The sequence below is a fragment of the Phacochoerus africanus genome, chromosome 7, assembly GCF_016906955.1.
Source record: "Phacochoerus africanus isolate WHEZ1 chromosome 7, ROS_Pafr_v1, whole genome shotgun sequence".
NCBI classification, from domain to species: Eukaryota; Metazoa; Chordata; class Mammalia; order Artiodactyla; family Suidae; genus Phacochoerus; species Phacochoerus africanus.
In genome coordinates this window covers 65,559,900-65,610,873 of record NC_062550.1, presented here as the reverse complement: position 1 = coordinate 65,610,873, position 50,974 = coordinate 65,559,900, and the positions used below count along the sequence as shown (strand labels likewise).

General features: G+C 39.3%; 3 protein-coding genes across 5 annotated transcripts in view; 1 reads left to right on the top strand and 2 right to left on the bottom strand.

The window, feature by feature from the left end:
• The first annotated feature begins 3,726 nt into the window (after window positions 1–3,726).
• Window positions 3,727–12,866, top strand: CLEC9A (C-type lectin domain containing 9A). The gene is given in 7 exon segments (XM_053743515.1): window positions 3,727–3,981; window positions 5,739–5,819; window positions 9,773–9,832; window positions 9,835–9,908; window positions 11,043–11,164; window positions 12,426–12,493; window positions 12,496–12,866. Coding segments are annotated over 7 exon segments (558 nt in total). The 5' UTR covers window positions 3,727–3,890; the 3' UTR covers window positions 12,558–12,866.
• A 5,361-nt stretch (window positions 12,867–18,227) lies between these two features.
• CLEC1A (C-type lectin domain family 1 member A) lies at window positions 18,228–39,702 on the bottom strand. Its single transcript, XM_047787563.1, has 6 exons — window positions 39,327–39,702; window positions 26,073–26,171; window positions 23,960–24,136; window positions 21,044–21,195; window positions 20,467–20,585; window positions 18,228–18,591 (listed from the first exon to the last, which is right to left on the bottom strand). The coding sequence occupies exons 1-6, from the start codon at window positions 39,439–39,441 to the stop codon at window positions 18,444–18,446; spliced, it is 810 nt and encodes a 269-aa protein (XP_047643519.1). The 5' UTR covers window positions 39,442–39,702; the 3' UTR covers window positions 18,228–18,443.
• A 3,227-nt stretch (window positions 39,703–42,929) lies between these two features.
• The window catches only part of CLEC7A (C-type lectin domain containing 7A), a 16,982-nt gene continuing 8,937 nt past the window's right edge, over window positions 42,930–50,974 (bottom strand). For 2 of the 3 annotated variants that reach the window (XM_047788569.1, XM_047788570.1), the window contains exons 5-6: window positions 48,822–48,940; window positions 42,930–44,371 (exon numbers count right to left, since the gene is read on the bottom strand). In XM_047788569.1, the coding sequence (XP_047644525.1) occupies window positions 44,239–44,371; window positions 48,822–48,940 (252 nt within the window). In that variant the 3' untranslated portion in view covers window positions 42,930–44,238. The remainder of the gene's footprint in view (window positions 44,372–48,821; window positions 48,941–50,974) is intronic. The other variant, XM_047788571.1, reaches the window with a different exon arrangement.

The following is a 50,974-nucleotide window of genomic DNA, read 5'->3' as shown; positions in this document are numbered from 1 at the left end:
GAAACACTGCTTTAGAACTTAGTCCCTGTCTAGCTTTGGCAAGTTGGTTGGTCTCTTTAAAACTCAGTTTCTGGAATTCCTGTTGTGGCTCAGTGGGTTAAGAACCTGACATAGTGTCCATGAGGATGTGAATTCAACCCCTGGCCTCTCTTAGTGGCTTAAGGATCTGGCGTTGCCATGAGCTGCGGCATAGGCTGCACATGCAGCTTAGATCCAGCATTGCCTTGGCTATGGTATAGGCTGGCAGCTTAGCTCGGATTCAACCCCTAGCCTAGCCTGGGAACTTCCATATGCTGCAGGTGTGGCCCTAAAAAGAAACAAACAAAAACCCTCAGTTTCTTCCTGAGTGAAATGAGCTTAATATTATTACTTACTCATAAAGTAATTCTGAGAATCATTTAATATAATTATGTAAAGCACCGAGCAGAGTACTGATCCATGTAAAAGTACTCAACAAATATGCATTATTTCATAGATTTGCACACTGACAAAGGTACTTGAATCTATTTTGATTTAGACGATCAATAAACAAGCAGATTTGGGAGGGGCTGAGGAAAAATAACAGAAATATCACAGATTCTGTTTCCATTTCAAATGTCTTGAGATCTTGGCTTTAGGGGCATAATAGCACTATTTTCCTATTTTTACTTGTTGATTTAGAGAAACCAAATAGAAATTAAGAATTTATAAAACACTAAAGAAATCAGCTGTATCTCAGGAATTTAGTGTTTTATCACCCCTAAATTAAAAAGCACATATTTTATACCACTATACATGACTGCATTTCAAATAATATTATAATGAATAGCAAAAATGCAATGAAAACATAAGCCAATTAAACTGTACCTACAAATTTTTTTTCTTGTTCTCATACCATAAGCTTATGTAAGAAATAAGAATAGCGTAGATTTGGGGATTTCTTTTGTGGCACAGTGGGTTAAGGATCCAGTGGTGCCACTGCTGTGGCTCAGGTTGCTGCTGTGGTGTGGGTTTGACCCCTGGCCTTGAAACTTCCACATGCTCTGGGAGTGACCAAAAAAAGGGAAGAGCTTTGCCTTTTTTTTGGGGGGGGGGGCTGCACATATGTCAGGCTAGGGGTTAAATCAGAGCTGCAGTCACCGGCCACAGCCATGGCAGCACAGGATCCAAGCCGAGTCTACAATCTACACCACAGCTCACGGCAATGCTGGATCCTTAATCCACTGAGTGAGGCCAGGGATGGAACCCACCTCCTCACGGATACTAGTCAGGTTCGTTTCTGCTGAGCTATGATGGGAACTCCCAGAGGAAGAGCTTTGAATAGAATAGGGTCTATGGTGTTTTAACAGCATAAGTTCTGTGACCAGACCACTTAGTTTATATACTAACTCTTCCACTTACTGCATAATTGAACTTCAGTAAATACTTTGACTTCTCCATGCCTCAATTTGCAATTTAGTTCCAACATACTAATTATAGTGTCTGTTTCATAGAACTGTTGTGAAACTCAAAATAATTCGTGTAAAAGGCCTTTGAAACAGTACTTGGAATGTAACAAGCAATAAATAAGGTAGTATAATTAAAAACGTCAAAAGTAGGCGTTTCCTCTGTGGCACAGTGGGTTAAGGATCAGACATTGTCTTTGGGAGGATGCGGGTTCGATCCTCGCTCAGTGGGTTAAGGATCCAGCATTGCTGTGAGCTTCAGTGTAGGTCACAGATGCGGCTTGGATTCCATACAGCTGTGGCTGTGGTGTAGACCAGCAGCTGCAGCTCCAATTCGACCCCTAGCCCAGAACTTCCATATGTCACACGTGCAGCCCTAAAACGAAAAGAAAAAAAATTTAAAAAGTAATACAAGTAACATACTAATCTTTGATTGGGAGAGCCCAGTGGTTCCCCCAAAGAAATTTATCAGAGAATTGTGGGGGAAAACTAGATCTTTCTGAATCTGATATTTGGCGCTGATAAAATGTGAAAACACTTGGGAATTAATGACAACTTGCTGCACTTCTGTTTCTGTGTTCCTGACATTATTCTTCATGCACATTTGGTGTGCTTATGGTTTCTTCCTCTTTTTCACCCAAGGTAGAAATCATTGCATTGTAAAAGCTATAGAGAGCTAAGTCACACTGTTTTCCACATCAGAATCTTATTCCACGATCACATGATAGGTCTGACGAATTTGCTGAATATGCTCCATCCGCCTCTTGAGAACCTCTTGGCCCCACCCTGTGCCTTGGGAGGCAGAGCTCCAATGTACGGCACTGTCTGGGTAAACCTGGCCTCGTGTTTCCAGTTCATTTGGCAACTGAGAGGTACCAGCGGTGGTCAGAAAGGGAAAATGGGGAGTGGTCAGGGTGTTATGCCCCAGGTTCTTTCCCACCATGCTATGGTTTGGCAAATGCTGCATATTCTATCTTTTAGGCTATCAGATAGGCCACGAAGTTCCAATAAACACCCTCCCCTTAACTCTTCAGGCCTGGGGATGATAATAGCTTCCCAGTGCATAGTTCACCACCTTTCTTTGGTCCCCTGATTCCTATCCCAAACTTTATAACAATGTCTTTTTTAGGTGCTCTCAGATTGCCCCTTCCTTGAGAGAATCACTTGTTTTCTTCCATTACAGAGATCCATGATGGATCCAGTGAGATACTTAAGCAAGAGAGAGTTTTGCGGATTGTTGAGATCTGCAGACTATAAATTCCTGAGACATGACCTCTGGCCATGAGAACCAATGGCCAATATATGAATGACAATTAAAGCATCAGATTTCTCTATACCAACACTGTAGTCACAGGTTGTGGCAGAAAATGGCCCTCTGTCTGCTAAATAATTCATGCTTCCCTTCTAAAGTGAAATTGTCTTAGAAAGTTTGCCAACCAGGCAAAAATTTTACTTATCAGGACCAACCTTTAGATCTAAAACACAGACATTGCATAAATGGATGTAAATGTGATACACAGGACTCCAAGGCTATGCCTTTTTTTAAAAATGAAAGTGTAGTTGATTTACAGTGTTGGGCCAATTTCTGCAGTACAGCAAAATGACCCAGTCATACATATATATACATTCCATTTCTTATCTTCTGTCATGGGCTATCCCAAGAGACTGGATATAATTCCCTGTGCTGTACAGTAGGACCAAGGTTATGACTTTGAAGAAGCAGCTGTAGATTTGCCACCTTGTCTTTTCTTTTCCAATGGCTACAAGTAGGAGACTCTGCTGTTTCACAGAGAAGAAGGAGTCCTGGTCCCATTTGAAGGGAAAGTACCCTCTAACCAGGATTACTTGAGCTAAAATGTTACAGGATGGAAAAATAAACTTTGTGTTAAATGAGCAGTCTTTTGAAGTTTACTTGTCACAGCAACTGCATCACCCCAACCAATAAAGTATATCCAGTTATCTTAGGGATGCAATCCCTTCCCACCTTTCTTGTTGAAGTATACACAGCAATCTACAACTCGTCACATGCTGGTGTGTCCAATGTGAGCTCTCCTGGTATCTAGGCTATTGAGGTCATCCTCATGCTTCATATTCTCTACCAAACATAAGCACATTCTTTGCACCTCTGGCCTTTCCTTCTTAACAGTAATCCAGCGCCATCCCCCTCAACGTCCACTCCAGTTTAGAAACCAGAGTAATAACTTATTCTATCGCTGACCATTTTCAGTTCAGTTTCTTTCTCATTTCCTTCTTTACCAAGTTATGCTTTGGCTTCCACTGCATAAACTTCTGCTTTCTGGATGAAGATGCATATCCATTCTATTCCTTAAACTCAAACGTATTTCCCCACCAGTGTGAAAGGGAAGCTGATTTCAGTTCTTTCATTAATCTGCTCCTGACTACACAAGGAGTTTTCTGTCTCAGCCTCTCAGGGGCACTGCCTGACCCACTCAAAGCATCTCAGACATGCTGGAGGAAGAAAGAGACACTTCTTTCCAGTGGGATAACCCAACACAAAGCCCTTACCAGAAATATCTGTCTCCTACCAAAAATTCAGGTAACCAGTTCTAATTATTTAGACCAAGACCTTGTGGTTTATGGATTTTCTTTTTTCCTGTTCTACGACGAGCCCAAGGTGATCTTTCTAATCTGAGATAACCCACTTAAGAGTATTATAATGTGCATAATAGGCTGACATTAAAAAATGAAACAGGAGTTCCCGTCGTGGCGCAGTGGTTAACGAATCTGACTAGGAACCATGAGGTTGCGGGTTCGATCCCTGGCCTTGCTCAGTGGGTTAACGATCTGGCATTGCTGTGAGCTGTGGTGTAGGTTACAGACGCGGCTCGGATCCTGCGTTGCTGTGGCTCTGGCACAGGCCAGTGGCCACAGCTCCGATTCGACCCCTAGCCTGGGAACCTCCATATGCCGCAGGAGCAGCCCAAGAAATAGCAAAAAGACAAAAAAAAAAGACAAAAAAAAAAGAAAAGAAACAAAGTAGAGGAAGAATAAGTAAAGGTGAAAAGGAAAAAGAGCAAATGGGCTTGAGAAATATGTAGTACATTGGTTTTTGGTTTTTGTTTTTCTCTTTTTCTTTCTTATTGGAAAGATAAAGAATTCCTGGATTGGGAACATAAGTGAAAGAAAGCATACATTTTGTATAATATCAGTTCCCACATAAAAATGCCCTACAAATTATCTGATAAATACCAAGAACAAAAAGATTAAGTATAAGTTGAAAAAACTGGCCAATGCTCATCAGCCTCAATCAGTTCTGTCTTTATTATTTAATATTTGTACGCATTTTCTATTGTTTAGGTAATAAATTCCGACAAACCTGGGGGCTTACAACAACACCAATTTATTTTCTTATAGTTCTGGAGATCAAAAGTCCAAAATGGGTTCCACAGGACTAAAACCAATGTATTTGGGTCTAGAAAGGCTCTAGAGAACAGCCCACTCCCTGTCTTTTCCAGCTTCTAGAGCTGCATTTCTTGCTTTTCTTAGCCCATGCATCCTTTTCCATCTCCTGAGACAGCAGCATAACATCTTCAGATGTCTCTCTGCTTCTTTCATCACACGGCTGTCTGTTTCCCTGGTCTATATTTCACTTATAAGGACTCAGATAAAACAGGATAATCTCCCTATCCCAAGATCTTTTACTTAATTTTGTAATTAAAGTCTCTTTTCCACATAAGTTCTCTTATGTAGGGATTAGGCCGTAGGTATTTTGGGCAGAGCCATTTTTCAGCCTACACTATTCAGAGATACATTTTATGCATTTTCCCTGACCAGCATTCAGAATATGATACATTGCCTGTTCTTTCCTTTTCTCCTCTTAAGTAGTGGCAAAATTACCTTTAAAGATGTTCCCCACCCAAAATCAGAAGTTTAAAGGGAAATGTCTTTGAACCAATCATGGTCAAGGGACACTGATAAGAGATGGGGAGCTTTGAGACAGCATCTTTGCTCTCATAAATTAAAGCCAGCTGCCCAGTTTGTCAGTGTCTCTAAAAGACTGTTGGAAGAGAATATATCTACCTTGTTACAAAGTCTGTGAGAGCAGACAAGAATAAGAGAAGTCTACTGTTAAATCTGTTCAATTTGGCATTTTTTTCCAAATCAAATATTTTCCAAATTATAATTCGCGTTTCAAAGAATTTGAGTTTGCTCTTCCTGTTACACAGAGTTCCAAGACCTCAATGATTCTCTAGGAGGACTGCCCAAGGTGAACTCCTTATTGTACTCAGTCTAGCCCTGTCCTGACCCACATTTTTCACCTACTTCCTCTAATTATCCCAATTCCTTGTTTAGGAACATGGTGCCTTGTGGTGGCGATTTCGTGTATTTTTTGCATGGACTCATTAGCAACCTGCATTTTCTTGGGCATCAAGTGTAAGTACAAAAGAATATCTTCAAAATAATCAATAGATTACATACCACATATAGCTTTCTATACAATTACATGTATGTATATTATTATAACCAGAACTTCGTAAGTAATAAATGGGTAAACAAATCAATTAGAAACATCTACATGCACATAAATGATATAAAATAATGGTTTCCTAATTTAAGTCATAGAACATTTATTTGCTATTACTGCCTAGGTACTTGGATTGACAACGTTCAATGTTCAATTACATGCTGTTTAACTCAAACCTAAAGCCATAGGTCTTTTTGGGGAAAATAATGCAAATAACTGCTTATGTTATGATTCCATTTGTGTATCATGATCTGATGCCAAAGTATGCAGTTTGAAATATTTCAGCATATGCCCTTCCTTTTCTAATACGCATTTTTTCTACACTTGACTAATGACGATTATTTTAACGTGAGTTTTTCATTTTATAGTAGGCAAGTTACAATTTAATATGTTTAATGCAAACATGAAAACTTTACTCTGGCCATATTTAACCACATTTCTTTATTCTTTTCAGCCCGAGTTTGAGACATGTTTCTATATCTAGCAAGTGAATTTTTATAAAATGTAATGATTACAGCACTGTAGGTCCTAGAAAAAGGAATAAGACCCTTTATTATCACTCGTGCTAGCACTAAGAGATATGCTTAGAAAGACAGAGATGAAGATTATTGTATGGATAATTCTTATTTCTGGTATGCCTTGGCAAAACATTTTTCTATCTAGGAGGAATTATCTGGTGAGGGAGAATTATGAGTTCTGAAACGAGGCGGAGAAGGATTCAAGGTTTGCTTCCACAAAGTACAGGAAACTTGACCTTGCTCATGTTAGCTCCGAGCTTATTTTTTTGGTAGTTCCGAGAGGAATGTTTTAATAGTTACTCAAAAAGGGATTGTTACCTTCTCTGTCTCCTCAAATAAAATTTCACAGCCTAGCATAAATGTTGGAACTTCCAGAAAGCTTTCCTTATCTCATCCTATCCTCCCTCTGTACTTTATTTTATATATATATAATATATATATATATTATATATATAATATATTATATATATATATAATGTATGGTGCATTTTTAAAGAAATTCACAAATATCCATTTATCAAACAGATATGCTAGAAGCAGAATGGCAATGTTGAAAGCAAACTACCAGATAAGGCAATTAACATATAATAATTCAATTTCTTCTGTAAAACCTGGGGACTTCAAATGAGATATTTCCAAGTTCCATTCCAACCATAAGAATCCATATTTAACTGACATTGCAAATATCAAAAGATAAGGTTAGGTATCAACTCAACTGTATATAACAAATTTCAACATTATTTTATAAATATTAACTACTGGGGAAAAGACGATAAAGGAAACAAAGTACTAAAAACACTTTCAATTTAAAGCAAAATCATAGAAGATGCAACATCTTGAGACAATGTTGTCAAGTGAATGGAATATAGAATTTATTTTTTACATAAAAATAAATCTATAGGAATTCTCATTGTGGCTCAGTGGTTAATAAATCTGACAAGCATCCATGATTGTTCATCTGTACCTTTTATCATATCCTTTAATAAACTGGTAAATTCATTTCCCTGTCTGTGAGCCACTCTATCAAATTGATTGAACCCAGGAGGGAGTCATAGGCACCTTCAATTTGTAGCCAAATCAAACAGAAGTTGTGGGTAACCTGGGGACCTACTTCTTGCACTGGCATCTGAAGCAGGGAACAATCTTAAGGGACAGAGTCATTAATTTATGGGATCTGGTACTATCTCCAGGAAGACGGTGTTAGAATTGAAATAGCTGGTGTTATGGAAAAGGGGGATGGGGGAGTTCCTGTGGTGGCTTAGTGGGTTAAGAATATGATGTAGTGTCCATGAGGATGTGGGCTCAATCTGTCACCTGGCTCAGTGGGTTAAGAATCGGCATTGCTGCAAGCTGCAGCCAGCATAGGTCACAGATGTGGAGGATCCGGTGTTGCCATGGCTGTGTGTAGGCCAGCAGGTGCAGCTCAGTTTCAACCCCTAGCCCGGGAACTTCCATATATTACAGGTACGACCATAAAAAGAAAAAGAAGTGGGGAGATGGGGTGGAGGGACCATACATTTCGTGACCAGAAGCATCAGACATGCGAGTGTGGTAGTGGTGTAAATGAAAAGGAGACTCACAGGAGAAAGCCTTATAAAAGGAAACTCGGTTTTTCCTATACAATCTGCATCAGCATATACATAAGGTAATTTGGAAATATCTAATACGATTTAAAAGCACAAAAACTTTGACCTATTAATATGTCTTACATATATCCTTGCACACATGTGGAACCATGTATAACTAAGGTTCACTGTGGTATTTGTTTCTGTAATACCAAAAGATTACAAATAGTCTAAAAGTCCACAGAGAATTATATGAATACTTATGCGTATAATCGAGAGAATTAACTTTCTTCTAGTGGATACCACTCAAGTAATCATCAATGAGCGAGGTCAAAAACCTACCATAGCTCCTTCTCATTGAAATTTAATCAAGTAGGGAGTTCTCCTTGTGGCTCAGTGGTTAATAAACCCAACTAGTATCTATGAGGATGCAGGTTCAATCCCTGCCCTTGCTCAGTGGTTTAAGTATCCGGAGTTGCCATGAGCTGTGGGGTAGGTCAGAGAGGCAGCTCAGATCTGGAGTTGCTGTGGCTCTGGCCACTGGCTACAGCTCCCTTTTGACCCCTAGGCTGGGAACTTCCATATGCTGTGGGCTTGGCCCTAAAAAGACAAAAGACAAAAAAAAGGAAAGAAATTTATCAAGTAAATGTTTAAAGAACTGTAATGTTTTTAAATACAATAGACTATTGAAAGCATGAGTTAGGCCTGCTTGTGAGCCATCAACCTTAAATGAGTGACATTATCCATTGTGGAAACCATACAAATCCAGCAATTGTCATCCCTCAGCTGCCATTGTCAACACCACTTGAGCTAAAACTTTAACAATATCTGGGATATTGATTAAAGTGTATTTCAAATGAAGGATATTGAAGACCCTTAAGCAACCTGACATCTGGCCATGGAAACCGACAATGAACTATTTGTGACCCTAAATAGAAAGCTTTTCTCCAGAAACTAGAGTTCTGAAAGTTTCAGTATCTTTCCCTCGATAAAACTGTGCCAGAAACATTTGGTGAAATTCTTGCCCTTTGGTTCTCCATTAATACATTTGAGCATCCTCCTTTTCTTTCTTAAGACAGGTTCCATAAAACTGGTTAAACATCATGGCTTACTTCTTTGTTATATCAAAGCCCTAGAATAAACATATTGGTCACTGGGTTTTTCTTCAATCTTCCTCACCCCATCATTTAAACTCTCTCCATAAGGTGCATTGTTTGTTCTGTTTTACGGAAAACATTTTCATGTTTAACTCAGAATGTTAACATCTACTTGAGGCTTACTATTCTACTCACCTAAAGTTTCAGTACATTCCCAATTAAATTTGGCCAGTGAGATTAATAGACATGAAACAATAAGCAAACAAATGAAGATGATAAATGATGCAAAGTTAAAAAGAGGAAAGATTTGTAAAAATCGAATTTTATAATAAATTATAAAAAATAGAATTTATTATAAATAAAAAGGTTTATTATGAATAAAATAAAAATAATTTGATCAAAATAATCAGATCAATTATTATAGAAGAGGAACAATTTGGGGAAAGATCTTCTAAAATTAATTTTATCTTAAGCTAATATTTAGAGACCTATTGCATTTGGAAAAAAGCATATAAATCTTACTGTACTCAGCCTCAAAGGTGCTGAAATTGGCAAGTCTTGCATCATGTAAAACAGTGGGTTAGAGAATTCAGCTTCACTGGGAGTGATGCAAGGGGTTCTTTGGAGGAGATGTGCTACTAATAGTTTTGCAGTAACTCTAGTAAAATGTTTATATTCAAAGCTTGTAACTGCAACCCTTGTCCAGACAATTGGATTCAGAATGAAGAAGGTTGTTACTATGTCTTTGGCACACCAGTAATGAGGATTGTTTAAAGAACGGCTCCAAGCTTCTACAAATAGACAACAAGGAAGAAATGGTAAACATTGTTTTACGGTTTCATATCATTCTGAAAATACCATATTACCCATTAAAATAAATGACCGATTCTTATAGAATTCCTTGATATTAGGTAGCACTGGTATATTTGTAGAAAACAAAAAAGATTTAACACAAAGTAGGAATTAGCATGGCTTGTTTTCCTCTTAGCTGAAAAAAACAAAAAGTGGGATAGTTATTCAGAAATCAGTGATAATGTGTTAGCTCTATGTCCTTTGTTAATCAAAAATGAGACAGGGTAAGGGAAATACCATTCTGTGATATAATAATCCACTCCAAGCTATGCATACATTAGAATTATACATATGTTTTAAATGTATTATTTTCAGTGCTGTAGAGAAGCATAATACCCTTTCAACAATTTTGTAATTATCAAAGAAAAGTAGAAGTATAGAAAGTGAGGTGACATCATGAAATGGAGAGGTCTATGAAAATAAGAATTTTCTAAATAAAATGTTTAACATTAAACTTAGTTTACTAACATCTTAATGAGCAAACAAGAAAATGTTCCCCTGAAATCATTCTACCATAAATTTGTGAACTGGAAGGCATAATTACATATGTCTAGATTTATTAAAAATATGTATCTGCTGTATTCAATAATGAGTCGACGTTCACTTTTATAAAAGTACTAGGAGAACACTTTGTTATGGATATGCAGTAAAACAAAGCAACTTGGACTAAACTTATTATAATTATGGGTTTGTACTATTTTTGTCTGTGCACATTTAGTGACAAAATTTAGGAGTATTTTTTCTACCAAAATATGCCTACGGTTAAGTGGATTTTGGAATCTTCTGAACTACTTCTCACCTTGAAATATCCTAGGAAAGACATATACCATCTGATAAATTCTGAATCTGTTAAAACTATTTCAATACTAGATGCTTATTTTTTCCACAGTCCTTAACATCACATTGATCATTTGGCAACAGAGGGAAAAAAGTATCCTTTCTTTTAAAAACTCTCTTTCTCTCTCATTTCTCGAGTTCCAATTATTTCCAAGTAGGCAAAATACTACACTTTATAGTTGATGTCGTTTATTGTTTTTTTTTTTCTATTTTCCGCCCGCTCCCCCCCCCGCCAGTTCACTATCAGGTCTTATTTCTTATAGAACTTTATCACTGGCAGCCTAAGGAAGATCAAAAGCAGCTATGGTTACTGGGTGGATCTGTCTCAGGACGGGCCCAGCCAGCCTTGACTTTGGCAAGATGGCTCCTCTCCTTCCCCTGACCTGTAAGTCTCTAAGGGGAGTGTTCCAAGAAGAATTAGACACATGAGGGAATCCAAAAGTTCATTTTATTCTGTACCTTACACTTCCTCCAGGAGACATAACTGGTGTGATCACTTTACAGGCTTCTGACTGGAACCAAGCCAAGATAATTTAAGAGTAGCCACATGGTGTATATGTACCACATCTTCTTTATCCACTCATCTGTCAGTGGACATTTAGGTTGTTTCCATGTCTTGGCTATTGTGAATAGTGCTGCAGTGAACATAGGGGTGTGTGTATCTTTTTGAATTGTAGTTTTGTGCAGATATATGCTCAGGAGTAGGATCGCTTGATCATATGCTAGTTCTATTTTTAGTTTTCTGGGGAACTTCCAAACTGTTTTCCATAGTGGTTGTACCAATTTACATTCCCACCAGCAGTGTGGGAGCATTCCCTTTTCTCCACACCCTCTCCAGCCTTTGTTATTTGTAGACTTATTAATGATAGCCATTCTGAGGTCCTGCTGTATAGAAAGCACAGGGAACTGTATCTAATCAGAAAATGAAAGAAGATAATATGACAAAAAGAATGTGTGTATATGTATGACTGGGTCACTTTGCTATATATCAGAGATGGACAGAACATAGTGAATCAACTATACTAAGTCTTTCACCTTCTCAGCCCCACAGCCGTTACCCTGTAGCACATTCACGTCAACATTTGAGAGTTTGAATGAACAATATTATATGCAATTATCAAGTACATTTCCTTTGAATTGTTTAATGGATAGAGAGTGCTAAGTGCAAGAGATTATCGTAACCATTAAGCGATTTCCTTCGCAAGCTTTCAGAAAGAACTGGGGAGGCTGGTCAACTCAATCAGATGCCTTCATATTTTGAGAATTAAGAGTCAGAAAAAAAATTCAAAATTAGAGCCTATCTTTGTGTACCCAAGCTAAAAAATAGACGCTACTTGTTGAAATGATATTTACATATTTTATTAAGAGAAAACAGATTTTTTATTGTTTAATTTTTTTTATTAAAGTATAGTTGATTTACAGTGTTGTGCCAATTTCTGCTCTACGGCAAAGTGACCCAGTTATACACATATATCTATACATTCCTTTAGTCATAATAGTTCTGTAATTGAAGAAGGAGGACAAAACTACTACAGGAGGGTGACAGACTGAACAAAACAAAAAGCTGTACACCTCTCATTTGATTGTCCCAAAGAAAATCAGCTCAACCTCACACCTAACCTCAGATGCACTGACCTGCTCTCCAGGTCACCAATGCAAGAATGCCAATCAATCAACCAGGCCTATGGATACCTCCAAAACATATTCCTTTATTCCACAACTGCAGCCTTTGGAAATATTTTATCTGTGAGAAGTATGCATTAAGATCTTCTCTCTGAAAGAAATTTTGCTTGAAGTGATTTCCCTGTTATGATAATAGTTGCAACAGGTTGTTGGAAAATCTACCACCAAGAGCGAAAGAGCCAGTGCAGAAGTAAACCAGCGTGAGGGCTGTGAAACCAGCTACCTGAGACACAAAACCTAGCCTTCATTTACGCTTGGTAATATTCCTCAATACTTACCAAACATTCATTTGACATTGCTCAAATGAACTGCCACGAATAAAACTGATGTAGAGCGACAGAGGACAAAACCCTAAAGAGCTGAGAACATGCTGCAGAAAAACCATTTCCATTTGTCATTTCTCACTCTCCCTGTCTTTTTTTTTTTTTTTTTAAATCTAGAATGACTGTAAACTCTATGGAGAAATCTATAAGACACTGAGAAGATGATGCAGTTTTACCTGGCTGATACTCTTAATAAATAAATAAATGTGATCTTTTTAAACTCATGTTTGCCAGATATTTGTAGGCAGTTGCTGGGTTTCTGGGCATTATGCTATCAGACCAGAAGGATGGAAGGACAGAGATGAGGACTTTCAAATAGGAAGGAAGACAAGCTGCTATCTGCTGCCTGTAAGACAATACCTTTCTTGGAGTTCCTGCTGTGGCTCAGGGGTTGAGGACCTGACATTGTCTCTGTGAGGATGAGGGTTCAATCCCTGGCTGATACTCGCTCAGTGGATTAAGGATCCATCATTGCCATGAGCTCTGATGTAGGTCACAAATTAGGCTCAGATCCTGAGTTGCTGTGGCTGTGGTGTAGACTGGTAGCTGCATTTCTGATTCAACCACTAGCCTGGGACCCTCCATATGCTGTGGGTGCAGCTGTAGAAAGAAAGAAAGAAAGAAAGAAAGAAAGAAAGAAAGAAAGAAAGAAAGAAAGAAAGAAAGAAAGAAAGAAAGAAAGAAAGAAAGGAAGGAAGGAAGGGGAAAAGACAACACCATTCTTAGGACTGCAGAGTTCTATTGGAGAGAGGAACAACCAGAGGTACAAGGAAGTGGGAGGAGTAGTCAGGCTGCCGATATTGACATGCCTCCAGTAAAGATGAGCTATGAGTTCCCATCTCACTGACCAGGCCCACCTCTCACAAAAAAGACTCATGACCTGAATCCTCGAGTTTAAGACTCCAGCACTTTTTTTGTTGTTATCCCTGTGGCTGGTAGAAGTTCCTGGGCCGGGGATCAAACCTGCACCACAGCAATGGCAATGCCAAATCCTTAGCCACTAGGCCACCAGGGAACTCCGAGACTCTAGTACTTTTAACTACATCTCTTTGTGCCTGCATTTCCTCATTGTGAAATAATAACAGAGCTTACTTCAAAATACTGTTGGAGGATGAAACCATTAATATATCTAAACGGCTGAGAATGCACTTTGCATGGAGTTTCACATTCCATTCTCTGCTTGAGTAGAGAGTAAATCATCAGTCAGCTTTAGGCATCAACCTCCTTTGTGTGTATCAGATAAAAATGACCCTTTTCCCTGCTCGTGTTATAAGAATATTGGAAAGATAGAGTTCGTGCGTAAATTGTCATCAACTATCTGGAGAGAAGATCTGCTTTAAAGTTAATGAATCTATAGATAATCTTCATCCTGGGTCTGCAGGCTCCTTGAAGGATGGACTAGCTTGTTCCCCAGAGACAATGGATGTAAAAGTGTGTTGTGATTTATAGCAAGGAAAATTCACTAATTATTATTACAGTACTTTTCTACCACTTACCTGCCATCTCTAGAACAACACCTGACCAAAGATTCTCATCAAATATATGCTAAATTCAACACAGTTTTACTTACTCTTTCATGTCTCATAAGGAGTAGCTAAGATACATTAGATTCTTATCTTTCTCTCCTTATAATAAGCACAGTGCTAAAAATAAATGAAATAAAATCAAACCTAATTCATGTAGGCAATACAAAGCATTTAATGGAACCTGGAAGTCTATTGTGAAAAATGACCTCTAAAAGGAGAAGTTCCTTCGAGGATGGGAAGAGCCTGTTTTTGTGTTGTGTCTTTATTTACCCTTGGAGTTTAAACATTGAGAATTTCAATAAAAGGGATTTTTCTTTAGTTTTCTGCTGAAACTATAAAGGGAAAATAGCAAGGGAAACACAGTATAGGTGAATGCTCTGTTTGGTTTTTGCAGCTGTCAGCTGGCTACTCAATATAATAACCTGGAATAAAGGAGAAACAATAGCAAATTTTAGTAGTCGAGACTGTTTGTCTTCAAGATTCTTCCAAGTATTGTCATGGATCTGTGTTTAGAGAAAGGATAGGAAGCATTTAACAACTCTTTTTAAAAGAAGCACAATGAAGCATGAGGCAAACATCCTTGGGCTGATGTCATCTGCACACACGGGATACAGTATTTACAAGCCCGAGTTTTATCTACAGAGCGGCTGGCGTAAACCTCTCCAGATCTCATCAGCAGTATTGCTTTCTACACAGATGGTCTGGGTGGAAGAAGTTTCCTTGCAGTTTGCTTTTGGCCCAAAATAGGAACGCATTTTTCAACACAGTGAGAAGAACCTGGACCTTAGCATTGAGAAAACCAGTTTCAAACCTTAGACTCATCAATAATGAAAGGGGTCTATTTGATCCCCCTCAATGAGTTCCAGATTTCGATTTTTGTTTGTTCACTTTTTTCTATACTCAAGGCATGTGAAAGTTCCGGGGCCAGGGCTCAAACCCGCACTACAGCAGTGACCTGAGCTGCTGCAGTGACAATGCTGGATCCCTAACCTGCTGTGCCACAAGGGAACTCCCTAGATTAGCTTAAAAAAAAAAAAAAAAAAAGGAAGGGATAGGAAAAATAAATCTCTATCCAACAAATGTAAAGATGTTATTTACCATGGTGTGTTCAAAGGACATTAAATGTATAAAAAGAAAAAACATAAAATAGTAATATTGATAGAATTGTAAGTATCATTAGATTCTAAAAGTCTAGTCATACAATGAAAGTTGTAAAAGAAGTTATGTACACTTTAAATCAGATCACGCTGCTGTCTGTAATCTTTAAAAACTGTGAGAATTCTATTAGAAAGGATTTGACTCCCAAATATTGAGGCCAACCCTGAGGCAACATTCTAGACCCTTCTCCTTATTTCATGATCAGCTTCTATCTGCAAAGTAAAAGCTCCCAGCACACTTCTCACATTTCCTGCTGTTACAGGGCTCCTGACCTGTTTCCTGTTGATAAGTTTTAAGAGCTGGTTCAATATCCTCAGGAAAAGAAATAGCTCATTGTGTACCCTGGGGAACTTCGATCTACCAGGAAAGGCTATGTTCCTCGCTTGACTTTTCCCCGCAATTTCTTCAGAATTACCTAACACACAAGAGCCTTGAAGAAAAAAGTCTATTCATGATAGAAAATCAATTCACAGGATGCTGCCCTCTCTGCTTCGCAGCGAAAACTTGTTCTCAGAAAGTCCTATTTTCAAGTTCATGTTATGATTATTTCCTAGTCTTAAAAAAAAAGGTTGTGGAGAGACTTCTGTGCCATCCTCCTTTTTCTGTTCTTTTGAAGTATTTGCTCACAGTGTGATCAGTATCATGGATTTTGTTGGATGAAGGAGGGGAGTGAGGACAAAGATGGGGGAGTGGATAAGCTTTAGACTAACCGATGCCAAATTAATGTTATTATCTTTCCTTCTCCACCATCTGAAGCGACACTTCCCCTTAGGTTGCAGATTTGGAAAGAGACCAGTAGTCAACACTCACTAACCAGGCAGTTAGACTCATTAAAGCAAGGGCATTTAGAGAGACACTTGTCACGTAGCGCTGAACTAGTCTGCTGTTGTGTCAGACACCAGGGGTCAAGGCTTAAAACATGCTGACTCATGTTTTGTTACTTAGTTAACAAAATCATTTGACTTTCTCAGATTAGCCGTACTTTGTGCAGTAGCAAGGAAGGTAACACTTACTTAACTAAAGGCATGATCCATGTCTCTTGTTACGTCTTTATTATATAAACCACATTCATGATACATCAGTATCTTTCATAAGAAAATATCTGGTAATATCCACAGCTCCCCAGAGCAGGTGCCTCTCTACAATGTCTTCATGAATATGGAGCTCCAAAGAAAGCTGAGTATGCTCGTTTTGCTCCCCATTTAAAAAAAAAAAAGCAAAAAAAACCCTAATCTTCTTCTCTGCTTTTTAAACATATTTTTAGTATCCCTTACATTTTATATTTCAATATAAATTTGCAGTGTAGATTATGAAACTAATTCCACATGGACCTCATTTCAGTTAACAGTATCACCATGAGAACATTGTAAATAAGTCCACTTTATAGTTAATGAAATAATTTTTATGAAGTAAAGGGATTTGCCTGATAATAAATTAGGATAAGGGATCTCAAATTCTCATTTTATGGCTACAAAGGCAGTTCTATTTGCACAACACAATAAATCAGCACAAAATTTGTTCAACACTGAATAAATTTCCTAACTAATCAGCAGAAAATTGAAGAGAAAATTCTTTTTTTGTTTGTTTTTTCCTTTTCTTTTCAGGGCTGCACTTAAGGCATATGGAAGTTTCTGGGGCCAGGGGTCAAATTGGAGCTGCAGCTACTTGGTCTATGCCACAGCCACAGGAACACCAGGTCTGAACCACATCTGTGACCTACTCCACAGCTTGCTGCAACACTGGATCCTTAATTCACTAAGCAAGGCCAGGGATCAAACTTGCATCCTCACAGATATGGGTTCTAACCTGCTGAGCCACAACAGGAACTCCTGAAGTGAAAATTCTAAAGAAATCTACAAATAGGGATTGATAAGTGATAGTCTTAAGACTATAAGCAAACATCTCCTCTTTATCATGTATTTGCTAATTTAACATCATTTCATCATCGATAGATGTTTACCAAAAATAAAACTGAAGCATCTCAGTTTTCACTTTTGAGAAATAAAGAATTATAAGAGGAGTTCCCGTCATGGCTCAGTGGTTAACAAACCCAACTAGTATCCATGAGGATTCGGGCTTGGTCCCGGGCCCCACTCAGTGGGTTAAGGATCCAGTGTTGCCATGAGCTGTGGTGTAGGTCGAAGACATGGCTTAGATCTGACGTGGCTGTGGCTGTGGTGTAGGCCAGAAGCTACAGCTCCAATTCAACCCCTAGCCTGGGAACCTCCATATGCAACAGGTGTGGCCCTAAAAAACAAGAGACAAAAAAAAAAAAAAAAAGAATTATGGGAGCTTATCCTTTCTTGTGTTAAGCCCCCACAAGTGATTTATCTATAAGCCCACAAGGTCAGTGACTATGATGGTGTTGTCTGTGTGTGTGTCCTCCAGAGAAAGGGCATTTACATAAGAAGCAGCTGTGTATGCAGATGTCCCAGTCTCTTTCACTTGCCATGACCTGACTGGATAACTCACCCTTCATTCAGGTAACTCATCTTCAGTCGTGTATTGATGACAGCATGCCTCCCAAGATTTAAAATTTAAAATGCTAAAACCATCCCCTTGAAAACAGCATGCCTCTCTGGCACCTGCTATTTTTCTCAAATAATGAAATAATCAGTACTCTTGTAGAGTCCCTACAAATTCTCAATAATTAGACACCCACAACCAAAACACTGATGGCTATCATATTTTGAGGAGCACCTTTACACTGAATTTCCTCCCCCTGAAATCGCAAGTCCATTCTAAAAATCACAAACACTTCACATTAGTTACATTTATTATTATTAAATAGTCAGTACCTGGAAGGTATAAACAGGGATTCAATGGAAGAAAATAAGAACTGAGATCACCAGGTGCACCCAAAGAGATGGAATTTTGTTCCGCAAAACAAAATCTTCAGTTTCTCTGAAGGGAGCTTGCAGTTGTGGCTGTTGCTGGGGAATCATCCGCCCCACGTCCCAGCTCAGAGAGGCTCCTAGAGCCTCTGCAGCTTCACTGCAGCCGCCGTTCTTTCGCATGCACACCGCCTCAACTCCCTGCAGTCTTTGGAGAAAGCCTTTCCATTGAGGATGGTCACGCAGTCCCTGTTTCTTAGGCTGGTGATGTCTATTATAATCTCAAACCTCAAAAAACGGGAAAAAAATAAATTTTATTATAGTCTATGTCTAAAGTGAAATTCTAAGTATCCAGATAATACATAGAGCGTGTCCTTAGCTTGATAAAGTTATAGAATCAACACCCAGAATGAGTTTACTGGAAAGATGGGGCCACCAGCCTCTTTCCTCTTGTCTTCAATTGCCGTATGCATTCTTAGAAGTTTCAGGTCACTCCAAAACAACAAAAACTCTTTCATTTTTTTTGGCTGCACCTGTGGCACGCAGAAGTTCCTGGACTAGGGATTGAACCTGCGCCACAGCTATAACAAGAGCCACAGAAGTGACAACACCTAATCCTTAACCCACAGAACCACCAGGGAACTCCAAAAAAAACCTTTCTAACTAAAATTAAAGTACACTTTATGGAGTTCCCATTGTGGCTCAGCAGGTTACAAATCTGACTAGTATCCATAAGAATGTGGGTTTGATCCCTGGCCTCGCTCATTGAGTTAAGGATCTGGCATTGCTGGTGAGCTGTGGTGTAGGTCTTAGACACAGCTCAGATCCTGAATTGCTGTGGCTGTGGCATTGGCCGGCAGCTGCCACTCCAATTTGACACCAAGCCTAGGAACCTTCATATGCCTCATGTGCGGCCCTAAAAAGACAAAAAGAACTTTTTAATAAAACACACTTTATAATCCAACTTATCATATGATTTTACTGCCATCATCTACCTTCTCTGTAACTCGGTTATTTAACTGTAAAATAAAAATAATTATGTTGACTATGTACTATCTTCTGGTAAAATAAATCCTATATGGGTATATAGAAAGGTGTCTGTTCAAACATGGCTTTAAATTGTATACAGTTTGAGGAGTTCCTGTTGTGGCGCAGTGGTTAACGAATCTGACTGGGAACCATGAGGTTGCAGGTTCGATCCCTGGCCTTGCTCAGTGGGTTAAGGATTCGGCGTTGCCATGTACTGTGGTGTAGGTTGCAGACGCGGCTCGGATCCCACGTTGCTGTGGCTCTGGTGTAGGCTGGTGGCTACAGCTCCGATTCGACCCCTAGCCTGGGAACCTCCATATGCCTCGGAGCGGCCCTAGAAAAGGAAAAAAAGGACAAATAAATATATAAATTGTATAGAGTTTGATATAGATATTACATTTACCAATTTCAAAGGACACCATGCGCTTTCCTACCTAAACGTTCGCATAAGTAAAACTAATTTTTAAAAATATTACTGTTTATATTGTCAGTAAACCTATTCTCAGAGGTTGTGTTTTTATTTTTTGTTTTATTTTATTTTATTTTTTGCCCTTTTTAGGGCCGTACCCGAGGCATATGGAGGTTCCCAGGCTAGGGGCCTAGCCTATGCCAGAGCCACCAGCAACACCAGATCCGAGCTGCGTCTGCGACCTACACCACAGCTCACAGAAATGCCGGATCCTTAACCCGCTGAGCGAGGCCAGGGATGGAACCTGCAACCTCATGGTTCCTAGTCAGATTCGTTTCCACTGCGCCATGACAGGAACGCCTCACAGACTGTATTTTTAAACGTGTTCCCCACGTCACTGCCCAGAAAGCCAAGAAATCAAAGTCTTATACTCTTTCTGGATACTGACCAGTTGTCAAGTTGTGTGACCTCAAGAAGGTCACCAGTACAACCTGGACTTTGGTTTATTCATCCATAACAAACACCTCCCTCTCTCTTTCTCAGTGATTTATAAGCCATTCTGAGGGTAAGTATTATGCTTTTTTAAAAATAGATCTTTGGATGGTGTCCTCCAAGCATAGAGATGTTCCATTAATGCTCATTGAGCCGAACTGTTGGAACTCTTGTTACTCAAGCAAAACCTCTCTATTCAAAGCTTTTTCCCATGAAACACACTGAAGGCTTACAGTTCAGAGGAGTAAGGGGCTCCATCCATCCACAGCCAAGCTTTGCTGCTGCTACTGCGGGATAGCCCTGTCCAATAAGAGTAGAAAAACTCAGAGTAGCTCTGAGGCATGGCAAACTCCTGTGAAAAGCACACAAGAAAACCTTTAGCTTTAGCGGTATTATAACATTTACATACAGAGATGTGTAGGGCTGGCCAGCACTTTTAATACCAGAGCAACACATGAGACCTGCCTGCCCTTATAGATGATCGTCCACTCGAGAGAGAGAAAAAAAAAGCATCTGTGCTGAGGCCAGTTAATTTGCCCAAGGTAAATAATTATTTTGTCTTAATAAGCATGGACTACATTCTGATGCTCTGAAACTGAGAGTCACATCAATCAAGATTTATAAATGACCCCTTATTTTCAAGTCACAGGGTTAAATGTTGGATTAAATAAGATTGATATACAACATATGGGAGGCAGAGATGCGGAGTGATTCTGGGCCATGGGTGAATCTGTAGATCTTGACTCCTTAGAAGCTTAAATATTTCCTTCTGAGAGTACTTCAAACACTGACCAAGCCTCAGGACCTTACCAGAACTTCTTGTGTGTTTATCTTCAGCATGGTTGAGTTCTCGGCAATGCAGAAATATTCACAGCCCTGCCAACTCTTGCTTTCTTTATAGAATTGGTAGCACTTGTCCCCATGCCACTTCCATTTTTCTGGACAAGGGCTGCATCTGTGCTCTTGAAAAGAAATCAGATTTAGTAAGTTGCTTTATACCCAGGTCTGCTGTCTTTCTTCTCTTGAAATAATACAGTATTTGATGACCTAAGACATAACTGATTCCCTTTCTCTCGGCTATTTAATTGCCCAGGCAATGATAATTGCAAACGTTTACTGAATATCCATTCCTTATACGACAGGAATTATAATTGGTACTGAGTATACAGTGGAAGTTAAAACAGGAACTACCTGCTTTCATGGACAGCGGAATCTAGGAGTGATTGGAGCATCAAACCTTTCTTGCCCTATGCAATTCTCAGCATACAGAGAGGATATTCGTTTTCATAATGAACTTTTCATCTGTTAGAAATTCAATATGCATTTGCATTTTGAGAAGCAACCAAAGAGGACTTCCATGGTATAATTAATGGTGAGCACTCTGGACTCTGAAGAGGAGCACTTGAAGTTTCTATAATTTTTTTCTTCAAAATCCTCTTAAATAGTAATAAAAAGATTTTTAATGAAATATATATCAATAGGATGTGGATTATTTTCTCATTCAAAATATGTGAATAAAATATTAGAAAAAAACTCCCGTAAATACTAAGCCACGCTAGGATTAGAATGGTAAATCTTCATATATTGGAAATTAAGATGGGCATCGAAGTCAGAGAAATAAGTGCACAGGTCAAGGGTGCGATGCACTATGTGGGTAGTGGCTGTAAAGATAGGAACTAGGCTATGAGATCCATGGTTTAACACCTATGTGGGTACATGGCCTTGGGCCTTTGATTGCTGAACACCTGTAATCAAGTCCCTTGTGGGTATACAGTGGGATCGGAATTCAATCATTCCATAAAAATGCCTTTTAAAAGCAACCCAGGAGTTCCTGATGCGGCGCAGTGGCTTGAGTCAATGCAGAGGCATGGGTTCGATCCCCAGCCTGGTGCAGTGGGTTAAAGGATCCAGCATTGCCATAGCTGCAGGCATAGATCACAGTGGTAGGGGCTTGGATTCAATCCCTGACTGAGGAACTTCCATATGTCATGGGTGTGTTCATAAAGATAAAGATATAAAATTTTAAAATAAAAGCCATCCAGTGTCAAAATGGTAACATGTTAAAATCTGAGTGGTCAATACACAAATGGATACTACATTATTGTTTGTATTTTTCTATTTGAAATTATTGCATAAGGTAAAATGAGGTTTTAAAGAAATAATTTGGAAGATCTGTAAGTCAGGCTATATCTCTGGCCCAGAACTTAGTTCTTCTATCTCAAACTGCCTACTCATATCTCTGCCTGGATATCTAAGGTATAGTTTAAATTCAACATGCTCAAAACAGCATTCTTAATTCCTAGCCTTCCTCCTCACAACCACAGACTTCTGTCCCATTTCCCTTGATCACATCTCTATTTTCCTAGTTGCTTTCCCCCAGAATTCTGGAGTTATCTTCAACTCTTTATTTGTCTGGTTAGTGTGGGAACCAGTATGTAAATGGAAGACTCACAGGCTTCATTCTATTGTTGAATCTCTGAAAGGAAAATGAAAAGCAGGAACTTGGAAATGTATGTTGCTTCCTAAGCATGCATAATTAGAACAGCAAAGGAGACTGACTTGAACAGAGTTGGATATTATGAAAGCCAAACAGGAGAGAAGAAAAAGAAGGCATGGGCCTGACATGAGGCATCTAGGTTCGTCCAGTAGGGTTGACCAAAACTGAGTTCATCCAACATTAGTGTTGTTATGGTAAGTGGTCCTAATAAAAATGAAGATTTTTGGTACCCAGACCAGTCATACTACATTAAAATAATTAGAATTTGATTCCATTTATCTGTCTTTTTAACCCTATTTCTGTATGATTCTTCAAATTCGAGAACTATAGTTAAGAGTTCATTAACTTTTTTTTTTTGTCTTTGTTGTTGTTGTTATTATTGTTGTTGTTGTTGCTATTTCTTGGGCCGCTCCTGCGGCATATGGAGGTTCCCAGGCTAGGGGTTGAATCCGAGCTGTAGCCACCGGCCTACGCCAGAGCCACAGCAACGCTGGATCCGAGCCGCGTCTGCAAGCTACACCACAGCTCACGGCAACGCCGGATCGTTAACCCACTGAGCAAGGGCAGGGACCGAACCCGCAACCTCATGGTTCCTAGTCGGATTCGTTAACCACTGCGCCACGACGGGAAGTCCATGAGTTCATTAACTTCTTAATGGAGAAGGAACTGTAAATGAATTATGAGATGTATACTACTCTTAAGTATTTATGTGCCAAGATAAATCGAGAAATAACTGTATTTTATTTACTTGTAGTGTTGTTTTGGTTATTCGAAGTTAATTCTATTTAAAACATCTGAATTTTTTTAAGTTTTATTGAAGTATGGTGGATTGACAATGTTGGGATAATTTCGGCTGTACAGCAAAGAGATTCAGTTATACAGGTATGCACATCCATTCTATTTCAGGTTCTTTTGGCACATAGATTATCACAGAATATTGGGTAGAGTTCCCTGTGCTATTCAGCAGGTCCTTGTTGGCCAGTCATTCTATGTATCTCAGTGTGCATATTAAAATGCATGAATTTGGTGAATTCCTTCACATACTGTAACACAGACAGCTGGACTATAGGATCTCCATAATAGAAGATGATCTGAAGGCCCAAACTCTTTATTAAGTTTTCCAGACAACTTGTTAAATCCTACATGGTTCACAGGCACACTGATGGGAGAATCAGCCCTTTGGGGACAGATACCTGAGGGAAGAGGGGAGCGCAGCAGTCAGGACTCACCTCCAGTTTTGTTATAGAGCTCACGACAGAGTTTTTCAGCCACATGGTGGAGAGTTTCTGCAAGCTTCCTGTTCTGGGTTTGGAGAGATTGCAGCTGTTGGGAGAGATTCCCCAACCTTTCTTCCTTTTGAGAAATGCTGTCTTGCTGAGTGTTGGAGAGCTGGTAGAACTGAAAAACTAACCCAAGTTACCAAGTCAGACTGGACAGCTTATTTCTTCACTTGTATTTCTATTTCTATTTTCTATACCTAGGGAAGACAAAACAGGATGGTGTTTAAGATCCCAGATCCTGAGATCTCGTATTGCTTATATTCAAGGCTGGACTCTAGCGCACAATAAATTGTATTGCCTTGGGCAAATTATTTCTCGGCTTCCTTACCTGAAAGGGTGGAATCATAACAGCTTCTAACTTCAGGGATAAATTCCTTAACCTTATTTACTGCTCAATAAGTCTTTTACCATTACTCAACCTAAACTCATAAATAAATTCAAGTATCTCCTGATGATTATATTGAGTATTGACAATGCACCATACATTATTATCCCATTCAGTCGCTGAAATAGTCATATTATTATTTCTGTATTTTTATAGCTTTGCAATTGGGCTCAGTGAGAACAAGTGACTTTCTTAATATCACTTGGGTAGAAAATTTCAACACTTAGCTTCAAACTCCAGGTTTCTAAATTTAAGTAGAAAAATCCCTCGTGAATCATGGGAATTGCTTTATGCCACTAAAAAGAATGGTGTTTGCAAAACAATACTTACATCAAAATGAAGTAAAAATTGGGGGACCAGGGTAGAAACACTAAGAAATACATATTTTTTAATTTCAAAATTTAAGGTTACAAACAAGTTCTAAAATTTTCTATTAAAAAAACTTTTACTTTAAAACTTGCTTTTCTGTGTGATCTTTTAGCTTGAACCATGTTTTCACCTGTTCAGGAAATATTGCTGTAGGGTCTCCATCTGATGAAAGAAATTCACCCACTTCCTTTTTTTACTTTGTCCTTAACTAGCTTGAAATTTAAAGACTTTCATATGTGAATTCTTCCTTATTTGATTTTCACAAGTCTTTGCAAAATGATTCTATAACTTCCTGCACTTTCTGAAAATGTTATCATGATTAAAGTCCTGGTCTCTTCTCTTTACATGGAGGGGGCGGGATATAAAAAATATTTCTCTCTGCTTAGCCCACTGAGCTCCGAATGCTAAAAGCAAAAACCGCTGCCACTGCACTCTTTTGTGAATGGAAGAGGGCTGAGGTATACATTCATTAAAAATTGCTGACGTTAACTATTGTCCTATAAACCAACCGGCAAAAAACCGTTCAAACAGAATGTAAAAGTCTAGCTGGTAAGCGATTGGTGTATTTTTGTGCTTCTTCCATTATATTCATCATTTACTGAATTGCATTAGAATAAGGCATATTGACTTATTCAGAGGCTCCAGAATTAAAGTAAAAAAAAAAAAAAAGAAAGAAAATTCATAACAAATATTTCTCATCCTAGACAAATCTTGGAACCAGTGAAACTGTGTACAAACCCCCGAGTTCTTCTGTTTTGAAGTAAAAGGCTTTTCCTTTAGCCTCCTGGGCCACCCCTCAGTCTCAGCGTCTCCGTTAGGTCCTGCCTTGGCCCGCTAACTGGTTACTAATGGTTACTTTCTTGTTAGAGTTACATCGAACCTGGTGTTTTCCTTTCCTCTGAGACACTCCCTAATACTCTCTTCCTGTTCTGAGTAATCGTCCCTGCAGAGAGAAGGTCAAGGTGCAATAACCCCAAAGACCACCAGAAACTGGCACCAGATCCCCTGACGCCAGCTTTGATGACAATGAAATGATCTATGGAGGGAGAAAAGTGCAGGCACCCTAATCCTTATCAAAGCCCTGTTTATTTCAAGCTAACCCTATAAAACCCTCTGCTCTCCCTTCTCAAGGCAGGACACAGTTTTGAGGGTGTAAGCCTGCTGTGGCTTCCTTTGCCTGGCAAAGCCATAAAGCTGTTCTTTCTGCATCACCCCAAACTCTGTCTCCGAGACTTAACTGATGCCAGTGTACAGAGGCTTCATTTCGGCTACACCAGGAGCCTCCCCCAAGTCAAGGCGCAGACTTACACACAAGCCCCAGAGCTGTCAGGCCAATCAGCAGCACCAAACACAGAGTCAGCAGGGTCAGGGCCACGGGACGCCAAGCAGAAGAGGGAGGCTGGTGCTCTGCAGGCACAAGACAAAAGACAGTGTTTCACTTTGTCTTCCTCTTGGATCCATGTCAGCGGCATGCGAGTGAGAGGAGCTGGTTCTGGGAAGACACAGACTTTGCCGGACAACAGTATTCATGAACTGGATAACACTCCCTCTGTCCTGGAAACGTGGCCACAGGGCTCCACGCCAAGCCTCACTTATCACAGCTAGATTCCTTCACAAGCCCTACCCTCTTCTACCCTCCCCATCCACCCAGTCCTATGTTGCACTGATTCAAGTTTTGTACACTATCTCTATAAGGCTGCGTGTATAACCTTCTTTTTATCAAAATTAGAGTTGTGAAAGACTCTCAAAAAAATGGCTTAACAAAGAACAATTTTTCACATGATCAGAGAACAAGTGGAATTAATTCATTGTTACTGCAAAACACCCCCTCCCGAGTTCCCCAAATGATTCTTCTAATATACCCTATCTATAATAGCTATAATAATATCTGTATCTATAATCAGTCTCTATCTACAATATCTATATCTATCATTTCTCTATCTATAATAATATCTAATAAACTGGTATGCAAACTGCATATCCGTAATGGCAAATGATTGTTTTACTGTTTCTTTGGGGAATTTCTTTATCGGAAGATGCACTTTTATAAGGATTTTGTCTGCCCATTCTTTTGATCTCTAGATCCAAAAATATATTATAAAAACAGACTAAAAAATAAATATGATTATCTATTTCCCAAGGATGGATCTAAATGATCTTCTAAGTGATCCAAGTGATCACCTGTTGCCAGCATCCTTCCCTTGCCCACGCCCCCATACACTGGCCTTGTGCAGATTGCAAAGGCTCCTCTGAGTCCAGAGTAAACCCATTACCTAGTGAGGTCAACTGTGGATCTGAATGACCACGAATACCTGACAAGGAAGACCCCCAGTCAGGTAGTATCTGGGATTTGTGGTTAAAATAAAACCGAGGGATGGAAAACCCTGAAACAAATTCTTCACAACCTGTGAATTTCACTTCCTCGGGCATTTAAGTCAAGTTCTCAAGCAGAAAAATTAAAGGCACATACATTCATTTCCTTTTTTAGCAAAGTTCTCTGCATGATATATTTCAGGTACAGAGATCTGTGCTAAACATTAGTTCCAAGTGGGGAATTATAACTAGTAGAGATAGTATAGGAATAGAAAATATGACCACTATCCTTTGAGACTTAAAAGTTAACAGGGAAAATAAATAAAAATCTGGATGCAGACATTGATATATTTTAGAACATGAATCTTTTTTCTTTTCTTTTTTTTTTTTTTTTTAATGGCCGCACCTGCAGCATATGGAAATTCCTGGGCCAGGGATTGAATCAGAGCTGCAGCTGCAGCCTACCCTACAGCCACAGCAATGCCGGATCTGAGCCATATCTGCAGCCTACACCACAGCTTGCAGCAGTGCCAGAACATTAACCCACTGGTGAGGCCAGGGATGGAACCTGCATCCTCATGGAGGCTATGTCAGGTTGTTAACCCAAGGAGCCACAATGGGAACTTTCTTTATAATCATATCCTTATTTTTAGAATAAGATCTGCATTACTTTTCCTAAAGACCCAGATTTATTTTTAAAGTGGAAATTTTATTATGTTACTCCATGACTTAAAAACTGGCAATAGTTTTAATGCACTTAGAATAAAATTCTACGAAAATCTTTTCATCTGGACCCTATCTAGTGCTTTCATCTGTTTCTGAATTATTCTTCTCTCACTCAAATGCACTAGTCACTGTTTATCCTAGATCCAAGCAAATCTTAGTACCTTTGCATTAGTTTTGCCTGTATCCTTGTACTGATCAATCCTCGGATATGTTACTGGTAGCCTACTTCCAGTGACCTAGCTTTCCGGTTTTTTTGTTTGTTTGTTTGTTTTTGTCTTTTTAGGCTGCACCCACAGCATATGGAGGTTCCCAGGCTAGGGTTCTAATTGGAGCTGTTGCTGCTGGCCTACAGCACAGCCACAGCAACGCAGGAGCCGAGCCGCATCTGCAACCCACACTACAGCTCATGGCAACGCTGGATCATTAACCCACTGAGGGAGGCCAGGGATCAAACCTGCAACCTCATGGTTCCTCATGGATTCGTTTCTGCTGTGCTCCAATGGAAACTCCAAAAATCTATTGACTTTTCAGTAATATTTCTGTCAGCAGAAGGCAGTCTCAACTAAATTCATCTCCTGGCAATACTGGTTTCTATACAATAACTTAATGTGAGATTCTGAAGCATATACAAATACAACAGGGATTTTCTTTCTTTCCTATTTCCTTCAATGAGCTGGCTGATCTGGTTTGGTCTAAATTTTTCCAGAAAGTGCTAGCTTCTCATAGCACTGTCCTTAAGAGTATCTCAAATCAGCAGAACATAAAAAAATAAGATCAGAGGGCAGAATATAGCTTAAGAGAAACATCAAACCCTGTGTCTTTTTAAAGTTCTATATGCCCCCCCAAAATTAACGAGATAGATGTTTCTAGATTCCAGAGGCAAGCGCATATGTGGACCTACCATTGCAGTAGCTTGCTTTATTTTTCCCATTATCTATTATTACCATCAAATATATAACTTACCTTTTTTTTCGGGGGGGTGTTTATATCTGTATTACCCCAGAAGAAAATAAGCTCCTTCTTGGAAAGACTACTGCCTGTTTAGTCACTAGAACATTAAGTTCTAGCCCCAAGAACTTCCACTGAAATAGTTCAATTAAAGTTGAAGGAATGAGTCTCTTATATACAAATATCTGTTATGTGGCCTGTTTAACCTCTGCTCAAATCTATTTCTATTAACATACATATCAAAGGCATAAAATTTTTACAAATACTGTCCCTTTTATAATTAACATTTCTCTGGCCAAAATTAGAAATAAGAAGGTAAAGGAGAATTATGGAAAATCAACTAAATTATTTGTGTCTCTGGAAACCCACTTTTCCTTGTATATTTGAGGTAAAGGAGGTGTTGATTTTCTGCCCAAAGGACCAACAAGAATGCTCTTAAATCTCTACTGTGAAAGGAGGGGATGGACGTTAGGGATTAGAACATTATTTAATAATTGTATCCATGCAAAGAATAAATACATGATCATCCCCAGGGTTGCCTCTAGGATGGAATAAGAAAAGAAGTATAGATCCAGGGTTTCCTGTGGATGGGGCAGCTGTCAAGTGAGCTTTGAGGGGCGGGCAGCTGGGGAGGCCAGGACCAAGGCCCTATCACCCCTTAATTAGGGTCCCCAGGGCCAGAGAGAGCATTTGGAGCTGCTGAGTCTGAAAGCGTTGGAGGTCTAGGCCTTGAGGCGGAAGGGGCGACAAGCCTCCAGGGCTTGAAGGTTTTGGGCAACGCTGATTCCGTCTGCATTTCTCAACTCTGCTGGCACCCCCCATTTTATCAGTGCCCCCTCCACCCCCTCCTTAGGCTGCCAGAGGCTCCTCCAATCCTGTCATTATCCCCAGAACTTCTAGGGACGCTCCAGCTTGTCAAGGCCCAGAATTCTGTCCATGGCTCTCAAAGCTCTCAGCGCCTTGCAGGCCTCCCAGGACACCTTCATTCTTCATCCTTTCAGGATACCCCCAATCCTTCTGAGCTCCACAATCATGCTGTTCTTGGTTTGCTAGGGTTCCCCAATATTGCCAGGCTCCCCAATCCTGCTATGGTTCTCACAACACTGTAAGATGACCCGGACTTGCTAGAGCCCGCCTCCCCCATTTTGTTAGTATGCCTCGCCTATTCCTCTCTCTCCCTCTTTCGCCCTCTCTCTCTCTCTCTCACACACACACACAATTATGCCAGGGATCCCTTAGTCTGTGTGGGTGCCTAATCTTATTAGTGACTCCTTGTCTTGCAAAGGTCTCTAAGCCAATTAGGCTCTCAGCCCTGTTAAGATTCCCCCATTCCTACAGGACTCTCAATGGTATGGGACCACTCCAATCCTGTCAGGGTCCCTAGTTCCCTTCTCCTGCTCCAAACATTAGAGCTGAGCATTGTACCCCCCCCCACCCCACCCCCACTAATCCTAAATGATTGAGCCCCATTGCTCAGGTCAGCTTCCTCCCTCTGGATCTGGAGCAGGTCTGAAGAGCTTATTATCCCAGGGTGGGAAGTCCTCAATGGTGACCCTGTCCAATGCTCCTATTCTGTTGATGGGAAACAGGCCCAGAGACGCCCTTGCCTTATGATCCTACAGCTGAACTGACAGTAGAGCTGGAGGTAGAAATCAGATCTTTTCACCCTCAGGCCCTACTACTACTGGGATTTCCAGTGTCACCACCGGCCATTGGGACTTTTAGGCATGCCCTGCTTAGGATCTGGGCCAGTCCTCTCTCCTATCCCTTTGACATTCTGTCCTTCAGCTTCCCCATGAGCTTTGTGGGTTGAAGTACAGACATGGCAGCCCCACAGGCATGAGTTCAGATCCACGTCATCTCAATTACTTTGACCAAGTTGGTTGTGTCTTTTTGTTTCCTAAAAAAGAAAGAAAGAAAAAGGAAAGAAAGAAAGAAAGAAAGAAAGAAAGAAAGAAAGAAAGAAAGAAAGAAAGAAAGAAAGAAAGAAAGAAAGAAAGAAAGAAAGAAAGAAAGAAAGAAAGGGAAAGGAAAGAGAAAAGAGAAGTGTAGTATCTCTTCTGCTAAGGAAGCAAAGTTTTAAAAGTTCCCTTGGAAGGAGTTATCTTTCCCGGATCATCTGGAAATTTTTTTCACTTCAACTCTACTCTCTCCTTCAACATTCACAGCCCCTTCCCGTTTTAACTAAAGGTCCAGAGAAACACAACCCTAGGGAGTTTCTGCAGCAGATAGGACCATTTCCTAGGAAAGCAGGCTTCCGTGATGGAAAAACTACACTGTTGAAAGTTTTACTTTTTCCTTTTCTTTAATGCTATTTTTTCCGTCAAGTTTTTTTTTTTTTCCTAACTGTGGATTTAATGTTCCTGAGTTTTATTCCAAGTGCCCTGATCATAACGAGGCTCTCTCTCTAGGGACCCATTCCCACCCTAAAATAAGAAAAGTATGCTGCCTGGAAGGTGCTTCGGTTTGGCTTGGCTTTCTCATGGTTTTATTTTTTGGAAGAGAACCCCTATGCTGTCTCCTGAGGCATGTTTGGAAAAAGGTGTGGACAGGCCAAGGAATGATATAAACACCCCTAGAAATAATAAGATATATATAGAAAAACACATCCCTTTCCTGTATCCTCTTACTGTAACTATACTATAAAAGGCTACAGTGGTAAGGTCAAGTTTTGAATACAAATCCCTTTGTGTTTATAAGCAACTTTGCAGATGAAGATGGGTGTCATATTTGACCAGCTCCCCTTCATCAGGCATCAGAGGGAACACTTTGTACACCTCTATTCCCAGGGTCTTATAAAGAATGAACCAGACATTATCAAATGTAGGCTATTCATAGGCCTCTGAAAGAGAAAGGATCATAAAAGCTTGAAAAGACAGAAGGAATTTAAATAATTTGCACAAGTCTAGGTTGCAAACTAGTGGCAGAGCCTGGATTAAATTGTCATGTTTAGCAACACCTTTGGACACTTCCCCGTGAGCCAGATTCACAGAAACATGCAGCTTAACGGGTGGCAAAGTAAATGATATTTTAGAAGTGACATCCTTTAGATTCCTTCACTTGGAACATTTTTCAGTCATGAGACATTGCTGAGTATCTATCTGACTTTTGCATACATTTAAAAATTTTAAATATTGTCTTTTTAGCTACTTCTCTTTTCTTCCTTAATCCTTGGATGTGGCACATAGTCAGCCTCATGGGAGAGGGTTCAAGGTTGTGTGCGCTGGAAGTATTTTAGAGTGTTTATGAAAATGCACGTCTCCTTTCTCTTACAAGTCTATTTCAAATATTTGCTTTTTCATTCTCTTTTAAAATCCAGGTGTTCTAGGAAGAGCAAAACAAGCACAGGGTGAACTTTCCAGAGTGAGGACCATACATGGAAAGATAGAAGCACAGAGATAAGAGCTAGCATGGCTCCTATAATTTCAAAAGAATACACCTCTAAAAACATACAAGCTATTTCTAGAATATTGAGTTTCCAATTCACAGCAATCAGAAATCAATTATCTTTTTCCTTTGAAGCAAAATTTATATCCAATCAAGAAGTTTCATCCTTGAAACTTCATTCAAAAATAACAGTACTTTAAATGATAATTGCTAACGTTTCTTGAGTTACTGAGATAAATGCTATGTATGGATTATCTCCTCTCTTCTTACAAATACCTAATGAGGTAAAGACAATGGTAGTCCCACTGTAACAGGTAGGCAACTGAGTCCTAGAGAGATTAGTTACCTGATCAAGGACATGTAGCTACTGATAATAATACCTATTGAGTGTGTTATATATGTTGCAGTGTTTCACTTGAATCTTCCAACAATTATTCAAGAGGGCGCCATTTTTAACCTTTATTTGGATAAGAAAACTGCAATACCCAGGAGCTGCTTAATTTTCTTAGGGTTGTACAGCTAGGAAATGATGGAGCAGAAATGCTGTTCAAGCATTCTCATTCTAGAACTGATCTTTGTAAATCACTTTCCAACCCTTTCAACAAGTCCCACATTAATATGTGCCTTTGTACAGCAGCTCTGTAAGGAGTTATAGAAAGACCAGCATTTTACCACTGGCAGCTTTTCACGTCTAGGCTGTGAAATAGCTCAGTAATGGCCACCTTATAGCATACATTCTCCACCCTACCACCAAGGTGACTCATTCAATTTAATCCCTCCCTTAAGAGAAAAATACTCCTCAGCATGCTATAAGAGGACTGCCATAGTAGAATCCCATCCTATTTTTCAGCCTCAGCTGCCTCCAAACCCCTCATCTACGCCTCTCTTTGAGGACTGCTCATTTATCAGCCCAACAGTCTACCTGGCCATCCTGTTTGACTCTGCTGATGATTCTCCAAATTATCTTCTCCTGATTTAAATTCCAATTCAAAAACAGAACACCTCCTCTTTTCCTCTGTACTCTTGTCTAACTTCTTTTACCCATGCATACATTGCACCATGCTAGTTCCTATCTCTGTGCTTTTATTTTTGCATAGGTGGTCCTCACTTTGGAAGGTCACTCTGTGCTTGTCTTGCTTTTCCTAGAAAGCTTGAACTCAGACTTACAGACTAAATCAAGTCACCTGGTTCAAAAATACACATATGAGTAAACAAGGTCATAACTTATTCATTTGCATTTGCTTCTGGGGCCTCCTCAATAGCACTACCTAATATGAATAATATATTCTTCTAATCAGTGATTCAGATTACTACTTCCCCAAACACCTAAAAATAGTCTCCCCAGTGCCTACCTTAATGCTTAATACTTAGTAGGTATGAATTAAATATTTGTTGAATCAATTATGTGGTTTACGCCATGATTCGTTAATGAGGGTTTGTACTGTGGTTGAGGAAATGAAGCTAAAAGTCTAGGAAAATTTTTGAAAATGTTGTAATTAATATGAGTAAGGGAAAAGTGGAACTTGAATTTTCATTAAAGGGTTTTTTGTTTATTTGGATTCTTTCCTTAAATGCAAATAGGTTTTCATAAATATATATATTTTTTTCCTTTTCTGGGGCCACTCCAATGGCATATGGAGGTTCCCAGGCTAGGGGTCTAATTGGAGCTTCAGCTGCCGGCCTACGCCAGAGCCACAGCAATGCCAGATCCAAGCTTCGTCTGCAACCTACCCCACAGCTCATGGCAATGCCGGATCCTTAACCCACTAAGCAAGGCCAGGGATCAAACCTGCAACCTCATGGTTCCTAGTCAGATTCGTTAACCACTGAGCCACGACGGGAACTCCATGTTTTCATATTTTTTAATAGGATTACATTTAGTCTTCAGCGGGAAATTGGCCCATCAGTTATTTCATTCCCTCTCTCTCCTGCCAGCATATTATTACTGTGAAGTGCCATAGATGCACTACTTTTCAAGCTACAGTTGAGTTAGAATCTCCTACACCTTAAATATAATTTTAAAAATTTAGCACTCACACAATGACCCATCACCTCAGCTATATCACATCACTTTACCTTTTCTCTTTATAGCCAGGCGCCTCAAAAAAGAAAACAGAAAAAAAAGAAAATGACTTAAACTATTTATTTTGCTACTTACCTATTAATCCTGTTAAACCCCTCCTATGAAAAAATACCAATAATATATTTTTCTTCTTACTGCTAAAATAGCATATTGTTTTTACCTTTCCTCTTTCTTGACTTCTCTGCAGTGTTAAAGGTTATTTTTAAAATTCACTATTTATTACCTTTGTCTTGTCCATTTCTCTTGATGTTATTATCTCTTGGCTTCCTAGAAGCTTCTCTCTGCTGGTCCACATCTGTCACTTTTTACCACTCATTATTCCTATTGGAATATTCCTATTGGAATCTCTTTCTTAGCCTGCCCTTCACTGAGGTATTATCTAAGATTGTATCCTTGGCATTCTTTCGCGGTTTGTTTGTTTATTTTTGGTTTTTATTCTTTGCCTTTTATTTTACATTGTCTTCCTCCGTCATCTCACTCACCCTTAGAAAGTTTAATTCCTACCTAAATGCCAACAGGCTCAGATGTATATGTAGCTCAGGATCCTCACCTGAAACCCACATGCTGTACATTCAAGTGTCTTTGGGCAACTCCAATTGCATGTCCTTTCTCTTATGGACATTTTAAACTCAAACTGAGCCCGTCATCTTTCTTATTCCTCCAGGAATTTCTTTCTCCGTTAAGCATCTGCTTAATATCAGATGGGACCTAGTCAACCTATGTTCTCCTTTCCTTGTCTTTCACCTCGTAACCAGTCACCAATTCTTTAAACTCTCCCCCATCAATAACGTTCATATCTGATTCCTCCTCCTCATCCCTATGTCATTTCAGTTCTGGTTCTTCTAATGTCATGCTCTGACTAGTGTAAAGTCTGGGTCTTAGCTCATTCAGCTACTCCTTTAATCCATCCATCTCATTGCAGTCTAAACTGTCTTCTAAAAACACAAAACAGATCAGGTTATTCCCTCTTTAAATCCTCCATGACCTCATTTCACCGACAGGATAGAATCAAAATACCACCAAATGACATAATAGGCCCTCTGTAACTTTTCAGACTTATCTCTTGTCAAGCTTCACTCCTCCAACCCCACAACTCAACTATAACGTATTTATTAACATTCTCTAAAGAACAGTCACATAAGACCTCCACGGCTCTCCTCTTGTGTGTCTGCCTGCTTGTCGTGGTGCCCACCACTCAAAGCCTCCCATTTTTCCTCCTGTATCACGTGGAACACCTCAAAGTCAAACTCAACTCAATGGTCACTTCTGCTCTCAAATCTTTCCTGATCTCCTCTACTCCTACCAGACAGAAGTGACTGAGCTCTCCTTTGTACCAAGAGCATGCCCCATCAGGCATTGTATCCCACTGATTGCTCAGTGGACAATCGTATTAAATTTTAAGTTTCCTCACAAGCAGGGATTATGTCATATTTGACATTATATCCTTAGTACTTTGCAACATACCTGGCATAACATGACCAGAGCATAAGTTTAGGGAAAGGTCTGAAGGTGTTATCTTTCATTTTTACTTCTTATCCTCCATGATGGCATTTTAAAATACAAACATATATTTTACATCAAAGATTGAAAACTGAAAAACTGAACTCTAGAAGTAAGTAAAGGTGTATAACTTATTTTTACTAATTCTAAAGAAAACATGAAAATTTTCCAGTTATAACTGTCCCACAATATTCAATATTAAGTTGAATCTGAATCTTTTGCATTGCTGACAAATTCTCAGAGAGTAGCTGTTGCTGTTATTCTTAGCCACAAAATGACAGCAGATCTATTTTTTTTAATAAATTGACTTTTTTTTTTTTTGCTTTTTACGGCCATGCCCTCTGCATATGGAAGTTTCCAGGCTAGGGGTAGAATGGGAGCCACAACTGCCAGCCTGTGCCACTGCAATGCAGGATCCAAGCCTCATCTGCAACCCGCACCACAGATCCTGGCAACCAGATCCCTGACCCATTGAGTGAAGCCACATCCTTATGGATACTAGTCGGATTCATTTCTGCTGCACCACAACGGGAACTCCGTGACTTCTACAGTGACGTTCCTCTATTTGCATTATTACAAGATGGAAATAAAACATCAAACATCTAGGATAAGATAACCGTTTTCAGATGTTTTCCTCCAGGACACTTCTTTGGAACCTCCACTCCTACTGTTCTTACAAAAAAGGTTGCCAGATGTTTCAGTTAGTGTTTTATCCTGCTCAACCTCCTTCTTCACCCTCCAACCTCAGCAGAACTTCTTTGTACTCCCTGTTCCTGATTATGCTGATCACCAAGTCCTGTGGAGAGTTCCTGGCTCTAGTCAAAGGTGAAAACAAAATTGTATACAAGCCACTTGAAACCACAGCCCTAAGAGTTGACTCTTCAAGGATTTGATGGAGGAAACCATACCGTATCCTATTACTCATATCCTGTGGCTACAGAAACTGACATTCCTATGCTTCATGTCAAGGAGGCTGGAAATCCCCAAGACCCCCCTCACAAACTACTAGATAGTCTAGCAAAAATAAATAAATAAATAAAAACTTAGAACGCTGCCGCATCATTGGGCCTCAGGTCGAGGGCAATTCAATTAATAGAAAATGAATGGAAAAGTTTAGTAAGGGAAAGGAAGAAAACCTAAAAGGTATTTGATAAAGGAGAAAAGGAGAACAGTAAAAAAAAGTGTGTGTCCAGATTTAATTTAATTTAATTTAATTTATTTATTTATTTTTGTCCTTTTGCCATTTCTAGGGCCACTCCCGCAGCACAAGGAGGTTCCCAGGCTAGGGGTCTAACCAGAGCTGTAGCCTCCGGCCTACGCCAGAGCCAAAGCAATGTGGGATCCGAGCCGTGTCTGCAACCTACACCACAGCTCACGGCAACACCAGATCCTTAACCCACTGAGCAAGACCAGGGATCGAACCCAAAACCTCATGGTTCCTAGTCGGATTCATTAACCACTGAGCCACGATGGGAACTCCAGATTTTATTTTATTTTTTATTTACTTATTTTTTGGCTGCACCTGTGGCATGTGGAAGTTCCCCACCTCAGTGACCTGAGCCACAGCAGTAACAATGCCGGGTCCTTTAATGCACTGAGTACCAGGGAACTCCCAGATTTCCCTGAAGAAAATCTGGGAAAATCTGGATATGGTCAACAAGGAAGGACATATTCAGATACAGACACTACACAAATCAATCTCTGAGGCAGACCCACGCAAAGTTTAAACAGACCACTTTGGGAATTTTCAAGGAATGGAGTACTGAAAAGAAATTCACATTTTTTTATATGCCTGCAACTGACCAAGGACTTTCCTAGCTATCAACCTTAGTACTTATAACCACCTTATAACAGAGATTTTGTTACTTCTATTTAACATTAGTTCAAGTTAATATGAATCCATATGTATAAAGTGCTCACAACAGTATCAGGCATGTGATGGGCACTGTATACATGGTTACCATCATTAACTTTTACAAAGGAAGAAGCTGAGGCCCAAGGATGCTTCAGTCACGCTTGTCCAATATCACACAGTTTGTAAGTGATACCCCTGGTAGTGCAACCTTGTCCTGTCTCTAGAAGAGTTTGGGGTCTTTTCACTAGAACTCAAATCATATCTGTGCCTTAGATTAGAGGAGTTTCCTAGGAAACAAAATCTTTCTCTAAGTATGTGAATTATCTCCTCTAGGGACTGAAAGAAAAATACATATATGTATAATAATATATATATATAATATAATTACTATGTCAGAAGGTGAATTATTGGAAATAAAAGCATAAGGTGGAAGCTAAAGGTAACTAAAATTAAATGCTTGTATAATTAATCCAATCATTTCAATAATATTCTAGGAGTCAGTAGAACAAAATGAGACAGATTGTAATTGCATCTAGGGCCACTCTTTTTTTGTTTTTGTTTGTTTGTTTATTTATTTATTTATTTATTTATTTTGCTTTTTTAGGGCCACACCTGCAGCATATGGAAGTTCCCAGATTAGGGGTCCAATGAGAGCTTTAGCTGCCCACTTTTATCAAAGCCAGAACAATGCAGGATCTGAGCCACATCTGCGAGTTACACCACAGCTCATGCTAATGCCAGATCTTTGACCCACTGAGCAAGGCCAGAAATCAAACCCGCATCCTCATGGATACTAGTTGGGTTCTTTACCGCTCAGCCACAATGGGAACTCCCTGGGGCCACTCTTTATGTCACTGAATCATAGAATTTCAGAGCTAGGGGACCTTAGAAAGCATTTAACTCCCTCTCATTTAACAGATGGTAAAACCAAACACTCACTGTTAGCGTGACTCTCCCAAGCCCTCACAACATCAGGATGCAGAATTACCATAACAAAATATCAGGGTTGGTATGTCTGCTTGAAAATCTCCCTCTAAAACCTTGAGCTCGGAGTTCCCGTCGTGGCACAGTGGAAACAAGTCCCACTAGGAACCATGAGGTTGCGGGTTTGATCCGTGGCCTCACTCAGTGGGTTGAGGATCTGGCGTTGCCCTGAGCTGTGGTGTAGGTCGCAGACGTGGCTTGGATCCTGTGTTGCTGTGGCTCTGGCAAAGGCCAGCAGCTACAGGTCCGATTAGACCCCTAGCCTGGGAACCTCCATATGCCGCTGGTGTAGCCCTAAAAACATTAATTAATTAATTAATTAATAAAATAAAATAAAACCATGAGCTCAAAAGTAGCAAAAAGAGAATTCTAAATCTACATTTCCAGGTCAATCACAGGCTGTAAATGAAACAGCATCGGGTCTGGCCTCCATGGGAACGCAGGAAGGGGAAGGGATGTTACTGTATTTGTACCTACAGTCCCACCTCTGCATGCTACAGCTACTAGGTAAAGTGACACACTCACAACAACAAACTGCTCTGCTAGCAATAGAACCTTAGAAAAACATCTCTGCCTATCCTTAATGTAATTTTTCACATGTTCATGCCTGTGGCACACAAGTCATAGAAAGTGCACAGTGACACATTATCATAAATCGCAAAAGCATTTCCTCTCTCTCCTCCACGTTGTACACTCCCGGGAGAGGTAGTTCCTCTCAGGCATTTCTCAAGGGTTTGGCCAGTTGGAGCTGCGGGACACAGGGTACCTGGGGGGCCAGGCTCTGGCCGCTGGGTTGTGGTAGAGGTTCGAGGATGCAAGCTCATGGTGGTGTCTCCATCGGCATCCAGCATGTCCCGCGTGCTGCTGAACTTGGTCTGCATCCGGATTCTTGCAGGGGTGAGGGCGAGCGGCGGTCGGACTTTTCCAAGGGAGACGCTTCAGAAACCCAGGCGCTGCAGGGCATTCCTACTGCTCTTGTCTCTGAACCCGTTGCAGAGAAAGCCTCTGACTCCAGTTCCTGCCCCGGAGAGGAGAGGCCCACCCCCTCTCCTGTGAACTTGGACTCCGAATGCCAAGTTGGTCAGGCGGAGGGGAAATAGCATGTGTTTTCTATTTGGGCGGTCTCTGCCTGAACAATTCCTGAAGGGATTGCCCTTCTCAGTTCTCTTCTGTTGATTCGATAGTACTCACTGTGTAACTACGGGGGGGGGGAGGGAAAAAAAGAGAGAGAGAGAGAGAACTTACAGTTAGCTAAAGGTTCCTTTAGCCTCTGCAGAGCAATGATCAGTCAGAGGGACCTCATGCCTTAGCCACCGCACACTCAGTCACTCAGATTACGTTTAACCTCCCCTGGAAGAGTCCTCGAGGGGAATATTTAAGCGATTCTACTCTTTCATATTACAAAAAGGGAGACTGAAGCCCAGCTCCAATCTCCTCTTTAGAAGTGATGGCTCTAAAGTTGCATAGCGGGTTAGGGACAGAATGAGCCTGGAAAATGCTGATTGTCAATTCAAGGATTTTTCTTTCTACGGTACATGGACTCAACATTTTATGTATAACATATTTGGTACACGATAGTCGTGTAGAATCACACACTTTATTAGAAGTCAGGAATTTTAGGATTATTACTACCTATGACTTTAGGATTATTACTACCTATTATAAGACCTATAACAATTTATCTGTCTAAATTTCCTAAACTGAGAAGAAAATAAGAAGATTGTTTAGATAATACCCCCAATTTTTTTATGCATCAGTGTAGTAGAATTACATTATTCTACCAATGCGTTTCTGTATTTTGAGAGAGAACTCTGCTAAATCAAACATACTAAACACAAATGGAAGATGCTTGGTCTGGCATAGCCAGGCCCTGGGAGGTATGGGTCAGGATGCATATGTTATAAATTTAATATGTCTCAAGCTGTGTATTGTTCATCAGGTTATTCCAAATAAAGCAAACCGAATAAGATCTTTCTCGTGCATAATGCTTTGTAAAAATAAAAAAATTAAAAAACAATTTGGTCATTTGCAGCAGATTGATCTATTAGAAAATGTTACAGGAGGGAAGGCGGTAAAAAATTTGGAGAGGTGAGTAAATCACGTATGAGAATGAAGCAAGAAGATAGAGTATCAGAAATTACAAGAGCTGGGGCCTGAAAAAAAGCATTTAGGAGGTGCTGATAATTATGATTCTAATGAAATAGTCAGAATACTTTATCAAACTTTATTCAAGCAGATCATTGATAATTTTTGCCATATAACCTACATTAATAAGTTTACTACTTGCCCTTAAAATGCTTATTTTTTTGCAACCATGACAAAGATATTGTGGTGACACCTCCTTTGCTGCAGGTCCTATTCTCAGATTCTGAGACACATCAGTGTAAGACAAAGTTCTTCTGTACTTTGAGAGCCTCCATTGTATGGAGGAAGACAAATGATATGTAAGAAAAATAAATAAGCAAATAGGTAGAACATATGATAAGAGCTATGGAAGTATGCAGAGGGTGAAGGAGAGTAAGAATGTACAGGAAGGTGGACTGGTAATTTTTAATTACGTCAGCCTCATTAAAAATTGATCTTTGTGCAGAAACTTGGAAGAGATAAAAGAGTAGGTCCTGCAGATACCTGGGGTAAGGAATTTTTCAGGTAAAGGGAACAGGAAAATCAAAAGCCCTGAGATGGGAGGATGCCAGCCCTGGTTGAGAAACAGCAGAGAAACCAGCATCTTAAATAGAATGAGTGAAAAGGAAAAAAAATAGCTTAGCTTGTAGAAATAAAGTAGTCACTAGTAATTGTCTTTAGACAATTGTAAAGGTCTTTTTGTTTTGACTTTTTTTTTTTTAACTCAGATATGCAGGAGAGTTAGTAGCTTGCTGGCCTGATTTGTCTTAAATTTAATTGAATCGCTCTGCTATGTTTGTACCTGGACTGTAGAAAGATGAATGTAGATACCAGGAAACTGCTTTGAAAGGAACTGCAATAACTCGGGCAAGAAGAGGTGGTGGCCCTTGAATGGGTGACTGTTTCCTCCAAAATGATCATTATTTATCTTGAATTTATCCTTTACACGTAATGTCAGTGAGCAGTTATTTTCCCTCTTCTGTCCCTCAGAAAAGAATGGATGTTTTCTGTTCATTCCTATGCCCGTTTCCACATCCTCTGTGGTCTAAATATACATTAATATGGGAGGTATGGCACGCCTTGGACAGACTACAGCAACCTTACTTTAGACCATCCGTTACGTCAAGGTCACATTTGAGTCCTAGGTTATTTGTTCCCTAGCCTGCCTGTTCTAGATAAGTACAGCTGGCCGCTCCACATACAAAATTATTTCCCTTGATTATCATCATGTCTTCAACGCATCCACTTCATCCCAAGGACTCAGGAGGGACCAATTAAACCAAACACGAAATGAGACCACATGGCATCTCATTCAAGTCCCACTTGGTGCCTTAACGCTCAACCTGAATTATCTTTTCCCGCCCACATTTCTTTTCAGACAGTGACAAGTTAGTATGTTAAAAGACAATAGTCACCTTCATCAAAAATCTCTACTTTCTCCTCTTAGATGTTTACATTGTTAAGATGCAAAATTGATTCTTCAATACAAAACTACCTAGTACACGCCCATCTCCCCAGTTCATTAATCTGTCATCATTTTGGGGCAGAGGGCAAATTTCATAAGGGCACATAATTTAAAGGCCAGAAGTTCTTTAACTAACATTTTTATTAAAGCGAAATTTACAGAACATTAATGATTTTAAAGTGAAAAATCCAGTGACCTTGACACAATCTCTGTTCACATACTAATCGACATGATTAGAATGCGATTAGAGGGAGTTCCCGTAGTGGCACAGTGGTTGACGAATCCGACTACGACTAGGAACCATGAGGTTGCGGGTTCCGTCTCTGCCCTTGCTCAGTGGGTTGACGATCCGGCGTTGCCGTGAGCTGTGGTGTAGGTTGCAGACGTGGCTCGGATCCCGCCTTGCTGTGGCTCTGGCGTAGGCCGGCGGCTACAGCTCCGATTGGACCCCTAGCCTGGGAACCTCCATATGCAGCAGGAGCGGCCCAAAGAAAATAGCAAAAAGACAAAAAAAAAAAAAAAAAGAACGCGATTAGAGATTAGAGACTGCGGATAGAGGCTGTAAATGCCTCTCCAATAATATGGAAATCCCCATTGGAAACATAAATTGCATCATGGGGAAAATTTAAAAGAAAGTTAGAGAGACAAATCATCATATGAGGAAACTTAGTTATGTTCCAATAATGTCTTTTTACATAATTACTGAGGAAAAAAACCCAAAACAATGATGAAAAAATAATAATAAAATGTGTTTTGCATTACAAAACGTTAAATGTCAGTAGGACAGGTTTTTTTTAACACTCATTATCAGATTTTTTGATTGATCATATTTTAAAAGGAGAACGCTTTCTTATAAGAGCAGATTCCTTACAACTTCATATTGTACAAGATTCTCTTAGTCAGAGATACGCTCTGCTATTTGAGGAAAAAAAGATGAAAGCACGGATTTTTTTATGATGCTTTCAATCATAATCATGACTATATTGATGAATAAAATAATAAAATGGCTCTGGTTGTAGTGAAGTTTTTGTTTTTTTTTTTTTCCCCTTGTCTTCATTTAACCATTCAAAAAAGATTTCCACCTGTGTGGGACAGACTGCTAACATGGAGAAGCAAGTCATGGAAACACGCCATATGTGCACATTTCAAGAACAAAAAACACACCACCACCACTCTGGGTCAGTCAGCAATTAGGATGTCCTTGAAACACCAAGAATTTGTGGCTAATCCTGTTGCTGGAGTTTGGCCTCTGTCTGCTGGTGCCAAACTGAAATGCAGAGACAGAGTTCTGGGGAAGGGAGAAAAAAAATAGCTTTATTGCTTTGCCAGGCAAAGGAGGGTCCACAGCAAGCTGATGCCTTAAAGACTCTGCCCCCTCCCCACCTTAGAAAGAATTGTGAGTTTTATAATAAAAAAGGAGAAAAACAGGTTTTCAGATAGGAATCAGGGTTGGGACAAACATGCATTCTTCTTTCTTTGGGGGGAATCTTAGTCCTCAAAGCTGGAGTCAGGAGGTGTCCATGACGGTGTTCTTCTGGGTTATTGCCTAGAATAATAATACTTGTGCAAAGGGCATATTGAGAACAGACTAGGAAAGTTCCTGAAAAACATCATGTGTTGATAAATCTTTAACCCATAGGCAATGATGCTCAGGTTGTCTAATCTTTCGCTTATGGGTGATTGCGTCTAGGGTGATATTAAGTCAGGGCGAAGGACAAGGAAGGACCCTAAGCTGTTCCGTTTCAAAGTATTCATTTCAAAAAGAGGCATAAGGAATATAACTTTTCTCTCAGAAGTACGAGGTGCCTGCATCAATCCCAGGTAAACCCCAAGTCAATGGGAGAATGAAAATTCAAGTTCAGCTGCCCTATCTCCGTTTTTAGGGCTGTAATACTTAGAACACGATACTGGGTCGCCCAATAGAGTTTGGTGACACAGCCTCCCCATCCTGTTTCTCAGCTGAGATTAAAGATGGCTGGGCTCTCTTGATATTTTCAGCCTTTATTTTGAGCTCAAATATCTCCCCTTTTCTGTTTTGTTTTCTACTCTCCTTACTTCTCTTGGTTCCCCCACAGCAACATCTTCACTGTTATATTGACAGCTTCTTCTCACAAATACTATATGAAGGCACACTGCAAAGTTGGTCATAAAAGTCTGACACATGAATCCACACACAATTGTGAGATGACTCTTTTTGGGTAACTGTGCTTCTGATTTGAAACCTGTTAAAATATAATACAATAAGGTTAGGATAAACTTAAGGAATACTGTTTACTATCTGCACAATGCTGGAATAAATTGGGAAGGATATCGGCGAAAAGAATTTCTGAAGTGTAAATATTATTGAAAAAGGAAACTTGCATTTAGATTCTACTTGCTGCTAAGTAGCCTGCATTATGCAGGCATAAAAATGACTTAAAACTTCTTAAAGAAATACTATTAGTGGCATGAAATTAAACTTCTGACAAGAAGTAAAAACCATTTAATAGTTTACAGCGAGTTCTTAACTGTCAACATTTTACTTAGAAATATATTTACTAAATAAAGCAACAGTTTGGTAAAATTATCATTGGGTATATTTACTGAGTAGACCAAGTAGAAGAATTCTTCTTGAAAGGGATCATGGGTATTAAGGGAAGGATCATAGATAGCAAAGCTATTTAAAGGCAGTTCAAACAACTCCATATTTTTAATGCATCCTGAAGATTGAACTGTATTGCAACATAATGACAGACAATTCTGAGAATACCCGTGAGTACACAGAAGCCTGGCTCCATTCTATTTGCTCTTTGGATTCCTGTAGGAGCAGCATTATTTAGTCACGCTCAAAGGACATCACTGAGTGAGCCTCAGTGTAAAAGCTATGATCGGGTACTCTTTCATTTTGTGTCTTGACCTCATCTTAGCTCTGAGGTTGGAGGACTGAGCGAATTCTTCTATTGAAATGACTAGGCTAAGGCAAGAAACTATTTTGATCCTGCTCAGGGTGAATTGTGACCAGTGTTCTTCTCCAAAAATATTTTCTTGACATCTAAAAGATGTTGGGGTATGTCCAGAGCCAAATTAAATTACTGTCACCAGCAAGTAGTAACATATCAACACATTGATTTGGATCCACCCTTAGGACTTTAGTAGAGAATCCGCTAGTCATATTTTTTATTTTATTTTATTTTATTTATTTTATTTTATTTTTGTCTTTTTGCCATTTCTAGGGCAGCTCCCTCGGCATATGGAGGTTCCAAGGCTAGGGGTCTAACTGGAGCTGTAGCTGCCAGCCTACACCACAGCCACAGCAATGCCGGATCCGAGCTGCGTCTGCGACCTACACCACAGCTCATAGCAATGCCGGATCCTTAACCCACTGAGTGAGGCCAGGGATCGAATACACAACCTCATGGTTCCTAGTCAGATTCACTAACCACTGAGCCATGACGGGAACTCCTCTGCTAGTCATATTTTAAAACGGCAACAGAAAACTTAAGATAAGCAAGTGCTATAGAAAAGTAAGATATATATTTTGTCAAGATTGCCAATACATTCCCTGTGCTTGGGCTAAGGGAAGTGAAACAAGTGGTATAACATCAACATGTGATCCTAATCAGCAGTTCGTGCTATTCCCAACCAATAGTGCCTACCGGTAGCAAATCAAAAGCCACTCTGTAGATTTCAAGTTAATTTTACAAACGTTTAAGATGTAATGTTAAGCACACTATCAGAAATACTCAGGGACATAAGAAAACAAATCAACATGAACAAAAAATAGAAGAAAAAGATAATAGAAACAGGTACACGCAAGTATGAAATACTGGTATAATCAAACACAAATCTTAAAACGACTAGACAATGTATTCTAGGAGTTAAAAGAAAATGTGGGGAATGTTGGAAGAAAGCAAGAAATTATAGCGAGTGGGTAGATTTGAGGAATTATAAAACAAAAACTCACTAACAAAATTAAAAACTAAATTGAGGCTTTTAACAGCAGACTAACTACAGATGAGGAAAAAATAATGAACCGGAATTATATGAGAAAAGTAAATATAGATTAAAGAAAAAAAGATGAAAATATAGGATAAAAAAAGGTATGTAGGATATTGTGAATGGGGCTGTAGTACATATAACTAAAATTTCAGAAGAGAGGAAGCAACATTTGAAGAAAATGTCAAAGCTGAAAAAAAGTATCAGATTTAAAACATATTATTTTCAAATAGCTGACCTTTCAAAAACAGAACGCATTGTAATGATACCTTGGAATGCCTGAGAGAGAAAACTGCAAATTTCTAATTTTAACTCAAAATATTTGTAAAACTTAAAATGAAGACAGTTTTAGACGAGCACAGAGAAAGCAATTTTAAAATTTCAACTCTAAAAGAAATACTAAAGGGTATTCTTCAGGTTTAAGAAAATTATTCAAAAGCGAAGGAAGGAGAAGCAGAAAGGAATAAGAAGCAAGAAAACCATTAACATGTGGGAAAATCTAATCAACTGCTTAATATATTATACATATCTACAGTTTTCTGGAGCTGCATTTTTCAATGAAAATGGCATCCAAGACGCCATCAATTGTTGGGATACCATTTATTTAATTTAATTCTGTGAAATAAGTGCATTCAAGATGGAAATGTAACAGAAAATCCTACAGAAGCTGGAAAACAAAGGACGATTTTGTTACAGGAGTAAATGGAAAAGGACGCTACCAATAGAAAAAAATAGCAATGAAAAGTGCATGTCTCAACCTTGCCACCAGGTGGCGAGTGAGAGAAAAAATGTATCCTCTGTGATGTTGAACACAAGCTGGTACTCATGGTTTTTCTATCTGAACCTACAGGAAGAGTGTATCCATATATAGTCTTTTTACTGGATGTATTTATAGATGATAGACAGGTAGGTAGGTAGGTAGGTAGGCAGATAGATAGATAGATAGATAGATAGATAGATAGATAGATAGACAATAAAAAAACCAAAGTGGAGTATTTAAACAGTCTCAGGTTTATGGTGTTCCTCTTTGACTGGTAGGATCAAATAGTAGGATTTGACAGAGTTTAATTTCAGTATGGAAAATTAAGGAAAAAAGAGAAAGAAAGACACAGAGAAAGAATTAACAAAGCCACCATTCTTTCTTTGAAAACTACATCCACTGAGGTAGATGGGAATAAAAAAAAAGGAAAGAAAAAGTAAAATCACTTAGCATTGCGATTATGTAGGCACACATACACACACGCATATACACAGAAACACACCAAGGACAGAAGTTTAAAAGGGGAAATATATGTTCATACTCTACAGATATTAAGAAGAAAACGAATGACAACTGCAGTGAAGAAGACTTCAACACTCTGTGACAGCTGATTTCATGTGTTGATTCTACTGGCCATCGCCAGATCCAACATTATTTCTGAGTGTGTCCTTTGAGTCAGTGATCTCAGTAAAATAGATGATCTTCCCCAATGTGAATGGATATTATCCAGTCCATCCAGGGGCTGGACAGAACAAAAGGCAGAAGCATATATTTGTTCCTTTCTTCCTGCCTCACTGTGTGAATAGAGACATCTCATGTCATCTTGCTTTCTCCTGCCCTTGCCCTGGGTTTTACACTGCTGCCCCTCTGCTTCTAAGCCCTTCATACTTGGGCTGCATTACACTGCCAGCTCCCCTGTGTTCCCAGCTTGCAGACGCCAGATTGTGGAAATTCTCGGTTTTTATAATCAAGCAAGCTGACTCCTCATCATAAATCTCCATATAGAAATTTCCCTTCATTGTGTGTATATTAGTGTATACCCATGCACTGAGGAAGAATTTATAATCTTGCAAATGCAAAATCTGTTTAAAAGATCTTTATAAAATATGAAATGTGGTTGCTCTTCAAATTAATAATAAAGCATGTATTGCACATTAACTATGTGCATGACACTGTGATAAGGGAGTTTACTTTTCTCTCCTCTATTTCAAAATCCTAAGTGGTAAGTACTATTTTTATTTTCATTTACAGATGGCAAGCAGAGGCTCAGATAAGTTAAAGCATGTTATCCAGTCTCACACAGTGAGTGGGCCAATCACTGACCCAAGCCGAGAACTGAGTTCAAAGTCATGCTTTTAACCACAGTTTTACACCATGTCCCAGTGACTGCTCTGGTTGGACAGCTTCAAATACATGCCCTCCTCCTATGAAAGCTGAGGAAACACACCTGCGTTGACAGTTCACAGTGACCACTCAGCTCCTTTTGACTCTCAAGTCTTCCTCTACCCTCCTGTTTTCTTTTTTCCTGGCTCCCTCTTTCTTTCTTCCCATCACTATGTATCTTTTTCTCTCTCTTCCTTATTATGGTCAACAGATCAGATTCTTTTTTTTTTTTTTTTTGTCTTTTTACCATTTCTTGAGTCGCTCCTGCGGCACATGGAGATTCCCAGGCTAGGGGTCGAATTGGAGCTGTAGCCACCGGCCTACACCACAGCCACAGCAACGCCAGATCCCAGCCACATCTGTGACCTACACCACAGCTCACGGCAACGTTGGATCCTTAACCCACTGAGCAAGGCCAGGGATCGAACCCACAACCTCATGGTTCCTAGTCGGATTCGTTAGCCATTGAGCCACGGCGGCAACTCCCAACAGATCAGATTCTTAACTAACTTTTGCTGAGAAAGGTATGAAATTTTGTATCTTCAGATACTTACAAGTTAGACAATAACATGGAGCCATCCTCCCAAAGCCATGGCCCTTCATTCTGGCCGTGAGAAAGCCCTATCCAAAATGAATGATCAGGTTGGGAAGACACATGCCTTGATATAAATTCCTGTAAGAAAACATGAATACCAAAACACATCAAGAAGAGAGAGAGGAGAGAGTGGGAGGGATCGGGAGCTTGGGCTTATCAGACACAATTTAGAATAGATTTACAAGGAGATCCTGCTGAATAGCATTGAGAACTTTGTCTAGATACTCATGTTGCAACAGAAGAAAGGCTGGGGGAAAAATGTAATTGTAATGTATACATGTAAGGATAACCTGACCCCCTTGCTGTACAGTGGGAAAATTAAAAAAAAAAAAAGAGAGAGAGAGATGATATAGACAAAGAGAAGATGCAGGAAGAGATATTACAGATTTTGAGAGACAACAGAATGAGTCACCTTAGTAGAAGATTATGCATATGCTGGTGTCAGCCTAGAGAAAAGTGCCAACTCTTGAATGCTCTGAGTGTCTCAAAATGCATCTCTCATTTTTTCAGTCATTGTTGTTGAATTTTCCAATACAGAATAGAGCCATAATGTCAAAATTGCACTACCTTTGTGTTCAAACTACCTGACAAAAAATCCAAAGAGGAACCTCCTTCTGGCAATGTCCATGGATGAAAGGCCACTATCTTCTCCATAATTTTAATTAAAAATATAAATTTATAAGATCTTTGTCAATAAATGCTTCTCAAAGTTATATGACAATTTTAAAAATAGTTTAGTCTACTGCATGTTTTATGAATATGTAATCCGGGGTTAATGACCATATCTATGTGTTTCTTACTGAAGTATAGTTGATTTACAATGTTGTGTTAATTTCTGTTAAACAGCGAAGTATTTCAGTTGTATGTATATAGTTACATTTATATGTGTATATATATGTATATGCGTTTATATAGTTACACATATGTGTGTATACATATACATTCTTTTTATATTCTTTTTCTTTATGATTTATTATAGGATATTGAATGTAGTTCTCTGTTACGGAGTAGCACCTTGTTATTTATCAATTAATGATCATATTTGAATTATTGACAAATATAGCACAGTATAGTGGCAATTACAGAAAGGTCTATAAACCAGACACACTTCCAATCCCTTGGTCTTTCTTTATCATACATTTACTTCTATTAAGTTTTATGGGAACTACAGTTGTTGTGTAAGGTCAGAAACCAAAAAAAAAAAAAATTGGGATTAATAAAAAGCAAACATAGAAGCTATAGATTATTTAAATTAATAGCATAAAATGTTTCCTGATTATTAACCCCTTCTCATCTCAGCCCGTCTGAGTTCTATCCTTCATTCATGATGTATTATTAAGTCACACTTATTCTGTAAAATGTTTATGCTAAAAGGGATCTCTCTCTCTGAACTTACTGATTTATTTTTTCTTTTTAGGGCCCCACTCGTGGCATATGGACGTTTCCAGGCTAGGGGTTGAATTGGAGGTACAGCTGCTGGCCTATACCACAGCCACAGCAATGCAGGATTCAAGGCATGTCTGCTACCTACACCACAGCTCAGGACAACACCAGATCTTTAACCCACTGAACAAGGGCAGGGATCGAACCTGTATCCCTCTGGATCCTAGTTCTGTTGAATACTCATGAGCCACAAGGGAAACGTCTCTCTTAACTTCTATATTTGTTGCCAATACTAGACATTTAACTTTTAATAGCCTTTGAATTGTTTCTATTTTCTTACAATATACATGAACATTGCTATTGCAAGTTACGATTTTAAACCTCTTTGCCTTTTCCAGTATCTTGCAAGGAGAAAATGATTTATAAATGGAGATTATCATAGTTGACATTTCCTTGCTAATTATCATGACAAAGGAAGAATTTTCCTTTTAACTCTACCAATTTAAAAATTGAAATCCAAACCCACAAGAAATGAGGAGTGGCCTGCTTATTATAATCATGTGCACTGGGAGTTGTGGTAGAAGAATTTATTTTGAAGTAAAATGTGCTTAGTTTAATTACAAAGAGAGGGAATATATACTTTACTCACTTAATCCATGCTATTATTACAATTATGAATACTATGTAAAAGGATATTCTCTTAGGGAAAAATCACTGTGACCTGGGATC

Coding starts and splice junctions, on each gene's coding strand:
- CLEC1A (XM_047787563.1), bottom strand. CDS start 39,441: ATGCAGACCAAGTTCAGCAGCACGCGGGACATGCTGGATGCCGATGGA. Junction 24,137..26,072: donor GACAGCTCTGGGGCTTGTGT/GTAAGTCTGCGC, acceptor AACTTGGGTTAG/TTTTTCAGTTCTACCAGCTC. Junction 21,196..23,959: donor GCTCTATAACAAAACTGGAG/GTGAGTCCTGAC, acceptor TTTCTTTTCAAG/AGCACAGATGCAGCCCTTGT.